This window comes from Cupressus sempervirens, chromosome 1 (assembly GCF_028749045.1).
Source record: "Cupressus sempervirens isolate cs-2001-9-10 chromosome 1, ASM2874904v1, whole genome shotgun sequence".
Lineage (NCBI taxonomy): Eukaryota > Viridiplantae > Streptophyta > Pinopsida > Cupressales > Cupressaceae > Cupressus > Cupressus sempervirens.
The window spans coordinates 703888505-703960593 of record NC_143118.1 but is presented as its reverse complement, the minus strand read 5'-3'; positions in this window follow the sequence as shown (position 1 = coordinate 703960593).

Here is a 72089-nt window from a genome sequence, read left to right as displayed (position 1 = left end):
CTATTATACTATCTCAATGATAAGAGAAAGGAGATAAATTATTAAGTCCAAATCCCAAACCCTTAAACCATTTGTCCTAGTGAGATAGGACATGTATATGGATATTTTATCCACCAAATGTGTCAGATGACATATTTTGTGACTTTGAACCCTTTAGACTGATTTGGTGTGAATTGCTCTATAATGGGTTTTCATATTTTATCTTGGAGGTCTATGGTGAATTTTCTATTAATTAAGTCTTAATAAATAGATTTAATTAATAAATTAATTATTTGAGAAATTTAATATAAAATATCATGATCTTTGATATTTTGATTATAATTAATTGAATGAGAATTAATTGAGGAAAAAGGAATTAAATAAAAGAAAATTAGAAATTAAAATTAATAATAATAATAAAATAATAATAAAGTAATAAATAAATAATAATAATAATAAAAGTTATAAAATTAAAATGAAAGTTATAAATATTTAAATATAAATTAAATAAAAAGTAAATTGGAGTTATAAGCTTGCATGGGAATTAACACACCTTTTCATTTCTTATATGTCAACAACACAGGGGTTAGTGCATCAATTAAGCACATGGTGTTTACAACCCTATGGCTCATCTAGAAGGTTGGAAAAGACCCATGCTTAGTTGGTGACACCTTCTAGCTATTTCTAGAAGCATTCTAGATGTCTCCTAAGAGCTCTTTATATTCAGGCATTCTTAGAAGCTTAGAGATAGCATTTGGAGAGCAATTGGAGCATTGGAGGACTCAAGAACTCTGAAGAAGGGAGGAGCTTGCTCTGCAGGTTTTTCTGAGGAAGAGAAAATTAGCATCAGAATCCAAGTAGATTCTTGTGGTTTTACTTATGCTATTTCCATATCTTGCATTCTCTGTCTTCTTCGTGTCTTCCATATGTCTTCTGAGAATTTTTCTATTTTAATTGTATGCATTCTCAATATGGGTAGTTAAATTTATTTGAGAATTTTATATGCATAGATCTGAAAAGAACATGGGGCTAGGGTTTAGATTCATAGTCAAACCCATTAGATTAATTAATGGAAAAAGTTTGAGATCAAGGATTATAGGAAAATTCTGAGAATTGGAATTTATATTTTGTGTATATAAATGTTTATATTTTTAAATCTGCATACATACATGCATGTGTGTGTGTGTGTGTGTGTGTGTGTGCATCTATATGTTGTGATATTTGATTAAACTCTGTATGTATACACACACACACACACACACACACACACACACACATACATATATATACTTTTATATATATACATACATATGTATATATACATATATATTTAATTAAAAGTCGAATGACATAGATTTTGCAGCGAACGAATGTTTTAAAAATTGCATCATGATTCATCTCTGGGAAAAGAATTTTAAAAACGCTATTGATAAACAATATTAAATATGTCTTTGGGAAGGTATATGACCTGTACCCTGTACGTCAGGCAGCGACATCATACCTGCGGTCATAGGTACTGCAACTACTGTCGTAGCCCTGCGACGGCAGGCATGGTGGCCGCATGGCTTTTATAGCCGGCGGTTACTGTTATTAAATAGCAGTATGTGCTTAAAGTTTTAATATGACATCAATTGAAATTTTTTAATTCGATTTTATATTTCATTTTTTTATATAAAATGCCACAATTATATATATATGTATATATATATATGTATACATATATATTTAAATATAAAAATATATATATATGTATATATGTAAGTATGTAAATATGTTAATAAATTTAAATTATTATTAATTGATAAAGATATATATAATAAAGGTTCATCTTTTATAACGATGTGTTATTTTATAATATTATAATTCAATTATAAGATTTAATTAATTGTTCTAAATTATTAAAGAAAGAATATGCAATTTAATTAATAATTTGGTGGGGGACGTTTTCAAACAAAGATTATAGTTGAAAGATGGATTTTAAGGAAACTTTTATTCATCTAAAATAATACATGTATAAAATGTTCCTCCATTTATTCTCTAAACTTGGAAACATAAACTGAGACCTCTACATTTAAATTCAAGTTTGTAAATTTAGCAAAACCAAAACATGTGTTTGCATTGGGTATTCTTTATGCTATTGTTTTGGTTTTTGGATTGACTAGTGTTGACTAGTATAGGACGTCTACCAGAGGCTTGGGGGTTATGTGATTGTGATGTCATGATGATGTTTTAATCTCGATCTTTATAAACCCAACCATGGTTATGTGATGGAATGCTCTATGTATTGGTTGTAATTACTAATTGCTATAGTTGAGATTCTTATGTATGAGACACTTGACTTAACCATTTTTGGTCATCGATCAGTTATCTTTGGTTATTTTCTAGTTGCCATGATGGGACTGAAATGTGGATTTATGCTTGATGATGTCATGTTGTGACATGCTTGACTCAACCATTTTGGAGTCTTCAATCAGTATGATTGAGATATATTATGGTTATTGAGAACCATTGGATACTTTTGATTATCAGTGAAACTTCAGTTGCCAATAGAGAGTTGTTGTGTTCATGATTTTCTATGGATGCTTGCTCATGGAGAATTGATGCTTTTATGCATATTTGATGATTTTATTATGGATTATCTTTTGTGATTCTGAGATTTATGATTCCATGAGCTTAGGGTAGGATATCTGCATGTAGTGTCGGGAAGTGGCTTGCAATGGGGGTCGGGGCCCTAAGAGGCTGCCAGGGTAACTCATTGTAAGTTGGATTAATAAGTGATAACATTCACACCTAATACTAACTAAATGAACCTAAAAAGATAAGTTTTTGGTTCTTGCCCATGCCTTGAGTGCTTGTGAGAATGCATGGTTGCGACCTTGCATTCCATAGTATGCCTCATCAGTATGAGAGGATACTAGTGGTCACATGAGATCAGTATGGACCCGTGGAGTTTAGCTAGCTGCCAAGGTAACTTGTATGTGATAAATGCGATGACACTTTTCCGCTTGCATAGTAGGTTCCTACATGTCATTGTGTACCTCTGGAATTAGATGTCAGTTTTTGTGCTTGGAACCTTTGAGTTAGTATACTTTTAGGATTCTTGGACTTATAGAGATTTATGCTATGTTTTTTGGATAGCCTTCTTGGGAGTGAAGATTATCTCCTCAACACTATGGGAGTGGACCACTTAGGTACCATGCGGTTGGGTGGTAGTGTTTTTTCCACTCTTATCATTTGAGATTCAATGAGACATCGTGGCTGATGCATCCTTCATGATTGTGGATATGTATCCTTTCATTGATGATTAGCATATGTTAGATGATGTTATCTTATGCTTATATTTGCATGTTAGATTACTTTCTGCATATGATATAGTATATGTTAGGAGTGATATTCCTACTATGTTAATACCGATGATCTCTTCGGTGATTTGGAATGTTACACATAGAGGGATGGCTAGGGCCCACGATGGTCTAATGATGCTATTAATGGTTGGGAGGAACCATGCAGTTAGTTTGTTATGTTTGATCTTTATGATGGATTTCTATATGATGATGTATCATGGATTAGAATAGGATGATGTACCTTATTCTACATATGTATATTCTTTTAAGCTTTTCATACCCTATGACATGTATAGTGGATGATTGAGCATTTGAAATGTAATGTATAAACATTGGACTTATCATTATTATTTCATGTGGATGTTGTACTAAATAGATTCATGTATGTTAGTTGTTTTGATGTAATTCAACATTAAGGGATCTTAAAGAATGTAATCAGTTGTGTATGTTATGTTTACTTGTAGATGGACATTACTATTGCTTCTGTTATTATGCATAAGTTATATGTGGTATTTACTTTCATGTTTAAAAATAAATACTACCAAACTTAGTGAAATTCTAAGTTAATTCTTTGGATCCCTTGGCGGGGCATTACATAGTTTGTGAAAAATGCCTTCTATTTAAAGAACTAGGAAAGAGAAAGAGAAGTTTGATGTTCAACTAGTTAGTAATGAAGTCAAGAAGGAAAATTTCAAAGCTAGTCCAAAAGTTGCGAATAAAAATGACCCAACAGTCCAACATTATCCATGATCTTACCTAAAGTAATAATGGTTCAAGATGTGAGGAAATATTACAACTACATGGTAGGATCCATAGATGACATGGAAATAAGATAGACATATGAAAAATTGTGTGAAATTAGAGTTATGAAGGAAGAATTAAAGATTGTGGAGATAAAGCATTTGACCCGTACCCTAGATCTTCCCACAGTTTTCAATACTAAATGGATTAAAATAGTTTTAAACATAATTCATGATGGATGTCTATGGTTAGAGGGTGGACTAATCCAGATCTCAAAAAGGATTATCCATAGGGTTACTGGTTATCCAACCCTAGATCAGCCCAAGTCATTAAGAAGCAACTCCAAAGAGGCAATAGAGAAAAATACAGGTGTGAAATGGAAAAAGTGTGGTATGAGTATTGACACCATTATAGATCCTCTTCTTTAATTTTTTGTTAGAGTTATTTCCCACAAGTTCTACCAATCTAGTAGGTTAAATAGTGTGCCCTACATATTAGATAATGTTGGATACAAAATTTTAAAGAGAGATCATACCTATAATCTTGCAGAACTTCAACTTCAATAGATAAATAAAATCTTGGAGCCATCAAGAAGACAAAGAGTGCACAATGTAAGTTTGGATCAATTCTTGTATGCATATTTTTCTATGTCTAGAATGAATTCCCACCTTTTTGCAAAATTATATGGAAGACCAATAGATCTGTGGCTGTCCAAATCAATGAGTATATTAAGAAAATGGAGACAATTTTGAGTCAATTATGACAAGCTATTTTGAGGACTTTAAGAAGTCCATGAATCAAAGATTGAGGATACTAGTTTCCTTAGTAGAAAAGAACTATAATGATATATGTTTCCTTTCTAATATTGATTACACTTATATTCAGGTAGTAGTATCTAGGGCTAGATGGTTGAGACCCTTAGGCTATGAAATCAATGTGGATGAAGCCTTAGTTTCCATCACTGCACTCCTTGCTAAGGAAATTAATGAATTAGCCAAAATATTTGGTAATTATGGTGTTGTAAAATCAAAAGTTGAAATGGAACTAAAAATAGCTTCTACATTGAAAAAGAAGGACAAACTGGTGAGAAAATTGAAGGCCAAATTTGGTGAAGAGGTAGTAGATGATGAAGAAAACGAAGAGGAAGAGGAAGTACAAGTGCAATAACATATAGATCTATGCCAAGGCATGGGTGAGGATCAAGAAGAATAAGATGCTCTAGAGGAAGAGGAAATCAAAGAGGCACCATCCCAATCAACACTAAAGAAAAGGAAGGTGAAGGCTCAACCAATGACAAAACCAAAGGCAAATAAAATGGTCAACCCTAGCCTAGGAAAGCCTATAGCTCCTAATACTAGAGCAAGCACAAGATCAACCACACAAAAGGTTAAGGAGAAACAAGAAAAGTAGAAAAAGGAGGAAAAGAGCAGAAGAAACAAAGAAGGAAATATATTGCTCAACCTAAAATAGATGATGAAAAGACAAAGTCTAAAGATACAAGTTAGTTTAGGATGGTAAGTCATGGACCTAAATCTGATCTTAAGAATATTTTTGATAATATTAAAGATAATAGAGATATGACAGGGCTAAAGAAAAGTTATTTTGATAAATTGAGTAGAGATGAAAAGAATCGAGTGGAAGAGTTAGTATATGCTATTATGTCAAAATTTAAGAATACTCCACTTGAGTTTACCAAAACAATACCCAAAAGTCTATATGATATTGTTGAGAAAAAGTGGCATTATTGTTTAAATCTCGAGAAACAAATTAGAGAGTCAACATTAACTCAAGTAATGCTAGAGCTAACAAAAGCACACATTGCTAAGGCAGTAAATAAATCTACAACTATGTTTACACCTAAATATGGAGCCTTTAGCATTTCGCAAAGAAATATAGATGATGTGGTTGAGAAATTAACCCAAATATGGAAATTAAAATATGGATTAACCACTGTAAAGCTAGGAGACATTGATCCCTCTAAAGAAAAACATGATGAGAAAATATGAGGATTAGCAAGATAGCAACGATAGTGAAAAAGATAAGGATGATATGTAGAAAGAAGAGAGGATAGACAATACTATTGGGGAAGAACCCAAAAGAAAAGATGAAGACAACGCAACTGTTGAGGACCAACAAAAGGAATAGAGTGTACAAGTCACACAAATGTTGAGTGTCATCCCCCCACATGACATAGACAAGTCAACAGAGACAATTATTGTTAAGGATGTTTATACTGCTTCACCTTAGAACATCAATCCTTTAACTACAGATGACTTGAAGAGGATATTAGATCACTCTACACTCTAGGAAAATTTGTTTGAGAATCTTGTATTGGTGAGTGTGGAAGAGCTTTAGAAGGTAGTGACTAATATAACAAAGGACAAGGTTAGTCCACAAGAACCACCTTCTGCCATCCCTTTAGCCACCCATATGCAATCTCTAGTGCAAATACTAGTAGATAAATCTGCAAAGGATGACACAACAGTCAAAGTTGACATGGTTTAGCAACCAAATCAGACTACTCAAGGAGAGAAGTCTACAAAAGCACAAGAAGGATAGACAAATGTATCTATACTTGATACACAAACACAAGGATTAGCTCAAATAATAGTAATTGATCGAGGAAGAACTAAAGAAAAGGACATACCGAAGGAGAATGAGCAAGAAGCAATACAAACATTGGTAAATTTACCAAAATTTTCCTCTCCTAGAAAAGTCCTTTAAAGGCTAAGCAATGATGCAATACCATTGCAAATTTCAGCACCAGACTCCAACTCATCCAAATTTGCTAAGATATTTCACTATGGAGATGCAATTCTAGAAGAGGAAATAGTGATACCTAAATATGATTATGTAATCATGACACTAGAAAAGATAGATATAATGCAAGCAACATTGGAAAGAAAAATAAAACCAAGAAATACTTAGAAAAGAGTACAAATAGAGGAAAGCATTACAAGATTTTAAAGACATCTTTTTAGATTCTTTTAGCTTGCAAACACCCAATGAATCAAAGTCAATATTAGAGAAATTATCAGATATTGTGGAATAAGTGAATAATGAAGACCAAGAAACCAATGTGAAACTTATGGAATGGTTTGAAAGAAAATTTCAAGGAAAATTTAATGAGAAGATATTTGGTGATACAATAGTCTCACAATTTGAATTGGCTAATAAAATTGAGAAAGTGAAGAAAGTACTTGAGAACATATTCTCATTGTACACAAAACTATGTGATTCCACACTCTTGACAACAAAAATAAGCCATAGGATTCTAAGTCTAGAGAGAAACTTAAAAGTATTAGGTATGTAATTACCTAAGAATCAAGCTCAAAGTGAGAAGCATTTCCATTCATTTCTTCATACACAAAGTCAACTAGCTATGTTAATACCAAAAGAGGCTAATATAAGAGCCAAGATGAGTAACATTCAAGCCTCTCTTACCCCTCATATGGAAATAATCCACAACGAACTAAGATATGTAGAGATCTTAATGAAGAAAGATCCAAAATTTTCAAGATCAAATGGACTTATTCACCTTGTAGCAGAGATAGCCATCGAAATAAAATCATTAGATATTGCATTAGACAACTAGGATTTTTCTTTGAAGATTATAATAGAAGTCCACGGGAACTTTTTTGACAAATACACAATTAATGTATAGATCCTTTGACATTAGTGTAAAAAAGGAGGAGATATAAACAAATATGCAAAGGGTGATATTAAGAGAAAGGGGAGAATCAAGATAGATAAAGAGGGGGAGATCGATGAAAGGGGGAGAAACTAGTAAAAGAGTACTAGTACTTTTGAAGAAAAGAAGTATCAACAAAAGACAAATTAATGAAGAATAGATTGAGGATAGAACATAATTTTGATATAGGACAAGCACATTAACTTAGGAGGAGCTACAAAATTTTTGAGGTATATAGTCTACTACAAACTTTTGAATTTTTTTGAAGCTTTGTATATATGTCAAATTGTGGATTTATTATACTCGAGGAGATCAGAGTTGTTATGTATAGTTAAGTGTTTTTGACACTCATGTCAAAAGGGGAGATTGTTGATCTCAAATTCATTTTGACAATTGAGTGTCAACATACTTAAGTTATTTATTAAATTCGTGCTGAACTTGTAACATATGCTGAGTATAATATGTATAGATGTCAAGTTGCAATGAGTGTCAAGTAGATAGACCATGCCAAGTGATTCAAGTGCTAAGTAGTTGATGCCAAGTAATTTAGGTGTTGAGCCAGAAACAAAAACTATAGTATGTGTGGAGCATTAGTATTATCAAGTGCCAAGTATAAACAATTAGTTCTAGTTGTTTGGGATGGCACAAACAACTATGTAAATTGTTTTTAGCCAACCTAAAGATAAAATATGATCTTTTGAAGATAAGGATGAATCTGTATGTAGATTTCCTATGTAATCACACGCAACCAATTAGAAAAAGGGAAGAATTAAGTGGAAAAATAGATGAATCTCAACCATAGATTCATACCTAACCCTAAACATCATAAGTGTGGGTGTGTGTGTGTGTATGTGCAAAAAAGAATTGAAGGGAGAGAACAATGAATTTTGCATGGAGACTTAGAAGTTGAAAGAGAGCGAATTGAAAAATTAGTTTAAGAAGAATAGAGGATAGAGGATACACCATTGATATATCAGATTAGATAGGATCAAGAAGGACATAGTGCAGATTTGATCTTTAATTAGGCTATCAGAGCTAATCACAAGATCTATGCTGAAACAACATAATAGGTGATTTTGGTTAAATCTCCTAGGTGAAGTAGTCCTAAGAGCCTGTTGCAAATCCTTTAATAGAGTGGCATTCCAAGCGAATTTTCTAAAGTCCTTTAGCCAGGCACACTTCTAATATGGTGCTAAAGTCCTTTAACAAGTTGGGATATAATAGTCTCTTGTAAGTCTTTAATAGGGTAGGTCTTTCACAGGGAAAATCATGTTTCATGGTCAATGTATTGTAACCTTAATTGGTGACACTTTATTGCTATAGTAGTAAATAATTGTGGGTGTCATCCCCATCCTAGTTTTACCTTCTCACTTGGAGGGTTCTTGGGTAATCATATCAGGTGTCAAATGTGAGCATGCTTATTTGATGCATTTGCTTTAAATTTCATTTTAGTTTATTACATGCATCTACTAAATTCTAAAAGGTATTTAAGTGTTGTAATTTGAACTTTTGATTCACCCCTCTCTCAAAAGTGTATGTTTCCCATTTGTAATTTCAACATTTGATATTTAAAGGAAATGGTTCTCACATTACCATAAGAGTTTAAATTGTAGTAAAAGTTATGTTGCAAAGGTGTGGAAAGTAATCAAGATAGTTTAGGTTAAAGAAATCACAACACAACAAGGAGTTATTGATAAACTCTACCTAAAGTGGTGAAGTAGAAAAATGCTCATGATTGTATCTTTATGGTGTTAAAGATGTGGTTGAGATTTTAGGATGGAAGACTATGGAAAAAGAAAATATTATGGTTAAATTGGTTACTGTGCCATCATAGGTGATAACACAGTTAAGGAATTTTAAGATTTGAACAAGTGATAAAGAACCTTGTGGTTAAAAATTTTACCATCGCATCTTCACAAGTGTTCAAGAGTAACCCAAGAATCAGGTGGCAAAGTAGGGAAAGCTTGTAGCCATCACATTGCAAGGTTTTACTATAAGTTAAAATCTTAATTTTTGAGCTTATGAAATGTATTCAGAATGTTTAAGTTGAAGGCGAGCACAAAATTGCAAGGTTTTAGTTGTAGTTAAGGTATTTGATTTGCAAAGCTACAAAGTAAAGTAATGGACAATCAAAATAGTGATGAAAACATTGCATGATTAAGAAGAACTTAGTATCTGGTGGTTGTGAAGAGGCAATACAATTAATATCTATGGTATCACAACATCACAAGTAAAAGGAATGTTAAGTACTAAAATTTAGTGAAGATGTGAAGTAGTAAGCTTGATGGTCATCACCAGATCAGAGCAATTAGTGAATTGAAATGGTAAACAATTATGCAACAAAAATAAAGAAAAAAATAAATTGATCATAATTCTATAGGCCCAAATGATAAATAAAGAAATGAGGTTGCAAAGTGGAAATTGAAGGCAAGCACAACATCACAAGCTTGATATAATAGTTAAAAATTTAAGTAATGAAGTTGTGAAACAACTTAAGACAATTAATTTTGTAGGATCCCATCTAAAATAAAGAAATAAAGAAGACCACAACAAAGAAGTGATAAAGAGGTCATCACATAATTTCAACTCTCCATTTTAAAGGCATAAAATAGATTGTAAAATGGAAATATCTAAACTAGAAGGAAAAGTATGAGCAAGAAGCATGGATAATTGGAAAAGTGAAGATGCAACTAGTTTATCAAAGATTTCAAGAATTTGGATTTTTGAAGACATTAATTCCATGCTCCCTTTTATAAAGATAGATAAATTCTAAGAAACATAGATATGTTCATTACCAGTTACATCATTTTTTGAAGTTTTCAAGGCATGGATAAAGTTACAGAGTGAATTCAAGCAAATTTCTACCATCCAATAATCACAATTATTAAGGTCATTTTCTAAAAATGGTACATAAAGAAGAACTAATAAAAGAAGTTATAATTTAGGAATCCACTTCAAAAGGGAAAATCCCTAGCCCTTTTATGGATGAATGGATGTAGATTCTAATTGGTTCTTCAAATGCACAAGTTGAAAATAGCCATGCCTTTTGGACTACCTATGCATTTTGCAGAGATGCAGAGGTGACTGATAGAGATGGCAGTGAACTATTCCAGTATTTTTACAACAATAGGATAGATAAGGTCCGAATATACAACCCTTAAACAAAGAACCTAGGAATATAAATCATGTCAAAGGTCTTTGCTAATATCAATGTAATAAAGGTAGTGATAAAATGTTACAACCCAAAAAAGAAATTCATTTGATAGGAAGGACAAAAGTATCTTCCTGGCATTGGATAAAGAGACATTCATTGGAGAATTTGACTTGGGAGGCCCTATGTCATTAAAAATTGACATAGAAAAAATTTATGAAAATTTCAAAAGCCATAAAAATTTCTACATGGGCAAGGTTATGACTAGACATATCCTTTTGTCAAGAAAAGAGCAAGGGGAAATACCAAAGAAAAAAGGAATTGGATGGATCCATGCCTCTTGATTTATTTCAAAGGTATATGAAGAAAAATATTTTTGGCTTGAACAAAACCTTATGTTGATATCAAACCATGTATTCTACTAATAAACATTACATTATGGCATTAAACATTCGGGATCCAAACACAAATTTAGGATATGATTTTGTTGAATACATCATCACCGAAATGCAAGATGAAATTGTTGCCACATAGGAGGGAAGGTTGGAGAATTTTAGGTCCTTTCACTACTCTATATTCATGCATCTAATCTTATTTAGAAATGTGGATCTCTTTGATCAAATTTTCTTTCAATGTATAGAGGAATAGGGAGATAGGTTACCTATGCAAAGATGCATAAGGGTATGGCATAGATTCTATGTATACTCTATTGGTATTTCTTTTTATAATGACTTTTTATACCCTATGTTAAAAATGATAGGAGCTATAAATAAAATAATACCACATAATGTGAAGAAGATAGTTAAGTCAAATTTATGTTTTGATAAGGGAAAATAGATAGAGAAAAATATAGGTAGTGTTTTTTGTTTAAAGACTATATTGTTATTAGGGTTTTTTGATGCTCTCATCACCCCCACCCATCTTCTTCCAAATTTATTGCTAGAGATGTTAGGAATTGTAGAGATATTCTAGCAATTAATTTCATTAAATAGAGAATACTTAGGTAAAAATGTCAAGAAGGGTACTTTCCTATGTATGTGTGCTAAAGTAGGACACTTTGAGCTAGGGAAGAATGTAATTGAGGAAACTGATGCTTTTCTTAGAAAATAAAAATTTCCAATGGCCCTTGCTAGATTTTTTGACCCCAATATAGGGATAACTTTAAGAAACCACTCCCGAAAAAAAATGCCTAAAATTCTACCGAATCCAACATTTTGTCGGTGGGAAAATTTTAATGTTGAGAAAGATATTTTTTTTCCATGTAGGGAAATAAAATATTATATGTTGGTGATTTTTTCTTTCCCTAGCAAAAATCATTATAAATGTGGCAATTTTTTTCCTTGGTGATAGATAAATAAATGATGGCTATTTTTTCCCTTGCCCAAAATAAATTAGTAATGTCAAAGGTGAATTATTTGTTTTGTAGGAAAATTAATAATAATAATCTTGGATAATATTTAGTGGTAAACTGAAAAATTATTTAATCAGAAAGCAAATTTTGATAGGTATTGGCTAGTGACTATACTAACTACTGAGTACTCACTTCAACTTGTGTATTGTCTTAGGTCTATTATTAATAATTTCATTATGTTAATGTCTCCATTACCAAGTTTTCTACCATCACTTTAGTATGATTAATATAATAGTTTTATTGATCATTGATTAATTAGAGGTCAATGATAGAAGATGGATTTTGGGGTCAGTTCCTTGAAAAGACCTAGAGTCGCATGAAATTCTTTGGAATGGAGACATGTGGAAATTTTTGCATGGAAATCATTAACTAGAATGTAGTAAAAATTGTATCAAGATTAAAATCATAAATGTGGTACTAATAGTTACAATTATTAAATTCCATTTATAGCCACCTTGGCAAGTACTTTGACTGTCCAACATTAATGTGAGCACATTTTGCACACTTGAAAATAAATAGGAATATGAAAAAATAAGATACAAAAGGTCATGAATGCCAAAAAATTTAATTCAACTATCATTAAATAGCCTCTTGAATTTGTCTTTCATTATCATTTCTCAAATTCTTGAATCTAAATTCAGTTTGTAGAGTTTCTTAGTCATGGATATGCCAATTTACCTAAAATGCAATAAAATGGGTCTACAAAAGCCCTTGTTTGGCATGATACATGATGATTTCCTAGCCATGGTTTGAAAGGAAGATTCCCAAGGTCTTTTTATCTATCATGCTCTAGTTATGGTCCTTGGCCATGAATTCTTGAGAAATGATAAGACTTACCTCTTGGTCATAGATATTATCTCTCACTTCCTCGTGTCTCTTCTCGACCTTAAAGGAAATCAAGTAGGAATTTTGATGCTTCTACATAACATTTTTAAGAAAAAAAATTTAAAAAGACAATGTCAAAATTCTTGTATTGGTCAAGCAGGTACTGAGGCAAAGATCCCTTTTGCAGATGTAGTAGACAAGTACTAGGAGCAAGGCATAGGGAGCATTGTACAAAAGAATCCCTTCTTGGTCAACATAAATTAGTGGCAATTGAATTGCCACTGAAAGTGGTCACGACTCAGGAGGAATTTTCTATAAAAGTGGTTGTTATTGGATGACATCAATGAGACTAACTTCACATTGTTGGATGAGTTTAACAACACCATATTCTCTAAGAGATTCCTTGTGAAGGGGCTTGAAGACATTTATGATTCAAGGCTTCAAGCCCTCTACCCTTAAGGCTCCTAATGGTCCTAGCCTCCCTATTCCCTACTTTCCTATTCCCTATTTTCCAAATTCTATTTCCTTGACGCTTGTCATTTGGGCAAAACAATGTTTTTAAGATTAGCTATTTTTCTTCAGATCGGGCTTTCCCCTTTAATGTAAATTAAAAAATAGTAAAACTAGGCTGATTTAATCAACTATTTTGTATATGTATGCTATGAATCAGTATTGTGTACATTGTACACCCTAAAATATTATCAATAAAAACTTTTTTTTTTGGCATCTCAATGCACCGATGAAATGTTAGTTTATAACTCTATTATAAAAATGAACTTTTAGTAGTTATAAATTTAGAAACAAAGAAAAGGGTTTCAACAATCCCTATATGGTTTCATATTTGATTAACTATTTATAGTAAAAATTATTCAATTGAAAATTGTCCAATGAAAATTTGTAAATTTTTAATATATATATGTATGTCCTTTAAATTTCAAAACATGTGAATTTTGATAATATATGAGTCTAGAGGTCAAGCCAAGTAAGTTAATAGTTATTAGTTATAAGAGTTGTAACTATTATTGATTCATTTAAAAATATTAAATTTTAAAAAAATAGTTTGTTAAAGTTAAAACTTATGATACATGCACACATCATGATTCATGAATCATGAATCGTTAATCCTGGATCTTGATCAATGATCATGTAATTTAAATTGTTTAGATAATGTTGAAATTTGATTTGAAAATAAAAAGTTCAAACTATAATGTATATACAAATGTTTATATAAAATATTGAATATTAATTTATTTATTTAGTTCTTCCAATTTGAAATGTAAATTTATCTAAATATCATTACCATCATAATAGTTTTAACTTTATAACATATTTTGAATTAAATGAAAAATGTAACGGTTATTTAAATTTAAATTAAATATTGAGTATAACCTAAATCAATTTTAATTAAGTAAAAATGTTACGATTATTAAATCAAGTTTTTGTTATCAAGAAATTAATGATTGATGAATGATAATTGATTACAATTTACAAATCATAATTTTATATTTTTGAAAATTTGATGTTTCATTAATTTTACATGTTTAATTTTATTCATCCAAATCATGGATTTTGGAAATTGTCAAGAACTTAAAATAGTTGGTATGTTTACTACTAGTTACTGCACTTTGTGATTTCAGTGTTAATTTGCATTGTGCAACAATAAGATAGGGGAGAGGAACTAGTAGTCACAAGGGCTAAATTCTTCAACATGTAGCCGCTACATGGGATATCGTAAGTCCTTTTTTTTAGAAATGTAAAATGGACATTGAACTACCTATAGGCTACAAGTAAGGTTTGAAGCCGTGTCTCATCACACAACTCATTAAAATAGTGCACCTACTGAGATATGTCCAAATTGACCAAAGCTTAATCTAAAAAAATCTAGTAATCAAATTTAAAATTATTATTTGTTGTTAATAGAATATTCTATAACTATATGAAATGTAACATATATGTAACTTGAATGGACCAAATAGTTATTATTAGTCACAAATATTTGTTATATATAACTCTTTTCTATAACATAAAATGATAAATACTTCAACAAAAAAAAAAAATTTGTTGTTATAAAAATAACATGTTATTATGTAAAATACATCCTATATATAACGAACACAAAGGGACCATTAGTTGAACACTAAAAGATTTTGACAATCTCATAGATTTCATAAGAAAATACAAAGTATTTATTAGTATTCACCTTTTATATTTGTGATGAGACATATTACTAATATGATTTAATCTATGCATATGCATTGCTACCCCAATAGTTGTACACATAAGAGAAGTATTTGTACACTAAAATATTTATATTTATTTAATTGAGCATATTATGTTTTTAGTGACATAGATATATGAAATAGCTATGATATTTTAATTTTTATTTGAGAAACAAAGTTATATATTTCACTCATTAATGAATTCTTGTATTTATTTTTTCTATAACATTCATAAGTGTTCATGTGTTCAAGTATTGGTATATTTTTTATCAACGTTTGAATTTTTTATATGTACAAATAGATCAATTAATTACAATATATTGGGCTCTATGTTCATGAAGGGTGATTAACTATTGAACCCCGATCAACTATTGGGTCCTCCCACCTAAATTATAATTTAAATAATTAATATTAGTTATGTAAGAGGCTTAACATATCATGATTTCGTTTGGATTATTCAATGAATGATAGATCAATGACCGCAACTCTATTCTGAGCCAAATTTAAAAAGATTGAAGTTAAATTCTATTTCTACCAAAAGTTGGGACACATGTAGTTGAAGATTCCTTCTTATAAGTTATAGTTATGTCCAACTCCTAACTCCCAATTGCTGATTAAAACAAAGATTGACAACCCAATTTGAATTTTGAACCGATTTGGGTAATGTTTTCCCATGTTCCTAGATTCATCTAGAATTGTGACACATATTCGATTATTGTAAAGCTCGATTAAGTGTTAGGACTCAATTAATATTAATAAATATTATATTTAGTCTTTTAAAAAATAATTACTTAATCCTAAGTTAGCAATTGTTAATTAAAAGAAAAATCAATAGCTCGAGATGAATTTTAGGTAAATTTTGGGATTGCTATGACTGTTGTCAAGAAACATCCTAAATCATGACATGTGTCCTTGAAAAGTGTCCCAATTCTAGATGATTCTTGATAACAATGATAAAATTCTAAAAATTTACCCAAAAATCATATCGATTATTAAGTTTGATAATTACTAATTAATTAATTTAAAATGAATAAATTTGAAAATTCAAATCGATATTAATGTAATAAACTTTTACTCTTTTTATTATAGTTATGTAGATTATTGAGTCTTTATGTAATTTACATGTACATTGTACATAGTATTAGTAAAGTATCTAAAACCATTAATTAATTAATACTTACATTTTAGCTTTTAATTATTAACCTTTTATGTTTTTAATGTATGAAGTTCGGATTACAATAGGGTTTTCAAATTTCAACTTTTCAAAGACTGACTAAATTCCATTTTCTATACTTAAGACTGAAAGTGTGAAACTTGACTATCATAGGACAACACCAATTAGCTGAGTATCTACTAGCACTAGTATTATAGAATCTCAATTACCAATTTCGGGTATTTAATATTTTAAAAAAAAAATTAATGCAATTGACAACAATAGAAATCTTGATTCTTATTATTTATATTTACAATTTACAATTTTCTTTAAATAGGGCTTGAAGAATAATTTTGTGTAATAACTAGTAGCAGGCATGGGAAAAGAAAAGTCAAAAACCTTCAGTACAAGTGCAAGCATAAAGGGAAAGAAATACATTATAGAACATAGGAAAGTGTTAGAAACCCTTATTGATGAATGTCATGATATTTTTTATTCTATTATTCATGGATAATTAGGAATCATGGGAATTAGATATTCATTGTTTAGTAAGTGGAGAGATCTACAAAAGGGGAGAAATTATTACAAATATAACAAAAGTATTCTTACACATACAAATAAACTAGCTGCTTTGGTTATTGGATTAGAAAACCTCATTTTACTTGAAGTATTCCCTTGCTCTGAAATTGTAATGCTATGCACTCAGAATTATGATGAAAATAGAAAGGCAATTGTAAACCAAAACATAGGACAACATTTTATCGATAACTAAGAATGAATTTTTCAATTTGTTAGACCTAGGGCTAGGGTTTAACCAAAAAGATTTAACAAGTGCAATGACTTGGATAAACTAGCATAGACTTATGACAAACTGTATAGATTTTTTCAAGATTCATATATTAAGGGTTTAATAAACTTAGAGTTGTCTACTAGTTTTACTATTATATTGGACATAGACCATAAGTCTCCTGATCAGTGTGTTATTTTTGTGCCATGGGTTCAATTCAAAATACTATTTCTTTATTATCATTTTGTATGGGATTGGATAGTAACAAGGAAGTCAGGGCCAGTATTCTTGAAATGATTTATAATATCCATTATAGAGGATAATAAGTTGAGATGGTAGATGTAAGATATAATTTTGTTCAACACTGATGGGGACACAACCCAACAACCAGAATAGACACAATAGAAAGGGGGAATTATATTAACTAAGAAAATAGGCTGGTACAAATAGTGCAGAGAAAATAAACTCAAAACATGCCCTGTGGGCTTACAATAGCATAAATCTGGAGAATATTTCTCCTTTTAGCACCTCCTCTCAAGCTCCAATCTGAACTGCCTTTTACAATGCCAAAAAATCTCCTTAAATAGACCCCAGAGGGTTAAGGACTAGGAGTACATTCTAGAAAGTGCTAGTAGGCATCCACTGACAAAGTAGAAGGTTCCAGAAGTTGCGTTAGAAGTCGGTGCAAATCTAGAAGAATCCAGAAACGGTAGCCGAACTTCCGGGAGGCATAACTTTTGAACCGTAGCTCCGATTGACGAACCGTTTACATTTTCGGAAAGCTCTCAAAGCACTCTATAGCCCTATGGACCAGCTTCGCTCGTCCCCCATTTTTTGACCTTTTTTGAGGTAATTTAATGCCCCAAACTTGACTTTGAAGCATTCTTAGGAGGTCTCCAAAACTCGAAAAACTGCAATAATTTTCAAACCGTGGGGCCTTTTGAACTGATTCTTTTTTTGGAATGCTCTAAATCTCAATTACATTCATCTGGCCAAGTCACACCTTCTAGGTCACCAAAAAGGTGGCCAAATTGTATGCTCCTATTTTTTTGGGATTTTTAAATGCACTGATAGTTGAACTATGAGAGTTGGAACCTATATTTGAGCCAAATGGGTATCCAAAAATGTAAAGACATACAAAAGAAACTAAGTCTAAGTACATTTTTTGGGTGACACAGGATTGCCCTTATACCTCTGGATGCTCCTGCATCAAACACATTGTTGAATCTATGTAGGAACAATTACTAATGATTAAACTAAGTACAACTACAGGCAAGATGAAGATTAATTGTGCTACCTTCTTTTAGCAAGTATCACCCAATATTTAAGACAAAGAACAAAAAGCTTGATATTAAGGTCTATATGTTTTATGTGAAAAACCTAGAGGAAATTAGAGACTCCAAGTCTAGTACATATGAGTGGACACATAAGATGAGCATGACTACTAACAATAATAACTACAACCATTTTGTAGACTTCTTTTTGACACCTATTTACCAAAAAATCATGGTCACTTTGATGCCTAGATTGCCTGTGTCTTGTAAAGATTTCATTCAACTAGGAAGTCAATTTCAATTGGTTGTTTGGTTCTTCATGGTAGAGTACATTGTCTTGAGGTTTTATGATTCAGTAGTTGAACTGTGCAAAATTCCAATACAGGTTACAGAAAGGGTTTTTGAATTGGAATATGTATGGCATATGGAGAGCACAAATGAACTTTTCACTAGCTAATAAAATAAAATGATATTTTCTTCCTTACCTTTTGTAATTGGAGGCCTCACATTTGAGAGAAAGGCTTTCAAACTGGCAAATGAATTGGTAACTTTTTTTGGGTTTGATTTTGTTAGACATTGGAATTATGATGCATTGAACATAATAGAAATAAGACTTATGGCCAATGAGAAATTTGCAAGAAAATATTAACATCATGAGATTCCATTAATATAAATGTTTAAAAACATGGATTTGTGGTATGAGGTTAAGAAAGAGATGGAGAAACATGCAACATAGAATAATATTTTTAATGCAAGAATTGTAATCACAAATTAGGACATTGTACATATTAGAGTCACACAACTCAAAGCCTCTGATATACTTAAATATTTAGAAGAAAGCATCTCAACCTTCTAAGAGTTTTATGCCAAAAGAAATTAAAGAGCCACACATATTTGAATTTTGGTGTCAAACCAAGATGACTAATTTTTGGAAAATGACACAAAATTTGGGTGACCCAAAGACCTCAAAGTTTTTTTAGGAAATTGAGGAGGATGAAATTTTTAGTAATTATTGGAATAAAGAGAATCCAACTATACTATACGACTTTGGAAGTTGCAGTGATAGTGATATTAAAAGACTGAAAGACCTTGAGTCTAATAGAGGCATTCAAGGTATTTAGGAGTTTGGGTCAACCAAGGGCAGACATATTGTTAATCATTAAATGAGTGATTCTATTAAACAAATGTATAATAAAGGGTTAGTTATGATACAAAAATTGGGTTATGCTGGTATAGGGCCCATTGGTGCAAGTAGTGAAGGGATTTGGAATTTAGTTTCAGTACCAAAACCACCGAAAATAGAAACTAAACCAATCATTGGACTCTCCAATAAGATTGAAAATGATTCATCTACAAAGGGCAAAAAATATTATACTTCTACTTCTAAAGGTCATCCAAACACAATATTCATTAAATCTTCAAATCTAGTTGTATTTCATCCCACTGGCACTAGCAATGGCACTAGAATGGATGAACATTGTGCAAGAAAGAAAAAATGTTATGAGAATTATAATGCAAGAAATATCATCAGTTAATTCAACAATGTATGCACTAGTAGCTTCTATTCAAAATCTTAAAAATAGTCCTAAAATGGCAGTATTTAGAATGGGTCATCTTTAGTATGTTCGTAATCCTCAAAATACAATTATAGGTAGTGTAGGTTTAACTGGAGTTGGAGGATCATACAACAATAAAACTAATAATTCTCCTTTCAAACACTCAATTATGTCAACAAACCAATATTTTAGTTTAATTTAGTTTGCATCAAAGTTTGATCAAACTAGCAAAAGAAATACACAAATTATGAAGATTCTAAAAAGTGATGTAGAACTATTAAATGCCAAAGATCTACTAATAATAACACATTTCCAACATATGATCCAAAAATCAAAATGATGAACTTGATGGCTATTATTCCCTTGGCTAGAGATAAAAATCCATCAAAAAATGTAATAAATCATAATAATGTACAAGTTACTAGTCTTCAAATGGATTTCTCAAAAGTGAATATATCAAAAGAGAGCAACAAAGTGGCCTACTCTACACTTCTGAAAGTGGAGAGGGAAAACAAAAGGCTTACAAATAAAATAGAAAAGTTATAGGAAAACCTTGATAATGTAAAGGCCAAGGAGAAAGCAACAGGCAATAGATTCAAAGAGTTACAAAATAGGATAAAGAATTCTTCTTCTACAAAGGTAATTGTCTAGCAAGAAAAGATGAATGAACAACTAAAAATTTTGATTAAAGAATTGGGTGAGTGCAAAAAGGAATCGAACATGAAAATTCCTCTACTACACAGTTGTTCAATCTTGTAGAGTGTAGCGCATAGGTCAACAAAAATTGAAAATTGACCTAGACTCTGTTGTCAAGGAAAATAATAGTTTGAAGATTGAATTGGAGAATGAAAAGAAAAAAGAGGAGTCTAATACAAGGATAATTTATAATTTTTTGAAAGAATTGGGGAATGAGAAGAAAAAGTAGGAGTCTAGTGGAAACACAATCCATAATTTGAAGAAGAAATTAGAGAATATGAAGAAAAAAGAGGAGTTAACTACAGAAACAATCTTTGATATGAAGGAATTGGAGAATGTGAAGAAAATTATGTCTTGTGCTACTACAAATAGTAACACAATCAACCATATGAAGAAGGAATTAGAGAATTCAAAGAAAAAAGAGGAGTCAATTGCAAAGAAAATCCTCGATCTGAAGAAGGAATTGGAGAAAATGAAGAAACAAGAGCCTACTCAAACACTACATGATTTGAAGAATGAATTGAACAATGCAAAGAAAAAGGTGGAGTCTACTATGAAGATAATCCATGATTTGAAAAGGGAAATTGAGGATGTGAAGAAAAAGGAGATAACTACTGCAAAGACAATCCAAGATTTGAAGAAGAAATTGGAGGACGAGAGAAAGAGAGAAACTAATTGGAAAGGGCAACCAGAAGAAGCACAGAAAAAGAGTGAAATAGAGATGTGTGAAATAAAGAAAAAGCTGGAGAATGTAATTGCACAAAATATAACAACATATTTTAAAGACCATCATGTCAAGGATACTATAATAAGCATCGTTAAGCTTATCAAATAAGAAAATTGGGACAAAATAATGAAGAACAATAATAGTCTGTTTGAATGGGTTGATTTAAATAAAAATCTCAAATTTTTCTTTGAAAATGTAGAAAGGGATGTTGAGGGTAAAAGAAGTATATTCACCAATTCCTTAAAGAATCATGCTAATTTTTTTTCGAATAAAGTATAGAGATCTAGTGATAGGGATTTGGAAAACCAAGGAATAAACAACTACATGGATGCCTCTATAATGACCATTCATATTTATTACAATCATAAAAAATTAATGGAAATAGATGAAGCTCTCAAATCTACTTCCAGAGACATGATGATGATGAATCACAACATATAGAACTTTCTAAATATTGGATTATAAAATCTAGCTTACTCAGATGAAAAATTCCTTTGCAAATAAGATTACATAAAAAAGTTGCAAAACACCATGAATTCTGATTTAGGCAACTTGCCTAAGGAAACCAATTTAGAAATAATTGCAAGTTGCATCAAACCACTATCAACAATGAATGCAGTTATAGATAAATTCCTTGATTGATGTAAAAATATCTCTTTAAAGTATTCATTCTTGATGAGGTTACAATTATTTAGCTACAACCTCAAAAAAGTAGAGCTTGCAAATGATGTAAAATGGAATGTCCTAAAGAAAATCATTGGAGCTAGGTCTTCTTCTCAAATGGTTACTATTAGTGTTAGTGATAGTCATAGCTAATAGCACTAAGAAGTAACAACTTAGTAAGTGATAGTACTATAATCATTTTGTTACTTGTTACTCTTTAATTTCAAATATTGGATTTAATTTCAAATTTATGTAATGTTAACTATTACAAGAATCAAGAACCAACATATCAAGATAGTTGGATAGCTAGGCATTTGTGTACTATTACTACATAGAGAAAATAGAGAAAAATTCACTACTCCTACTTGAAAAAATTCCATAATTGAAAATGTGGTAAATTGTCAATGTGATTGCACACACATAATGTATTATGTAGTAATAATCTGATAATATATACAATTACAAACTGACCTACAACTATTGTTGCTCCCTTATATTTTTCAAATGGAATTTACAGTCATTTGACATTGAGTCATTTACAAAAGGTTGTAATTTGTATAATGTTATAGGCTAATTTATAATGATAAATTATAATACAATATTTTTTAAATAAAGCTTATTCTGTTAAATTCATTATGTTACAATTTCTTAAAGAAACTAGAATCAATGAAAATCTAAAAGCATCTAAAAACTAGAATGAACGAAAATCTCAAGTTCAACTTGTATTATTGTATTAAAACTAGAATCAATGAAAATATCAACATGTAAGTGTGTAACATCAACATGTTTAAAAAAAAATTAAGCATTTATAAAGGGACAGTGAATGAAGGAAATAAATTAACTTTTACAAAAATAATTAATTAGTAGATAGAGTCTTAGACCAGAGCTACTAGCCTACTACTTGATTTAGACAAAAGTTAGAAGTTGATGTTGAGAAGCTATTATAGTTGCCACTTAGTGTGGACCGACTCAACATCACTATCAATAGAATCCTCCTTATTTATTACATATAACATTTCATTTTTCATTGTATTTTCTTTAGATTCACTGTCAATGTCAGTATGCATGCCAAATTCAACATCATCTTCATTGCTTCCGACATCAGGACATCATTCGCAACTAGTACCATAGCCACTACCACCACCATTTCCACTACCACATGGGTTTAAAATGTGGGTCATCCATCTTCTTTCACATTTGTTTCTCCAAATTTTGAGAGTGATGTCATAAGGGAAACTACCTACCCCATACCTACAATTATAGAGCCTCAAAGAATTTTTCAAATTTTTATCTAATTGATTTCTAACCTTTGACTTTAAGAAGCCCAAAGTACTAAAAACTCTCTTATCCTCCACTAAATCCAATATCATTGTCAAACATAAATCGGTAAGCTTGAAATATTTTGGTATTTACTTTCTTAACTAATTTCTCTAATCAAGGTTTTTCCAAAGTTTTGTTGCCTCTTCCTCATTATTTATATTTTGCATAAGATCATGTTGTTCTCTCATTATGTTTTCAAAATAGTATGATTGATCTCTTAGTTAAGATTCATATAAATTATCATTTATAGTTACTCCATTGATTACTTTAGGTTTGCTAAAAATGTTGAATCAAATTCATCATCCTTCTTCAAAAATTAGTCAGATAGTTTAGTGACCAATATTTAGAAAAAATAATAGACATTTCTTTGAGTAATTCCTTTGGAGGGAATCTAAATCTAATTTGTGAAGAAAGATTGTACCAAATTTGATTGACAGAGTCAAGCAAAATGTCTTTGATCTTCTTGAAGTTTTCACTTGTAACATGTGAAAGTACATTATCTAGTTCTAATTCTACTTTTCTTCATACTTCCTTGGGGTTCATGTGGGCATAGTACTAGATTGATATGTCAACTCCATGTACCTTGGCACATACCTCATTGTTTATACCAATATGTAAAAAGTTTCCAAGATTGTTCAAATCTATGATTTCTATCTACTTTGCAAACATTGATTCATCTAATGGTAGTGATCAATATAGAGTATCCAAGCTATTACATGTCATTTTACGCAACTTATTATATTCTAAAATGTATATAGCTCTTTTTTTAGCCTTTTTTATAATATGTCTCATGTCCTATAGCATGGGGAGAATAGATACGAAAATTAAGAGTATCTTAAAATTAGTTAGACATGAATATAGTTAAGGAAATATGTCTCACATATAGTGGATTATTCAAAGCAATGATGGAAATTAAAAAAATACTCAATGCGATGGTCCATCTAAAGAGATTCACCTAGTATCATTTTCTTTAAGAAGCTTCCTCCCATTGGTAAGTCCTTGAGAAAAGTGTTGAAATTCTTGGACTCATTTTGGACTTTGACAAAATTATTGGTAAATCTCTTTGATTAAAGTTTCCACTTTACTTACACAACCTAAATTACTAACAATTCCAAAAGATAGATTCATTTGATGGGCCATGCAATGAATGAGAATGGTGTAGGGTACCAAAACATTCTTGATCTTTCTTCAAAGACTACCTTTATGACATTGCATAACTGAAGCTCCATCCAGTCCAACACATAGAAATTTTTTGGAATTTTCCATGTTATCCTAACTTCCACATTCAATTAGAGTACTCTATAATAAATTATATAAATTTTTAGTATAAATATGCATGCACACCTAGGATATATTATCAATTGTTGTAACTTCATCTAGAGACAATGCAATAAAATTTGAGTATTATTTTTTCCTTCATATCTTCTTTTTGAACCCCATTTCTAACTATTTTTTACTAACCAGTGGTTGCTCAGATAGTTTCAAACTTTAAAAAAGTGCAATATAGTAGTAACTGAAAGGTAGTCCATCATAGGAAGTCCTCTACTCAAAATATAGAAGACCACACTTAATTGAACTACTTTTTCCATATTTTCCATTTCCATTACTTTCGCAATGAAATCTTCAATGGAAACTTCTACTACAGAATGCTTCTCCCATAATTAGTTGTGTAATTTTTATATTTTGACATTCCTGATATGCAGATAATTGTCCTTTGTTTTCCAAGTTAGCATGGATTATTCAACTCCATCTATAGTTTCTTTTTAGTAAACTTTACCAATTTGCTTTTCTATGGTATCAAGTTGAAGCTACAACCTCTTCCCCTTATTTGTTATCACTATGCAAATATTACATCTGCATTCTATAGGAGGTTGACTATCAAATCGATTAACCACTAGTTTAATGAAAAAGTACCTTTCCACCCATTATATTGGAAAATTCCTTTTGGAAAGATCTCAACAAGATCAATATTTTTTCATTCCAATTTTGTTTTTCTCTTTTGTGCATGAAAATGATTTATGCAATCACTTTTTATTTTCTCACCTAACTGGTTATTAATTGACTCCAAGTCTATAATATCATTTTGTGACTCCCTACTCAAAGGAAGTGCCTCCAAATCATGTTCAAATATATTCTCAACTGATATATCACATTCACCAACTTGAACTTCTTCAATATGGTCTCCAACTTGTGATGAATCTCCTTTTTCAATAATCACTAGAGATCTAACTTGTGAATCTTATAGGTTGCCAACATTTCCACCACTAAAATATGTGGATATGGTTATGTGTTTTGGTAATGGTGGCCTCTCTTGGCTTTCAAGGATCCTACCAGAATCCTTGCTAACCCTCTTGTTTGACATTGCAAACCAATAAAGGATGCAAAAAATAAATCAACTTAGTTATTGAACAAAAGACTCAAATTGTGACGAGTTGACTTTAGGTCTTTCATAGTGACTTCCCAATAAAATTTGTAAACCTATCTTAGCATGTGAGATGTCCAGTCACCAATGGACATTGGAAAATAAAAATAAAAAGTTAACTAGTACTAGTACCACTGTCCACTTAAAAAATAAATTAAAAATCACTTACCTTTACTAAAAACCATGGTCCATGAGTCAATGGGTGATGCACTTAGCACTCTAAAACTTTGGCTGCGATAACAAATGCCAGTCTCGAGACCAAAAAAGCATGAATTGTGTAGAATAATATCATCTTATATTCAAATATAGGTTGGAAAACTACTGTAGATTAACAAGTGGGAATGTCAAATGTATTAAAAATGCACCTTACTATTCAAGCTCACAATAGGAAATACATGGCTAAATTGGGATGATGATTAACACACATATCGAAAATGCTAGCCAATGCCCAACCCAAGGGAAAATTATTTGGTTGTAGTAATGTAAAAAAATCAATTTTCAATAAGAAACAACATGCAAATGATGGAGAAATTTTTAGAATAAATGTATCCAAAACATATATTACATTGGTGATTTGACCAAACATATGATGACTAATGGGAAACTACCACAGGGACCCAAATTTGATAAATATCTGACAATGTGGTTAACCTATGTTACATGCGCCATTCGTCAAATGATGATTGACCCAAGAGATGGGATTGCTAAAAGGTGATGATTAACCACTAAAGCAATCTCTATCCCAACGATGTAGTCAGGAATTCCTTAAAGAACATGAGTAATTATACCTTACCACTAGCAAAATGCCTATGGGAGGAGGATATCTTGTTAGATTGGATGAAAATCTATGTAGAGAGAAAATTATTAAGTTCTAGTATGTTTTTAGTTTTGAACAAAAGATGTGGAAAGCACATCCATATTTTAAAGGATTTTATCTTGAAATGGACTACTAGGCTAGGTTGGAAAAGTATATTAAAGTTTTGATGAAATTTCAGCTCAAGTGCCTAAGGAGATTTGGAAAAGAGTAGATTCTAAATCTTCTAATTAGTATATTGTGGTAGAAGTCAACCATGATGGAGAAGACTAGGCATAAAGTTTAGATTGGGCTGAAAAGAGGAATAAGAAGATGAAAATGGTAAAGATTCCACCAAAGGCTACACTAAAAGCCTTACAAATCCTCATAAGGGGTAGCTAGTATTTTGATACTAGAGAAGAAAATTTCTTATAACCCTAGCCACTAATGATGAAAAAAGGGCCAAGAAATTGGACCTCCAAGCTCAAATGCTTGATGATAGGGTACTAGAGGCCAATGAATTCATGAATGATAATACCTTTATAAAAACAAAGAAATTCAAGGGTTTTATGTTCAAATTGAAATAAAATTTGGTATCAATACAAATGAGCCAAGTAATTCAAATGAAGTAGCTATTGAGATGGTTCAAAAAATATAGGAGTATGACCCTACTAGTGAAATACTGAATGTGGAAGAGGCTAGATAGCTAGTAAAGAGAAGTGGTATGATTATTTTCCTAGAATGGGATATCATCTCGTCATTTTTATTTGATCAAATGAGAAGAAAAGAAAGAACTATATCTTTTGAAGAAGAGAATTAAATGGAAGACTTGAGAAGATCTAGGTATAGCATTGATTCCCAAACTATGGGAATATGGAGCTTAGCTACAAAAAAATAGAAGCTTGCTCTTATGGAAAATAAAGAGTCCCCTAAGGGAAATGTTAAATTTTGGAATGTGCACTCTACTTCTAGTAACCAAATTTATGGACTGCAAAATTTAGTAGTAGTGATGGGTAAATATAAGATAGATATACTAAAAGATCAACTAGAAGGAGCCTATGAGTGTTACATTAAAACTAGAAGGCATTATGAAGATGAAATTAAGAAGTTGAAATGAAGAAGACATGTGTCTTAGAATAGAGAAAGCTTTAGTTGGAGAATGAAATTGTGACTTTGAAAAGTCCTACTATGTCTACTATAGAGGTTAAAGATTAGGCCATACAAAAAGAGGGCTAAGTACCTAAGATGGAGGTTTTGATAGGCTATACTATGGAACTTGATGAAGAAGATATTGAGTCTAGCAAGGAGATTGAGATTAGAACTATCAAAAATTGGTTGGTTTAGAAGATAAATGCATTGAATCTTATTTAACAAAATATGCATAGTAATTATCTTGTTTTGTAGGGGGATAAATACAAATGCTCTAAGGCTATTTCTCTATTGTCTCCTCTTTTTAAAACATGAGGTCTATAAACCAAATTTTTTCACAATCTTGAACCTTTGTTGACATAAAAGAAATATTTACCAAAGGTAATGATTATCAATATATGGAAAATGATAAACAAGGTAAAATATTTGAGTAGTTTCTTTGCTAGCAAGCTGTAATTAATTTAGAATAAAATGAAGGCAATTACCATAGAAACACCCAATTTTGTGCCCACCATTTTGGACAATGATGGAGGAGTCAAGGATTGAATGGAATGGTCATCTTCTTCTGACAATATTTTCAATCATCCTAGTTATTTGGCATACTCCAATGACGAGGGAAGTGTGGTTATATTATATCTAATAGATATTCTATACAAGTTAGAAGCTAAAATATCAAAGAAAAATCTAAAGGTCAAGGCCATAAAAGATGTAGAGTTGAGAAAACACCTTGAAGAATTTAATGGAGCTTGGGATGCCACCTAGCCTAATGTGGACACTGATATTGCTATCTCAAAAGTTATATAAGATATAAAGGATATATCATATGGTGAAATTGATTAGATAATATAAAGATGTAGATAGATGTAGAAAAGATGAAAAGGAAAGAAAAGTGACAGATACTTAAAGAAAAACATGAAGATGATCAAGACACTTGCAGAAAATGCCACCGACCAATTTTGAAACTACACCCTAATTTTGATTAAAGTATATAGAATTTTTGTATAGGTACCATGTGAAATATAATTAGGTCCCTAAGCACTGTAACATGAATGCCTTTTTCTACTCCTTTTCAAATTTTGAATCTAGCTTCATGGTGGGTCCTAAGCCTCCTGACTCTCCACAACACCTAAACTTGCAGATGGTGTTAAGTCTGTACACGGAATTGGACATCCCAAAAGAATGATGTTGGGCCATAGATGTGGAGATGAAGAAAATATCTTGCGCTGCCCCCTTGGGAAATGGAAAACATATTGGTGATCCTGTGGAAGGTGAAAAAAAGATGATTGGGACCCCTAATAGCTAGAGGAATGCACTAGTGGGTAACAATGTGGCTAGAGATTTAATGGAGAATCCCAAAATTGTGCATAGTGCTAATGGGCCAATGATCTATCTCCCTTCTAGATACTTTAGTGGAAAATGTCATTTCTAGCCTCAAACTATGTGTAGTTCATAGATTTTTTGCCTTCAAACCCATGATAGAGATGGTTCAAAAGTGGGTAGGAAAAAAATGGAAAATTAAGGGAAGTGTTGGTATTTCTAAAATACCAAGCAAACTTTTTTTTTACAAATTCATTGCGGAGGAGTATATCAATTTAATACTCTTGTGAACTTGGTATTATTGTAACCATTTTCTTGTCTTAACAAGGTGGCATCCAGGCTTTGATTCTAGTGGAGAACTCAACAAGCTAGCACTTTTCTCGGTATGACTACCTTGATTTCCCCTTGAATTCTAGCATGATAAGTTTCGAAGGTGTATAGGGAATTCCTTCAGTCATTTTGTTACTATGAACATGGTGTCAATGCAAAAATATAAACTAGTGTATGATAGATTCTATGTACATGTGGCATTAAATCGAGCCCTCCTGAATATCGTCACTCTAAAAATTAAATGGGGAGAGAAATACCAAGCTATATAATATGATAATGAGAGACTTTTCTATCAAAAGTTTGGACAATTTGAGTAGGTCATAGTGGACTATAAAGCTCAACTATAGAAGGAGAAAAAAAATGAGGGATACCCAATAATCATAAAAGAAACCATTGGGGGATCCTCAATAGATCCATGGATGGAGGAGGCTATTGCTAGCACTCAAATCCTAGTCGCTAACAAAGTGCAGGATACACTTTTCATAGGGTCTGGGGGGCTAAATGAACTTGAAGTGGGGGATGCTTTAGATGTAAATAAGAAAATGGAAGAGTATCCATTTAGATGAGAGATAGACAAATTAATAAGGTCACCTTTGGGGGGACCTAAGGAAGGTGAGATGATGGAGGAAGGTGAAATAGTACTACACCACTGCCTTCTTGGTTCTCCAGCAAGTTCAAGAAGCAAGGGATTATAGGGACACAATTTTTTAGACTATGTTACCCATGAGAGGCTATGAACCCCTATAAGGATTATGAAGGCCTCTCCAATGGACATAGTAGCAAAAGTGATGGCAAGTTTAGATAAAGTGGAACCTAAAAAAGAACTAAGCCCCACTTCCCCACAAGTAGGTGATAATGATGAATGGAGGTTTAGAAAAGGAAGAAAAGGGAGGGAAAAACCAAATGTAGGAACATGTGGTACAAGTGGAAGACTAAGTATCAAAGCAACCAGGACAAAACAAGCAACAAGGGACATGGCCCATTGTAAGAAACATACACTAGAGACTGTAGCAAGAGGTAAGAAATGAAATTTCTCTCTTGAAATTTAAGGGGGCTAAATAACCCCTAGAGACAATATGCCTTAAAGCAGTGTATATTACAAGAAAAGGTTGATTGTGTGTTAATCCAAGAAACCAAAATGTCTAGTGCTAATTTTTGTAGACTTCTGAGTCATGTTTGGCATGGGGTTACGTTCATGCATGTGGATTCTGAAAGAGCCTTACAAGATATTGCTACCATGTGGAACCCATGTTCTATGATTGGATTCAACTTATGGAAAGACAATTTTTCTAATAATTGAGTTCCAAACTAGTAATCAAATATTTGGGCATATCAATATTTATGCTTCTAATAATGAGATAAGGATAAAATAAAACTATGAAAAGATGGAAAGGATAATAGAAATTATGAAGGAAAAACTAGATAATGTGTATGGGAGATTTTAATACCCCCCTCTACCGCTCCAAAAAGTTAGGTAGAAATAGAGACTACCCTAAAAGATTAAAAGATCTTCATGATTTTATGGGGAAAATGAATTTAATTGATGTAGACTTAAGAGGGAACCCCTTCAGTTGGACTAATAATAGAAAAGGAAATGATCTCATTCAAGTAAGATTAGGTAGACTAATGGTGACAGGGAACTAGAATCAACTGAGTGATTCATTTTTGGAGAACCTCACAAGAACTACTTCTGAGCATTCCTCTTTAATCTTCCATTGTGAGGATGATATAAAAGGAGTTCCAAAACCTTTCAAGCATGATATAATGTGGGAATCCCACCTAGAATTCAAGGAACAAATCCAATAATGGTGGAACATAAGGATAGATAGTACAAAAATGTACAAACAAACTCAAAAATTAGATAATGTAAGGAGAAATGTTAAGGGTTGTGCTAAGATTTCCTTTGGAGATTTCTTCAAAGTAAAAAGAGAAGTGGAGGAGAAAATTAAAAAATTATGGGGTGGGGGTGTTGCTGAGGGTAATAATTTAGAAGAAGCTACACAAGAAGAAGAAGAGTATAGAAAAAAATGGAAGGACGTAATTTTGAGAGAGAAAATATTTTGGAAGTAAAGATTGAGAGTTCAATGGTTAACTAAGGCTGACAGGAACACTACCTTTTTCCACAGGTCGTCCTTGAACCACAAAAGAGGAAACATGATCAATAGGTTGGAAGGAGAAGGGGGAGGATATGGGAAGACATGTTGTGGAATACTTTAGCAAGGTTTATGAAAAGGAAAATAGAATAGGAAACTAGGTAATAAAAAGAAGTTTGATAAACATGATCCTACAAGTGCTAGGAGAAGTGGAAAATAATAGCATTCTAGGAAACATCATGGAGGAGGAAGTGCAATGGCCAGTGTCCTCTATGAAATCTTACAAGGCCCCATGACCTTATGGTTTTCCCCTAGTATTTTCATAGCAATTCAAGGAGGTTATTAAAAATGAGGTGATTTGGGCAACCAGGGATTTCTTTAAAATAGGAAAGATGCTAAAAAGAATAAATAAGACTTTTATTACTTTGGTCCCTAGGACTCTTACACCCATGAGTCTCCTTGACTTCAGACCTATAAGCCTCTATAGCATAGTATATAAGGTTTTTCCATAGTAATAGTCAATAGGATTCAACTCTTCCTAGAAACCATTATAGAAACACCATAGAAGGGGTTTGTACCTGGAAGAAAAAACTTGGATGCTGCAATAACCACTTATGAGATCATACATTCAATGGACACAAATAAAATAACTGGTATGGCCTTAAAACTAGATATCTCTAAGGTGTATGATAAGGTAAGATGAGACTTCCTCTATGATGTTCTTGAAAGACTGTGGTTTAATTGAAAGGTCATAAAACTTATTAGAATGATGGTTAGTACTATCTAGTACATGGTCCTACTAAACAACTCTCCTTGTGTTAATTTTGAAGAAAGAAGAGGATTAATGCAAGGAGACCCACTATCTCCCTACCTCTTCATTATGGTGGTAGAGGTGCTAGGGAGATCATTTTCCAAACTGGTAAGTACGAGCTATGTTAAAGGTATTAAATGTTGCACTGTTGCTAAAATTGAAGTGTTATAACAATTTGTTGATGACACTTTTCCTTTTGGAGAATCCTCTATAATAGAAGTCAGAGCAGGGAAGAGTATCCATAGAAACTAGGAAAACAACTCATATTAGCAAATAAACTACTCTAAAAGTAAACTATTTTTTAAAAAGCCTTAATGCTACTATGTCAAGGAAGATGAGGAACATTTTAGGCTATCAGTTAGGTAGCCTCATGAATACTTATCTTGGTTTACCTTTAACCACCAAGAAGGTAAAAAATGACTTATGGAATACCATTTTTGAAATAATCCAAAAGAATTTTGTAGGATGGAAATGGAAAACTCTCAGTAATGCCAAAAAACTACAACTACTCTCTGCAGCTATCTAGGGCATTCCAATTTACTTTCTATCCCTTTTTAAAATTAACCAAAACATGGTGGATAGAATTGAGAGAATGCAGAGGAATTTTTTTTGGTTAGTAATGGAGGTAAAAAAACAAATTGTATCTTGTCAACTAGGAGGATGTTTAGAAAACAAAATGAGAGATGGTGCTTAGGAGTGAGAAGACTTAGAGATCTAAATAAAGTCCTTACTAAGATTAGATGAAGGATAAGAGAAAACAACATGGATTGGAGAAATATAATGAAAGCTAAATACCTGTCTAACTCACTATTTACTCATAATATTTTTAATAATGACCTCCCAGGAGGATCCAAAATATGGATGAATATTGTCAAAAGTAGAGGTATATTGAGGGAAGGCGTGATGTGGATTATAGGTAGTGGGAAAAAAATCAGGTTTTGGGAGGATAATTAGATGGGGGAGAAACTACTAGTTTATAGAAAATTTAGAAGACTAATGGAAACATTGAAGGCAAAGGTGGGGTTGAGAGTGTAAGATTATATTGACCCTAGAAGGAAGTGGAAGAAATTACAAAAAGATACATGTCCCTAGGAGGATATTCAACTATTTAAAGAACTTGTGGAGTTGACAGAAGCTCAAAGACTCCCAATTCTAATGTAGGAGGATAAAGTGGTGTGGGATATAACTTCTAGTGGCCATTATACTATAAAATCTACTTACAAACTCCTCTTTTGTAAGGACTTTTATCCCACAACATGGTGTAAAGTCTGGATTAGTAATCTTCTACTCAAAATTAACTTCTTCTAGTGGACTATTCAACATGGTAAGATACTATCATCGAACAACCTAAAAAAGGGGCTTTTTTTATCACAAATATATGTTATCTTTGTAAAGAAAAAGAGTAGAGTATCTCTCACTTTTTCCTTGAATGCTCGTATACTCTAAAGATTTGGTCATTGGTGTTGGAGTAATTTGGACTATGTTGGGTACGAAAGAAAAATTTGAGTCAATTTATGGAAAACTGGGATTGTCCCTTTTATCACCCCAAGATGGTATTCATATGGAGAATTGACTCACCATACATTTTTTGGCACATATGGAAGGGAAGAAACAATAGAATCCTTCGAGAAGAGGAAAGGCTTGTGGAGGTTGTTATGGGGATTATGGAGAAACTACTAAAATAAAATATAATGATTACCAAATGTAAGGCACCGAAGGAAGAACTAGGAAGAAAAGAATTCGAAATACCGAAAAGATGGGGTATCCACTAGAACTTTAATAATTTTGATAACTCTAAGAAAATAAATAGGAAATAGACAAGATGGAAACCACCAAAAATAACACAGCTTAAATTAAATTTTGATGGTACTGTAAGAGAGGGTGTTGGGGCTATGGGCGGAGTGTTGAGGAATGGAAATGGTGAAGTGTTGCTAGTCTATTCTAGGAAAGTTGGTGGAGGAAGTAACAATATAGCTGAAGTGATGGATCTACTTTGGGGCCTACAATTGATTAGTGGTATGAAAATAGAGGAAATAACTATAGAAGGTGATTCTAAATTAATAATTGATATGGTGAAGGGAGTCTCTCAACTACCCTAGGATAACCAAAATATTAGCATGGGTATTAGACATATCCTAAATGGGATAGAAAAAGTCTAGTTACAATACATATATAGGGAATGTAATATGGTGGTGGATGTTGTTTTTTCCATGGGGTTTGAGTTAAATAAAATGATGTGCTAAAGAAACATGGATATCCTAAAGGAGGAAATTAAGGCCCTGATTTGCAAGGAAACTGGGAGAGCAAAAATTAAGCATGGCTAGACAAATAAAGTTACTTTGTTAGATGCAATTTGAGGCAAGAGTTACTTTGCAATTATGGTAACATAATGTAAAATTTTAAATATTTTGTTTTTGAAAGTATGAAAAATATCAATACAAATACTATTAGAGATTTCAAGGATGTTAAAGTTATGATGCAAAGTAAGCACAAATCCTATAACCAAAAGGTATGGGATTTTGAAGCACCTCAAATACCTACTTGTAAGATGTTTAAAGGCCCTAAAGATGTTATTTTTAACATCGTAGTGTTGTTATTGATTAAAAATATCCCCACTATAAGCAAGCTTGAGGGTAAGAAGTTTTAGATGCAAATTACTAAGATTGGGGGATTGGGAATCAGCACGGAAGAAATGGGTGGAGATTTGAATTTATTAGAGCCAAAAAAGATAGAAAATTTTAAGGATAGAATGGTGACCTGGTTCTTGTTAAAAGAAGGTGGATTTCTTCCTTATATGTAGGTAATGGTGGATTATGACAAACATTGTGCTCTTTAGTTTGTGAATCAGTGGAATGACTACAGAGTTACAATAAATGGTATCATGTTCTGAGTTAATGAGGAGTTTATTGCGATGGCCACTAGGTTGTCTCTAAAAGGGAAAAAGTGGAAGAAGGTTATGAAGATAGTGGATGAGGCCAGCATGAATATCTTTGTTGTTGAGGATGAAGAACCTATTCGTTATAGGGGAGGCTTCCAAAGGGATAAGATACTCGCTCCTTGGGATGATGTTTATCTATTGATCATGATGTACCTCATGCTCAAAGGAAAGTTTGGAGTATATTATTATTATCACTTCCCTCACCTAAAACATTTTACAAATAGAGACATTATTTCTATTTTGTTCTTTCTATTACATTCCCTTGAAGGCATGACAAGTGATGTTAGGCATACGAAAAGTAAGGATAATCATTTTACTATCATTCACCTGGGTCTAATTTTTATACTTTACCAATTTTATCTTGTCCTCTATCCCCTAGGGTTCTTGTTGTTGATAATAATAATCACCACTTTAATTCCTCTCTTAGTACTAGCACTGGAATCAAAATCCACACACTACACCATTCCCCTAATAGGGATAATAAGAAAAAGAAAAACCTAGACCTAGTAATCAAACAAAAGGGTAGTAAAAAATCAAAATTGAAAAGCTAGTATAGGTGGACATTGGGGATTCAAAGGAGGAGGAGGGAGGATATGGTAGGAGAAGGTTGGGAAGGCTAGTTAAAACACAAGCAAGATATAAAAAAAAGGCAAATAGATTTAGGCTCGAGGAGGCAGAAGAGAAGAATTTTGAGAATAATGAAAGAAAGCTAGAGTAGGAGAAACATTTTGACTCCAAGTGAATAAAGGGGAATGAGGAGAAAGAAAAAGGTGAAAACTCTATTTATAACACCTAGGTGTCTACTGCTAATTTCAATACCATTGTGATGATGCATGTGTTAGCTAGTTTTACCTTTTAGCCTATTACCTTTTGTGAGGACATCAATAAAGTGGATACCTCCCCTATCACCATCTCCTTCCCACAAAAGGGAAAAACCAATGTTTTACTGACCCCCAAGCTTTTCAAGATGAGAACTAGCCATTGACAAAGACTAAGGAGGTGCATAAGAACGTAAAAAAAGGAAATAAGAAGAAAGAGGAGGAACAAAACAAGAAGAATGCATAGATGGAGAAAAGGGTCAAATTTTTAGAGGATGGGTTTTAATCCTTATCTAAACTTTCCTTGAAGGTAAACCATGTTGTTACTACTACCATCCAATTATTGTCATAGGAGAAGGATGAGATAGGACTAGACATGAAGGACAACAAGCTTCTGTAGAAGTTTCTTCCTGAGGATTGGGCTAGGGTTCTTATGGATGGGAAAGGAAGAGATAAGGATGGGAAATAATTTTGTGGTCTCTATGGGTATTTTAGCCCTAGTTGTTTTGTTTTTTTTTTGCTGCTACCTAGTTTTCTGGTCTACAACTTATTCTCAGACTCGGGTTGGCTTGTTTATGCCAACTATTTTATATTCTAAACTTTAATAGTATGTTTAGTACTATAGTCTTTAGAGTTAGTATAGATGATACTTTGGAAGTTGTGAATGATCATGTGATGCTTTTGAGCTAGGTTGGTTTGTTTATGCCAATAGTTTATGTTTTGAACAATCATAGTATGTTTAGTAATATAGTTTCAAAATTAGTATAGATGACTCGTGGTTAGCTATGTTTTTTTGTATGGTTTTTTTTGGTTGATAGTTGTAGTTATTTGTAATAGTGATTGCCATCAGCTTGTTATATTTGGTAGTGTGCTAGTTATCAATTTTTTTATTTCTTTTTACTTCAAAAACATGTGAATAATCTTTGTATTTTATTTTAAATAGAAGTTTAATCTTTGTCCTCCCATCTAAAGCTTGTTGCAATCCTTGTTATAAAAGGATTTCCTAGCAGTGAGCGTCTAAAGACTGTATAATTTTTAATATTTATGTTATTTACAATTGGTCTAGTTTTCGTGTGAATCATATATTATTTCAAATTTTCCTACTAAATAGATAATGAAAAGTGAGTGACATAATTTATCATATTTGAAGTTATATTCCTAGTATTACTCTAGTCATGTATTATTTTCAAAGAATATTAATACAAAGAAGGAGTTTTAAATATCTATTTCTTTAAGTTCCATCTCCATTTTCATATGCTTTTTATTTGGGATTGAATGAGAATAATTCATGCAATTTAATGCAGCTAGAAGTTGTATGCCAATTTATTGTTTCTTTTAATTCAAAAAATTAAGTAAATTATTCCACAAATTGATAGGGTTTCTAGCCATATGAGAGGGATATCATAAAAATAGAATATAGGGTTAATAGTTGATGAATTTTATTGCATTTCAATTAAATAGGTCACTTATTTATTGGTGTGACTCTGTATAGTAATGGGTAAGACATTGGTCATAAGTTTTGGTATAAAATGATGCAATTATTTGATCACACAAAGCACATTTAAAATAAAATCAATATTTGTTTTTTGAAATGAAGAATTAAATTTTTGGTCATTACTTATTTGTAATAGCTTTCCTATTATTTATAGTTGGCTACTATAATCAAGGAGTTAATTACAAATTCAAGATTATTGTTGACCATTTTCTACTATAGGGGTTAGATCTAAAAAAAAGAGTGTGAATGAATGAGTTTTGAAGAAGAATATCAAATAACTAGTCATTTCAATCCCTAAGTTGCGGGTTCCTTTTCCCTATAGAGTTAGCTAACCTTTAGATTGAGTTTTGTCTATTGTATCCTATTATTGGGTTATTTGCAACCTAGTAGTTTTAAAACACCAACACAATGGTGACTCTAATAGGGAACTTGTGAGAATATCTCATATAAAAAATGATGGAGTCTCTATTGAAAATAATAAATTAATTATGTACTATCTTTTATGTTACACAAAATTTCATATCATTTCTAGTCAGTGTATGCTAAGGTCACTTGGGCATTGAAGACAGTTTCCTATTTGTCAAGCATTCTAGAGTTTTTGAAGTTGAGAAGATAGTGTCGACTGATTTCACTCAAGTATGAAAGAAAAGTTTACAGAAGTTGAGTGTTAACTAAGCTCACTCAGTTAATGAAGGAAATGTTGGATGGAACTTGTGTTAATCAATCTCTCTCTATTACCAAAGGAACTTTATGGAGATACAATATTAATCGAGCTTGCTTGGTTAACATAGGAAAATTTTTTCTAAGTTAATGTCTACCAAGCAAGGTTGGCTAACAAAGGATTTTCCTATTTTGGTGTATTGAGTTCAATTGATTTGTCTTTTGGTTGTGTCCAACTAAGGAGATGAATATTAAATATTCTAAGTTGTATTCAAGCCAACTTGACAATGTATAAGATATGAATATAAGTTCAAGTTGATGATTGGAACATAATAGAATATTTGAGGATGCTTAGAGGAAGTGAATCATAAGGATAAGAAGAATATCCTTATTGACCTATAAAGATACACTTAATCAAGAAGGATCAAGTACACAAGCTAGAATTGAGATATGTAATGAGCAACTTAGTTACATCAGAAATTAGTTCATCTCATTGTTACTCTATAACCATTGTAGTAATGATCTAAATTTCTTAATAAAGTTGGCTTGATGACTATTTGTAAATCCTCTAACATGGTGCCATTTCTAGATTGAAGTGTATAAAGACCTATAACAAGGTTATTAAAACCTTTAATAGGGTCACACGTAATAGTATATTTGCAATATTTAATACAGTTAAATTCTAACATGACTGACCTTAGAAGAGTGAAAATCAATAACTAGTTTCTATTGGTGGCTTTTCCCAAAATGGGTTTCCACATTATATCTTAGTGTAACTTGTGTTCATGCTATTTATTTTGTGTATGAAACCATTTTAAATAAGCCTAATAAAAATATATATATAATAAAATTTGTGTTTCTCGAGTTATATCATTTGATAGTGTCAATCGAGTGCCTATATATTTCTCAAGTAACAACATAATACAATTTAGTCAAAGTTTATATTTTTCTTTTTATTGACATATAAGGGATTTGGGATTTATGTTATTGGTTGTTAGAAATAGTAATTTCTACTTGTAAAACTAATTTAATAAATATCTATCATTAAATGCTTCTAGAATTTTAGGTTTAGGTTTAGGTTTAGGTTATGTCAGCTATAGTAGTTTCTAGAACTCTATAGATAATTTTTTTTTTTGGAAAATGTTAGATATTTCTGGAATATTGTAAAATTTCATTTAAAAAGGGAGTGTTATGTATCCATTTTGACAATCAAAAAGTAATCAAATACAATTAATTTTTGCTGTGCCGCAACACATTCGGTTTTGTATTTTATTTTTATGTGCCTTTGCCCACCCATCAAAGTGGTATCAAAGTTTGGTTGGAAAGATAAATTTGAAGGATTGTGCATAAGGAAGATTACAACAGAGAAAGGGGATAGAAAGTTATTGTGAGATTTGTAAGTTTTTTATTGCCCTATTTAGGGTTTGTTATATTAGTGAATTTTGTTTATAAGTTTCTATTAGGCATGGCTTCAGGGAGTTTTAAGGATTCAATTACAATGTTTTCTAGAAAGAATTATGATGATTGAGCTTTTATAATGAAGCATATACTTGATTTCTATGAGTTATTAGATATAATCTTAAATTGTTATCTTGAACCTATAGATGAGTCCACTTCAAATGCCAATCAAAAGAAAAAGCTTTGCAAACTATTAGGTAAGCTCTAGATGACTTAGTTCTTGGAAAAATTAAGCCATTTGTTATAGTGAAGTAAACTTGGGACACTCTTGAGATTACATATTAAGGTATAAGTAAGGTAAAGTTTCTTAAATTCCAAGCACTTAGAAGAGAATTTGGAAATTTATAAATAAAGGATTCTAACTCTATAGATCATTTTTCAATCATGTTACATGAATGTGGTTATTCAAGTAAGGATGAATGGTGATGATCTTTCTAACAAAAATTTTGTAGAAAAGATTTTAAGAAGTTTTGATAATATTGTGGTAGCAATTGAAGAATCTAAGGATTTAACAACATTTTCTATAGATGAGGTGTTTGGATCCTTGTATAATCATGAATATAGGTTTAACTAGCATAATGCTAATTCACCGGAGAATGAATTTAAAACACAAATGACATTTGGTAGAGCCAAAGGAAGAGGAAATGCTAGATTTAGAGGAAGAGGAAGAGATAGAAATAATTTTTTAAAAAAGCTAAGAAGTCTTGATCCAAGAGGAAGAAGAAATCAATACTCCTACTCAAGGGGAATCTATAATAATCGGACATCATAGAGATATGATAAATAAAATTATTCAATGTTATTATTGGAAGAAGTTTGGAAAATTTTCAAATGAGTGTTGAAAAATATAATTTGATATGAGTAAGTAAAATGTAAATTTTTCTGAGATTAATATTGAGACATTGTTCATTACTTGCAATGTAGCTCAAGAGACACAAATAATTTTTGGCTTTTAGATAGTGGTTACATCAATCATAGGACAAGAAATAAAGATTTTTTTGAAAGTTTAGATAGAACAATTAATTTAGAAGTGAATTTGGGAAATAATGAGATAGTGGAAGTGAGTGGAAAAGGCACAATCAATGTCATAACAAAGCATGGTAAGAAATCTATTTTTGATGTATACTTTGTAGCTGGTTTGAAACATAATCTTATAAATGTGAGGCAACTTAGTTAAAAAGGTTATAGAGTTATTTTTGGGAAAAATGTATGCACTATAAATGATATGCCTCCTAGTAACATGGTGATTGCAAGGGTAGAAATGACAAATAACAAAATGTTTCCACTTTGAATGAAGAGCAATATGACTGATGAAGTTGTAGCAAGTTTCAAGGCAGCAAGTTAAGATCAAACATGGATATGGCACTTGAGGTATGGTCATCTAAATCTCAAAGGATTATCATTATTGAAAAGAAAGGAAATGGTAAGAGGCTTACCCCAAATTAAAGCATCATTAAATCCATCTAAAAGTTGTATTATGGCCAAACATCATAAAGAGAGTTTTCCAAAATAGATGTCATATAGAGCAAGGGTACCTTTAGAAATTGTACATTTAGATATATGTGGTCCAATGAAAATGTCGTCGTTATTGATGACTTCAGCAAAAAGACATGGGTTTACTTTCTTAAATACAAATTTGAAACTTTTGGCAAATTTAAAGAATTCAAGGCTTTTTTTTGAGAAACAAAGTGGTTTACTTGTGAAGGTATTGAGATCTGATAAAGGAGGAGAGTATAAATCAAATGAGTCTTTAGATTATTGCAAGGATCATGGAATCAAAAAGCAATTTACTTCCAGTTACACACCAGAACAAAATGGTGTTGTAGAGACAAAGAATAGGACAATAATAGAGATGGCAAGGAGCATGTTGAAAGGTAAGAATATTCCTAATGCGTATTGGGCTAAGTCAGTTTCTTGTGTTGTTTATATTTTGAATAGGAGTACAATAGATATTGTGAGGGATATGGTTCCACAATAAGCATGGAATGGTAAGATTAATAGTGTTTCTCATCTCAAGTTGTATTTCATATGTAGATGTTTCTAAAGGAAATAGAAGTAAGTTAGATGATAAGAGTGAGAAATGCAATTTTGATGGCTATGATGAGAAATCTAAGGCATATAGGTTGTTTAATCTTATCACTAGAAAAGTCATTATGAATAGGGATGTTTTATTTAAAGAGGATGAATCTAGGGGTGGAAATAAAGATACAAATGTTATAGGTGCTGCAACAATACCATATGATGAGACGGATAAAAAGGATCATGAAGATCAAGGGAATCAACTAATTGACCAAGAAGGAATTCCACCACAAAGTCCACAAGGAGATCACTTAGAAAATGAAGCTGAACATGAAGAAACTTTGAATTTGCAAGTAAGTAATGTTTCAAACCCTATACTTGCACAATTGAAATCAAGGATTACAAGCAAGAAAACTAGAAGCTTGAATGAGATTTATGGTCAAGGAAGTAAAATAGATCTGCAATCAAATTTTTCTTTATTTTCTCAAGATCCTATATATTTGGAAGATGCAATTAAGAAAGAACATGAGATTAATAAAATGAATGATGAAATAGAATCAATTCAGAGAAATGATACATGTCAATTAGCTAATTTTCCTAAGAATGAAGATTCCATTGGTGTAAAATGGGTTTATAAGACTAAGTTTAAATCAAGTGGAGATGTAGACAAATATAAGGCAAGGTTAGTTGCTAATGGATTTTCATAATAATATGGAGTTGATTATAATGAGACATTTCCACCTATAGCAAGACTTGAAACTATTAGAATGGTCTTAGCTATTGTCGCTCAAAAGAGATGGAAGGTTTATCGAATGGATGTCAAATCAAAATTCTTGAATGGATATTTGGAAGAGGAAGTCTATGTACAACAACCACTAGGATATGAAATAAAATGTTTTGTAGATAAAGCTTATAAGTTGAAAAAAGCACTCTATGGATTGTAGCAAGCTCCAAGAGTTTGGTACTATAGGATAGATTTATACATAATAGAGAATGGATTCAGAAGAAGTACTAGTGAGCCTACATTATATAACTAGATCAAAGAACAAGGTTAGATTTTGATAGTTTGTTTATATGTTGATGATTTGACATTTACAGGAAATCTATCTATTGACATGCTTAAATCAAAAATGAAAATGAAATTTGAAATGACAAATCTATGATTGATGAAATATTTTTTTGGCATTGAAGTTACTAAAAATGATAAAGAAATTTTCATTTGCCAAAGTAAATATGCAAAAGATATTTAGAAAAGATTTAGATTGATAAATTGTAGTCTAGTTTCTATAGTTGTGGTAGTAGGCACCAAAATAAATAGAGAAAGGTTTTGACTTAGCTATATTCAAAATATTTGTTGGTAGTTTGATGTATCTCACTACTACTATACCAAATATTATGTATCGAGTGAGTTTAATCTCTAGATTCATGGAATCACCTAAGAACTTACATTGACAAGTAGGAAAAATGATTTTGAGATATATTATAGGAACTATGAATCATGGCATTTTGTATTTTACTTCAGATATTTTCAATTCATTGGATATACAGATAGTGATTTTTCAAGGAATATTGAGCATAGAAGGATCACATCTGGATATGCATTTCAACTGGGGGCAGGTCTTGTGGGTTGGGTATCATAGAAGTAACCTATAGTGACAATCTCATTAGCTAAAGCAAAGTATGTAGCAAGAACCACAACAACATCTCAAGCAATATATATGAGAAGGATTTTGAAGGACTTAATGAAAGCTCTTGATGGACCTACTACAATCTATTGTGATAATAAGTTTGCATCAAAGAAACAACCTATAGTGACAATCTCATTGGCTAGAGCAAAGTATGTAGCAGGAACCACAATAGCATGTCAAGCAATATGGATGTGAAGGATTTTAAAGGACTTAAGCAGGCTCATGATGGACCTACTACAATCTATTGTGATAACAAGTCTACTATTGCACTTTCAAAGGACCATGTGTTTCAAAAGAGGAAAAAACATATTGATAGAAAGTATCACTTTATTAGAGAGTTGGTCAATAACAAAGAAATTTATCTACAACATTGCAGATCAAAGGATCAATTTGAAAATATCTTCACCAAGACCTTACCACAAGTATAGTTTGAAATTTTGAAGGAGGCTCTGAGAGTTGTAAATATGAAAGAAGTTTGTAATAGTTGATTGTATATACTAGGGGAAAGTGTTAGAAATATTAATTTCTACTCCTAAAACTTATTTAATAATATCCTTCATTAGATATTTCTAGAATTTTAGGTTTAGGTTGTGTTGGCTATAAGAGTTTCTAGAACTCTGTAGGTAATTATTTTGTTGGAAAATGTCAAGTATTTTTAGAATATTGTAAACATGCCTATAAAAGAAAGTGCTTTGTATCCATTTTGAAAATAAAAAAGTAAACAAATACAATTAATTTTTATTGTGTCACATCACATTGCATTTTATATTTCATTTTTGTGTGCCTCTACCCACCCATCAATGGTAACTAATTAACCCCTTCCTTCTCAGTTACTCCTCTTGTATTTCCAACAATTGGTATCAAAGCTTCTTATTACTTGCAGAAAAGGTTTCAAGGACCTAAGCTAAAGATCAGGATGTCTTACAAAAGGGAGATCTCAAAGCTCAATAGAGATAACTTAATGGAATGATAGGAACTCATGAGGCTAAACTTGGCAACCATTAGAGATTAAGGGATAAAGTATCTAGACACCAAATACATGTCACCTATTGGAACTATGATTGTTGAAGAAATTGTAAAGAAGAATTGTAACATCACGATGATTGATATTTCTTCATCTCTAAACTACATTAAATTTGATGAGGTCATAGACTGTGGAACTAATTATGAAATGTGGATCAAGCTGAAAGTCATCTACGGAGGAGATGATAATGCAAGAAGAGCTAAGATTGAAAGTCTCAGAGGACAATTTGATCAAATAAAGATGAGAGAAGATGAGAATATTTCAAAATATGGCGAAATAATCAAAGCCAATGATTTTTCCATCAAAGCTTTTGGAGGAAAGATTAAAGCTGAAGCAGTTGTAACACAAGAATAAAGTTGAAAGTTCAAAACCCAAACAACCTAAAAGTGAAGAGGAAGATAGTTCTAAATTGATCTTGAAAAAATTGACGAATTATGTGCAAAAAAATATCCCAAAGTTAAAGGAAAGATTTGTTTAATTTATTTCTCTTGTGAAGAATTTGGACACATTGCTACAACATGTGCAAAAAAAGAAGGCAAAGATGAAAATAACCAAAACAAGTACAAAGGCAAGAAGGATTTCAAGAACTACAAAGACTTCAAGGACAAAGTTAAGAAATCTTCTTTTATGCATAAAGATTTAGATAATAGTGAAGATGATGAAATGGTATATATTGTTGTAAGAGATGAATATAATGATGAATGAGATAAATTGGCACTTATATCTTGTATTAGCAAAAATGGTACATGGATTATTGATAGTGGTTTCTCACATCATATGATTGGTGATAATACAAATTTTGAGCATATGGAACATTATGATGGTAGTAGTGTGAGGTTTGGGAACAACAAACCATGATGAATAAAGGGAAAATTTTGTATCTCACTAACCAATGAACCTATATGTGATAATTCTTATTGGGTTGAAGGACTAAAGCATAATCTAGTTAGAATTCATGAATGGGAATGCCAAACTATTGGATAGAAAAGGAAATCTAGTTGGCTCTAGTAAACAAACAAAAGGTAACCTATTCTACCTAATCTCAATGAAAGTTCATGTTTTATTGCTCAAGTAGAAGAAACTTGGTTGTGGAAAAAAGAAGGTTATGTCCTATGAACTTTTATAACCTAATCATGATAAGAAAGAAGAAAAGAGTAAAAGGTATTCCTAACCTAAGGAAACCTAACATGGGCCTATGCAAAAATTGTCAAATTTGTGAGATGACAAAGACACATTTCAAAAGAAAGGACTATCATTCTAAAGAAATCTTGGAGCTACTTCATATAAACTTATGTGGACCTATTGGAATTGAGAGTTATAATGGAGAGAAGAACATTTTCTTTTTATTGATGATTATTATAGAATGATGACTATAATGTATATGAGAAAAAGGTTTAAAGCATTTCAAAAATTTAAGTGGTATTTGGCAAGAGTAGACAAAGAAACTAGAAAGTAACTAAAGTGTTTGAGATTAGATAGAGGTAGTGAATTCATTTCAAATGAGTTCAGTGTATTTGCAATGAAAGAGGAATTAAGAGATAAGTATCGACCCCTGGTATACCATAGCAAAATAGTATAGCTAAAAGAAGATACATATCCATCATGGATTGTGCAAGAACTTTAATGATAGAAAAGAGTGTTGCAATCAAGTACTAGGAGGAAAAAATCAATACTACAGAGCATACCTTGAATAGAGTATAGTTAAAGGACTCAAATAAAACTCCTTATGAACTATGGTATGGCTAGAAATCTAATGTAATTTACTTGAAATTATTTGATGTCAAAGGTGATGAGGTCATATTCCTAGGATACTCATATAGAAGTAAAGAATAAAAATCTTTGAATTTTTCAACTCTTAAAGTTATAGAAAATACACATGTGAGAATTGATGAGTTTTCTGAAAAGAGTGAAGAAGAAAGCAACAAAGGACCTAAGGATTACAAAATTTTTTTCTACTATTAACTTGATATAGTGCGAAATCAAATTTGAAGTTAGCAAAATTTACCTCCCGAGTCCCCAATATCTCTAAAAGATACCAACTTTCAACCAATGCAACCTAAGTCATATTATGAAGAACTTGAGTTAAATTTAAATGCTACTAAGTTGTTGCTAGATAAAACTGAGTCTGGTTGACTTGAGTCATAGATAGTAGGACCTGAGCTTGATATCGAAGATCATCAAGAGGTTAGTGGAACAAATTCTAAATCCAAAGTAATTGTGCTAACCAAAAATTTCAAAAGGTACCATGCACCTAATCAGATCATTAGAGACAAGTCATATGGAATAATGGAAAGAAACAAATTAAATGGTACATATATTCTTGCAAAATTCGAACCTAGATCAGTAAAAGATGCTTTGGATAATGAAAGTTGGATTGAAGGTATGAATGAAGAAATACAACAAATAGAGACAAACAAGACTTGGACTCTTGTTCCTAGATTCAAGGATAAAATTGTAATTGGCACAAAATGGGTATTTAGAAATAAGTTGAATGAAGATGGAGAAGTTTCTAGAAAAAAAGCAAGGTTAGTATGCAAAGGTCATTCTCAAGAAGAAGGTATTGACTGTGGTGAAACTTTTATTCCCTATTGCAAGATTAGAAGGTGTTAGAACTTTACTTACTTATGTTGCACACAAAGGATTTAATGTTTATCAAATAGATGTAAAATCTACATTCTTGAATGGAATTTTTGAAGAGGAAGTTTACATATAAAAAATTGAAGGTTTTGTTGATCCTAGAAAAAAGGATATGGTCTATAAATTACAAAATGAATTGAATGGTATCAAGAAAGCTCCCATAGCTTGGTATGAAATATTTCATAACTACATGATAAAGATTGGTTTCCAAAGAATAAATGATAATAACATCCTATACATCAAAGAAGGACTAGACAAGAAAATTTTGTTGGCTAGAATCTTTGTGGATGACACTTTATTTACAAGAAAATATGATTTATGCAAGGCATTTTTAAAATAGATTAGTAAATAATTTTGAGATGTCCATGTTTGGAGAGATAAAATTCTTTATTGGATTGTAGATCCAATAGAAGAAATATGGTATGTACATTACTCAATCAAAATATATCAAGGTAATACTAAAGAAGTTTGGAATGGAAGATCCAAGACTAGTTAGAACACCTATGTCTACTAGAAATAAAATTTCCAAGAATGATGATTCCAGAGAGGTAGATTAGACCACATATAGATCAATGATCAGAAAATTGCAATATTTAGTGCACATAAGGCCTAATATTACATTAGTAGTTGGTATGGTGGCAAGAGTCTTAGCAAATACCAATGAAAATCACATGATCAAAATCAAGAGAATCATGAGGTATTTAAATGGTATAGTAGACTATGAATTATGGTATAAAAAAAGGAGGCAATTTAGATTTGAAAGAATTCATAGATGTTCATTAGATAGGAAATGTAGATGATGGAAACAACACTAGTGGTGGATCATTCTTTCTTAGTAAAAGACTAGTGTCTTGGACAAGTAAGAAGAAAAATTGTATTTCACAGTCCATAGTAGAGGAAGAATGTGTGGTAGTACTAGTTAATTGTTCTAATGTTGTTTGGTTCAAGCAATTGTTGGCAGGTATGAAGATAGAAATCAAGGATCTAGTGCTTATATTGTATGATAACACCAGTACAATTAATATATCAAGGAATCCTATGATGCATACCAAAATCAAGTACATTGCTATAAAATATCATTTTTTGAGAGAATTGGTACAAGATAAAGAGGTCAGATTGGAATATGTGAATACTAAAGAAAAAATTATAGGCACTTTCACTTAGCCATTACTAAGGATGCATTCTTGTATTTTTTGAGCTGTCATTTTACACGATGCTAAACGGCAAGAATTCTTGTGAATTCCTCTCTTGAAAAGATGATCTTGTGAATCAACTCCAAGGTTCTAAGTTGTCTTATGACGCACTTAAATCTGCTCAATTGAAGATAAATGTGATTGTTCATGAGGAGGCCTTTGCTAGTTCATTCTGACTTTTAAAAAAATGAAGAGTCTACACACTATTTCAAAATAACACAAAAAAAAGAACTATATTTTTGTATTTTATGTTTTTTATGAATGCAATATAACCATGCAACTAGTACATAATCCTATTCTAATAGGGGGGTTAATAAAGAAAAAAATGATAACTGGAAGCAAATAGCTCAAATTTGAAAGAAAATAAATTGAAATTGAAATCCTAATGGACATAAAAAACTAAAAAAGAAGACACTGCGACGAATTAAAATAGGAGCAGTGCTTCCTAGATTCCACTAATGCAATCGTCGATGGAAAATTTCAATAACCGAATGATAAATCACTCTGCATCAAATTGCAAGGCCATGAAAAGTGGAGTCATGGGAGACAGAGAGTTATGCAAGCACAATTTGGTGATTCCTTCTCAAGCTCGGTACCTCAGTAGAATTTGTAAATCTATAGCAAACACTAGAACTAAAAGATTGCACAACCAGAAGCAATACAATAAACTTTTGGCTCAATCACAATCTCATGAACAAAATTCACAAAATAATGACACATTCAGGCAAGAATAATTACACTCCAAATGCAAGCACCAAAAGCAGAATCTTATTGCAAAATAACGATGGCCTTCATTACATATTACAATAGGGTATTTATAAGAAATTGTCTCCTCAATTTGTGTGGAGAGTGAGAGATATCTTCATGCAATAAGATGCTTTCAAACTAATAAAACAAACTAATTATATACAAACTACCTATCAAATGGTGCTTAGTAGGACTCCATCCATTTTATATTCATTAATTGGATGCATGAACCTTTACATGTTAAAAAAAAAAAAAAAATTATGAGAGAAAAGCATACAAAAGCTCCGAGTTGAAGTGGAAGTGTCTGGAGATGCCAAAATTAGAAGCTAATCCTTCATAGGGTATTAGTCGAAGTTAAACTATTGTCAGAATGCATTTTAGATGCATGAAAAGCTCTACTTTTGGACCTAGTAGTTAACTATTGGAAAACCTCTAGAATTGCAGAGATGGGAAGCTATAGACCTACATACCTATGAAACTACAGATCTATGGAGCTATGAAGCTCAACTGGGTCAAAATCTCAAAATTTCACTAAGTTTGAAACTAATGTTCTGGTATTTAGGTTTTGTTCTTCTTCATCCCAAAGGTATGTTTGGATTTTTTCCCTTGAATTTTTCAATAATCTTAGTGATTTTGGCTGCATCCAAAAAATCCAAAGCCTCCTTGACCTTTCATCTATAATTGTCTACCTCAACTTAGGTATCAACAAAATCCTCAAGTTTAGTATCCAACTCTAACAATGCTTCCTCGATTTTGAAGGCATGTATGATGTCCTCCTCATCATCAACTTCCACAAAAATCTTCTTAAGATTCTCCACTACTATATCTATAAGTAGCAATCTCTCACATTCCTCATCTTCAAAAATATCCAAACAAGCATCACTATAGTGTCTCTTTGCTTCCAAAATTTTCTCTCAGGCCTGATCGTTGAGCCGATGAATTTCATCATTTAATGTTTCCATTACCTTGTTGCTATATACTATCTTTTCTATCCAATCATCAATAATATCTAATTCATCTCCCATGTATACATCAATAAAAACTTGATACCTTTGTCCCTTTATGGTTTGTAGAGTCTGTAAATCTTTGCTCTAGGCCCATACTTCATCAATAATGCTGAAGTCCCGCTTCAAAATCACCACCATTTTGTTCACATTTTCTTGTGTAGTGTGCAACATCTTTAGGTTTTTTGTGATAATCATGACTACTTTTTGCTCAAAACTCTCTTGCCATTACTGACAAGCTGTCAAAAATGGATCCATATGGACTGCTCCCCCTTCTCTAAGAACAGTATTCAAGGTCTCCTCAAGGCACTAAGGATCAAGAGGACCAACAACTTCAGCCAAATATCCCTTTATTATCTCAACTTTCCTTCGAAGTGCTTGGATTTCCATCTCATCCTCCCCCATGTTCTTCATGATTTCCTTAATTCCCATGGTCACCATTAATCAGGATGCATCCCATGTGGATTTTCCCAACATGATATTTTCCAATTGATAATCCTTGGGACCAAGGCTTTCTACATCTGTATCTCTAAGAGGAATAGCTACCTATGCAAACAACTGTAAGCTATTTCGTGTATTTGTAACAAATGCTAATGGTATTTCCTCACATGTTGAGGACTCAGTTTTATTCAAAATTTCAGCAATCTCATAAATGTCTTCCTCTGAGGCTTGGAATCTCGGTCTGGAGCTTTTTATGACTTTTTTTTGCAGCCACCTTGGAGTGTGTTCAGCTAGAGGTCTTCTTATTAAAGACAAGGGATTACGTTCTGCAACTTTCTTCCCCTTATCACTCCTCCTCAGAGTTGTTTCTGTCTATGAGGGCTCTCCTTTTATTTGCTTGGTCTCAATGGATCTGGCAGCTTGAACCTCTGTATCTTGGGGAGGTGATTGAGAATATTCAACTATTTGTCCCTCCTTTGACACTTCATCGGTTGCCCTTTTTTTTGGTTGCTCCTCTTCCAATGCTTCCTTCTGAACTTGTTCCTCTAATCTTGGAAGTGACAGAGTAACCAAACCTTTATCTACTACCATAGCTTGTGGTGAAGATGGATGAGCAGGATCAAAACCTTGTGTGCCTGGTGGTATTTGCATCCATCCTTCCTATTGAGATTGACTTGTAGGAGTACATCTAATATTGCCATCAATCAATGTTGTTCCCACAGGCATGAAGTCAAAATTAGACATTTTAAATACATCATCCCCTTCTTCACTTTGATCATCTACCCACTGCTACACTTCATCTTCTAAAGAAGAGACTTGTAAGGGTCTTGCCTGGGTGGATGGTGATATGCTTGAGGTACTTCTTCTCCTTTCTTTTTCCATGGGTCTAGCTTGCCAGGTTCTTCTCTATATGGGTACTTCTTCCTCTTCATCTATCTCCTCTTCTTCTTCTGGGATGGTTTCAAGAAATGAAAGAAAAGTCACCATTCTCTTAGTCACCTTTTTCCTTTTCTTCATTCGGATCTTGATCCTCTTTTGTTTTGTAGGGGCGAAAGGTGATACTGACTGTTCTAGTGCAAGAGGCATAGAAACTTGTTGACTTTCTTCCTCTTCATCTTGGGAAGGCACAAAAGGAGGCAGTGAAGGATTATCAAGAACTTGAGTAGCTCTAATATCCTCAGATCCTTGCACATCTTCTTCTTGTGGCTAGGAAGGTGTTTGTACTTCACCCTATTCTAGAGTTCTTTGCAGGGAAGTCCTCTTCCGTTTATTCTTTCATGTCCTCTCTAGAGGATGATAGTATCCAACTGGGTGGTCAAGTTGGTATACTATCTCTGGCCTGATGGGAGATTGGAGTGCAAAGGTAGGAACTATAACTTTCCTTCCTCTACCTTTCTCAGGGCAGGCTTGAGCATGGAAGACTATAGTGTTAGGTATGGGATCAAGTCAAAAAGGTTGCTTGATCCATTCCTTGGTCATTCTAACCATGTGTCTAGCCTGATGATCAATATCATCGCCCTCCTCCTTGTCAAATTTTTCATTCATGATAGGTCTTTCTCTAATTTTGTCTAAGTTGAACAAGGGGTCCAATAGCTCCTTAGAATCTTGTTGCCTTATTTCCTATGGAATACTGAGATTGAGGGTCTTTTCTACTAGATACAAAGTCATCCTACAATAATCCCTTATGTGAATATTGTAGTCATTTATCACATTCATCCAATGGTCTTCAATAGCATCTTCATGATGAAATTCCTTGCCAACCATACTCTCCACTTTCCCAACATTATCAAAATGATTCCTCAGGGAATTATATTCTTCAAGGGGATAATTCTCCCATTCCCACTCAAAAGTTAGAATATCTTATTTTCACTTTACCTAGTATGGTCCAATGAAAAGAGGCCATGTCCAACAAGGTCTTCTTTGTCTTTTCACCCTTTCATATGCTAATTCAATTTGTTGAGAGATCTCCAATAGTACCAATTTGCCACTCAAAAATCTAGGGAGCTTCTTGGGATTGATAGTGGCACCACCTACCCACAAGTATGTAAATGTCTTAAACTGAATGAAATTGGCCTCGAGAGTTCTTATCTATGCTTTGGATTCATTAGATAGCCTCTTTCCATAATCTCCTTCAATGAATCAAATGATCACAAAACTAAATGCATCATTCATGATTCTATATTCCTTGCTTTGAGCAAATAATTTCTTCTTCACCAGCTAAGGGTAGACTATGTAAGGCTAGGCATTGGGATCCTACATACTGCCTCTTCTATACAACCCGGGGTAATCTGTCACCCTTGCTGCAAGCAAGTATACTATGTAAGACATCATATAAAACTTCTTGTCTTTTACTATCCTCAACTACTCACACAAGTTTTCACTAAGTGTGGTGGCCCAGTCCAATTACATCTTTGATGGTTTCATGGTCTCAATGAAGTTAATCATGAAGGTATTGAGACAACTTGTTGTAGATAAACCCATGACTCTGCTCAAAAGGATGATGGAGTAACCAATATCTTCCTTCATATATCCCTGAGTCATATCCACTTACCCTATTATCCTTCCTTGAGGAGGTCTCTCAATGAGATAAGATGATTGTATAATATCTATCACTTGCTTCGTATGTTCCCTATACCATCTCTCTGTTGATTCATAGGAGAGCCTAATGAACTGATCCACTTTCAAGAGATGGAAGACCCTCTCAATATTTTCGGGTGGAAGATCAAGGACTACTTCTCCTATCGTGCTTTTCACCACTCTCTCTTCAAGAGCAAAATGTTGCACCAGAGTCATTACTAGTTCTGTTGATTGTACTGATATGGGATGTGACGTTGTGTTCACCAACCTAAAACATATCAAGGATGATACTAGCTTTGATCTCTTGGTTGACTTATTATAGGTTTTTAGGAATTCCCCTAAGTTAGTGTGCCCTAAACTAGTATCTCGGATCTTGACATAATCATCATGAAATCTTGACTTGGATGGTACCCCTTGAAACTTGAAGACTATAGGCTTAGTTGCTACTCCAAATGTGGACGCCATTTGGTTACCTACACATAATGAGAAAAAGTTTTACTACTCGAAAGATAAAGCATAAAAATATTACATTAAAAAAAAAGCATAGGAAAACAAATGCCCCCCTTTAGATATTATATATATAAATTATTTATTATTCATTTTTTTATTTTTTGAAAAATTAAAATAAATTTAAAAAATAAAATAAAATGGTTGTGGGGTGCACACACGCATTTGCAGAGCGCTGCGCCATTGAATGTGGTTGTGCTATTGAATACAGACATGTAGAGGTTTTGAGAGGCACACAACGAAGCGTGAGGGTTAGATGAGGGTGGACATTGGTGGCATGAAACACAAGGTTGGAGGCAAGGAAAAATAGGTGCATGCAATGCAAAAACCACACGGTGTTGGGTGGATGATGGGGCCATGCGGCCCAAAAAGTGTGTGGCACAAATAGTACACACTGTGCAAAACACGAGTGGCATGAAAGCGTGTGTGGTGCACAATTTGTCAAAGGGGCACTAGATGAAGGACAAGGGCATGTGGCGCAAAAAAAAATCGCGTGGCACAAATTGCACATGGGATGCACAAGCATTTACCTTAATGCAACAAAAAAAAAGGAGACTCCTTTTAAAAAAAAATTTAAGTATAAAATGAGGAGGGAGTTGGGGCTTTTATAAGCCCTTTTGTGGATGGGAGGCACAATGCACCTCGGTGCATGTGCATCAATGCTTTTATTTTTATTTTTTTGACTCTAAGACTCCTAACTATAATTAGATTTCTTCTCTTGACTCTTGAACCGTGAGTGCAGGAGTCAAAAAAAGTAGTGGGTCCCCATTCCTATTGAGGAATGGGGTGTGTGTTGTTGAGAAAACAATAGTATCTAAGAGGTAATTTAGGGATCATTCCCCTAATTTTAGCTCACTAAATACAATTTAGTGATGCATCAACCAAAGAATATTGAAGACTAGAAAGATGATGCAGTACTAAAAAAGGCACATTGCATATAAATTGATACATAAGGTACACTAATATTATCTCAATATTGTCTTTAGCATGAGATTTCAAAGAGGGAGAGTTTTCTATTGTCATATCTCACAAAAAAATTATATAGAAGGAGAGTATATATTACACAGAAATTTTATTACTTCCAAAAATGTCAAAGAGGGAGAACTTGTTATGATATCAAAGAATGAAAGTTTTCTATTAGAAGAAGATATTAAAAATAGAGTTTTATAGATAGATGGTGAAACTAAAGGTAGAGAATTCACAATGATAGAGGGAGATCTCATGGATGAGAATTAGAATGAAACTCAAGATATGTTCCTCACTTTATTCATGCTCTAAAATTTCATTGTATTATGACATGTTGTGTTGCCATCAATGCCAAAGAGGGAGATTGTTGAAAATAATTGATTAATTGTTTATTGTCTTTGATGTTACACAAAATGTCATATCATTATCAGTCAATGTATGTCAAGCTCAATCAGACATTTAAGATAGTTTCCTATGTCTATCAGGCATTCTAGAGTTTTTTGAACTGAGAAGACAATGTCTACTAAGTTCACTTAGGTGTCAAATTAAATTTTATAGAAGTTGAGTGTTAATCGAGCTCACTTGGTTGATGAAGGAAGTGTTGGATGGAACTAGTCTTCACTGAGCTCACTCTATTACCAAAGGAACTTTGTGAAGATGTAGTGTTAACTAAGCTCACTTGGTTAACATAGAAAAATTATTTCTAAGTTAATTCTATCGAGCAAGGTTGGCTAATGAAGGATTTTCTTTTTTTGGAATATTGAGTTCAATTGATTTGTCTGTTGGTTCTAGCTGACTAAGGAGATGCATATTAAGTATTCTAAGTTGTATTCAAGCCGACTTGATAATGTGTAAGATATAAATATAATGTCAAGTTGAGAATTAAATGTGTGTAACATAATAGAAGATTTGAGGATGCTTAGAGGAAGCAAATTAGAAGGATAAGAAGAATATTCTTGTTGAGCTACAAAGATACATTCAATTAGGAAGGATCAAGTATACAAGCTAGAATTGAGATCTATAATCAATAGTTCAATTCCATATAAAATGATTTCATCTCATTGTTTCTCTCTAACCATTGTAGTAGGGATCTAAATCTCTTAAATAGAGTTTTTTTAGTAACCATGTGTAAGTCTTCTAACAAGGTGACATTTTTAGATTAAATTATTTAAAGACCTCTAACAAGGACACTCCTAGTTTAGGGTGATTAAATCATCTAATAGGGTCACACCTAATTGTGTTTTTTGTAACCTTTAACAAGGTTGGCTCCTAATAGGGCTCACTTTTGAAGAGTGAAAATTAGTAACTAGATGCTATTGATGGTTTTTCTCCAATTGGGTTTCTATGTTAAATCTTGGTGTCACTTGTGCTCATGCTAATTCTTTTATGTGTATGAAACTAAGTTAAATAAGGCTAATCACAGAAAATATCTTAAGATTTTCATTTTTTGAGTTACAACATTTGATAGTGTAAATCGAGTGTCTATATATTTGTCAAGTAATAGGAAAATATTGTTTAATCAGAGTTTATATTTTTCATTGTATTGACATCTAAGGGATATGGTATTCATTTTACGGTAATTGATTCACCCTTCCCCTCTTAGATACTCCTCTTATAATTTGATTAATTTTTTCTATGAGTTACATATCTATAGTCATATACTTTTGTAATTCTATAAACATATATTTTGGTATTGGTCATTTTTTAGCGACAAACCTTGAGAATCTAAAAACTCCCAATATCAAGGAAGCAATATGACTTATGATGTGCTTGAATAGTTCCTTATTTTCCAAATTGAGTTTACATTTCCCAAAATATAATATAAAAGTTTTTTTGGATCAAGATTTTATTCTCAGATCTATTTCAAAAAGATATTTTTAATGATGGGTTTTCATCTTAAAAGATATTTTTAAAAAGATTTCCCTTTATAGGGTGGTGACTTAGTAAAGGTTTTGTAACTAGTGTTATATTCTTTCTAGTGATTCCAAAAATGGCATATAAAAGAAAAAGTACATGAACATTTACAAAGGCCAATCCAAAAATACCTTTGTACATAGATTTACATCATGGAGGGAGGAATACTAGTACATTTTAACAAATGTGTGACTATGTGACTAAAATTTTTAGTCACACCACTAAATATTTTAGTCAAATGACTAAAAGTGATCACTTTCCATTGTTTATTTGCATTTTATAGCTATATGTGACTAAATAAGTGACTAATATGGTCAATGGGTAAAATCACAAGATCATCCAAATAAAAATGACTAAATAAGTGATGGCATAATTAGTCACCTAAACACATGTAACTAAATGAACTACTCAATAAATGACTAAATAATGAACTTCTTTATAATAGTATTTCATAATGCTTGTTATCCAATAATCATATTGCATGAAAAATTCATCTGCATGTGTCTAATTTAAGAAATATGACATTTTTCTTATTTTAAAAATGATTGACAAACAACATTTAGAGATGAAATCACAAGTAATAGTTACAATCAAACACGTTTTTTATCATGTTCTACTATCTTGAAGCGGTTTCTCATGCTCTAGAAAAAATCTACATTAATATTTGTTAAAGAAAATAAACATGTCAGACAAAAATTTAAAATCCAAGACAATTTAGGCTCTACATACATATTTTTAAGAAAGCAACTGATAATTGTAAAATATTAAGTAAATCTACTTAACAATATTCAAACAATATAAAAGTTTATTTTAATTATTTTGTAAGATAATTTTATTATTATTATCTTAAGTATCTAATTTATTCTAATCATTACAAATAAAAAACAAAAAAATATTAGTATTATCTTAAATGAGAACATATCACATGTACACATTCATTTTCGTTCAACTGATAATCAATACTTGTTTGTTTTAATTTAGGTGGCAACAAGTGGAAGAGAAGGCTAGAGGTAGATGACACCAATTTTTCTTCCCTTCTTTGCTTTATTTTCTTGGCGTATAATGAGAGAAAAAGAAGAGAGAACTATAAAGCAATAGCTATGGTAACAATCTTAATGCAACATTCAATTAAGATGTTAAGGTAGGGATTTCAAATTTCTCTTTATACTAATTATTTAATCTTCAATTTTATATTTCTTCCAATATGCCCAATATGCATCTAAATGGTATTAGGTTTGCAAGAGTTAGCATTACCCATAATATTATCTGTAGAAGTTTCTTCAAAAGGGAAAGTTATTGGGCCTTCAAATAAAATCATAGGTTTGAAAGAAGCACAGGGATTTGAAATCAACTAAGAAGCCAATATCCCTAGTGTGTTCAATCTTCCAATTGACACATAATGTGACTATAGGTTTGGGCCAAGAGTGGCATTGTTAATTTTTTCTAGATTTTACGTAAAATTGTGATAATTTTTTTAAATCTCATCGCTCATCGCTAAGTTCACAAGTCTAGACTAAGTATGACACTTATCTTTAAATCATAGTGTAATTGAGAGATATGCCAAATTCTATGCTAATGAGAGGAAACCAACGAAGAAGACTTGTGGTAGAAATCTACTCTGATACACCTAAAATGGAATATAACTTAGTAGTTATATGTAAAAACTTACCAATATCCAAACAAACACAAATTAGTGGAAAATTTATTTTATTTCACATCTATTGTGATTCTATTAGTAGAAAGAAAAGAATCAAGAGCATTGGAAACACCTCATAATATATGTTCATCCCAATAATCCAAAGGAAATAGTAGGAGCCTCACCCAAACTGAGACCTAGTTTGATTTTTACTTAGAAACACTAAATATGAACAACCATCTTATCAAAAAAAGGATACATTTCCAAAGAACCAAGGCCCTCCATATAACTTACACTCTCAAAAGGGGCTACCTGGGATGAGAATAGGAATAAACCATTTGACACTACAACCACCTAAAAATGCTTATCAAAACACTATCTTTTCAAATCCCATCTACAAATCACATTAAGGTTCAAAAAAGAGGCTCAACTCCCTATGATAGTATATTCCAAGCAAGAAAAAGCTTTATCAACCAAGGAATCAAGAACCCTAAGCCATGCGCCCCCCCCCATCCCTATCACCTAGGAACTTGGTAACATAGATTGAAATAAGAGAATGATCACTACACTTGAAGATAACCTCCTTTATACATAGTTGTTTTAGATCAAAATCATTATTAATGAGATGTGAGATATTTCTTCTCTCCTTACTTTGAGATAGGCCTCTACAACTTACACAAGTAAATAATGCAACCAACTTGTCATGTGTAGAGTCCCTTATCTAGTCATCAATAAGCCGCTTTGTAGAATGAGTCTTGATTAGGAGTTCCATAATTATGTTCTAGAACACAATATTCTATCATAGTTAAAGAATGACAAGAGGATCAAGCCTATGATAACTACCATGGGCACAACATGACACAAAATATTCTCTATGCTAGAGTTTGGTGAACAACATGGTCGAAGAACCCTAATGAGTATGTGCATTGTTGAAAACATATGCAAGCACACTCCTAAATAAACTAATGAGATGAATTTGAATTGAATCCCATATTTTCCTAATAAGCTTTTGAAAATCTATCATTCATGATGTGAGACATATTTAAATTGCAACTTGTAGTTATAGAGCATGTCATATTTTGACAACTAATTGACCCATTAGAAAAAGGCCACAATGATAAGGTTGTAGTTCTTGGGTCAATGTAAGAAGTTAGGTCTCACTTTTGGCCAAAAAGTGGAAGTGCTTTTCCTATTTTTGAAATGTTTTGTCAATTGATGCGAAAATTTGAGTCATTTAGAGATTAAATATAAAAAATCTTCAGAAATAAAAATTGTAGTGCCTAGAATCTTCTTTTGAATATGTAATTTATTTGTATACCTATATGATGGATTTTTTTTGATATGGATCTTCAAAAACCACTTTTTCTACATGCCTATTTCAAGACCATACCATGTTTATGTAAGAACACCATAATTTGACACAAATGAATGAATTTTTGTAAATCCTTTTAAATGCAATTACCTAACACACCAAAGATTGATGAGAATATTTTTTTTGAATTTTTTAATGAATATTTCTATTATTTTTAATTATTAATTGCCTATAAAGGAAAATTTTAAAACCTCTAATGTACAGACACCATAATTTGATCAAAATTTCACTTTTTTCAATTTTTTTTTTTTAAAACTTCAAAAGAATTGAATGCAGATTGATGACATATAAATTAATTTAAGAACAATTATAAAATAAAAAAGTTATTAAAGTTTTAGTGAACATTGCTATTTTACATATAGGTACCACCTTTGATTTAAAAATAATACAAAAGCAGTAAATAAAATCATAACACTATAAAATTTATATTTCTGAAATCAAGACAGTGAGAGCTCTAATGGGTTTTTTTTTCATAAAAAAATTTGATTGGGAAGACCCTCTAAAAATTATGGCAAGGCATGAATTTGTCAGTTCAATGCCTTAGCCAAATCTTGAGAGGCCAAGGCATAGGCTTGGTCTCACCAAGCCTATTCCAAACCAAAATCTAAGGCAAGAAAAAAAATCCTACCTCATGTTTTAAGAAACAAGCACCCATTATTTGAATTTCAAAAAATGGGTACCCGTTTTGAAAAGCTAAAAGCAACATGTAAAATCTACCAAAAACTATTTATCGAGAAACGGGTACCCATTTTTTGAAAATAAAAAATGGGTACTCGATTTTTAAAAATAACAGGTGCCCCATTTTAAAATTTAGGGTGGGGCACCTATTTTTTTAAATCGAGTACCCGTTTCTAAGAGGTCTCATTCCACAGATTTGACTTCCATGGAATTGCAACCCAACTTTGTGCATTCACCTTCTTACATTACACTACTTCATTCTTTAAAACATCATTCCTTGCTTTAGGTATTGTTGAGCCTCACCAACCACTAAGAGACCCATTCTACCATTTCCACATTACAAGTTCTATTGCAAGTTTTAATGATTAAAAAACAAAAAATCAATCCACCATTCAAAATATAATGGAATATGTAGAATCATTTCTAGTTGATGTTTTTGATGTAGGCTCCAAGAATTAAAATGATTGTATTCTCATTGTAATTTCAACTTATAGAACCATGTCTATGCACCTTTTCAAGTATACAACATTATAATTGACATATGGAAATGTAGTTACTTTGGTTGAGCTCCTTTTGACCACCTTGAGCAATGTCTAGATAGTGTGGATGGATGAAGAAGACTATGCATGTTCCTTTCAAAGTTAGGAAACTTATGTGAGAAGCCTTTTTTATGGAAATTCAAAGCTAGTGCATCATGGATCCAAGACACATATAATGGCATGATCACCACATCACAAAATCACAAGTTTCAATCTAATAGCTTGATAATATTTTTTCATAGCCAATTTAAGCCATGAGAGGAAATTGAATGTTTGTAGCAAGATCTATATTGATTGATGGAATTGTAAAAAATAGCACAACAAATCTAAAAAAATTTAATGTGATACCTTTTCATGAAACTTGGAAGGTTAAATAGAATTTATAGCCAAAATTTAGGGGACGAGATCTAAGTGGAAAACTATTAAAATGTACGGGAGTTTTATACATACAGAGATAATTAAGTCATTCATCATAGACATTTTAGAATCTTAATATAGAGAAAATTAACAAAATTCAAATACTATGCACTTTCAAGTAAAAATATAGGGTACATATAACAAAAATGCCCAATGACTCCTAGAGTATCATACATGAAATTAAATTCACATAAAGAGAATCCGACTAAAATACTAAAAGAAAATAGTTAACAATAACATAGAAGTTTAACTCCATAGTCAAATGCTCATAATTACCAACACTAATAATGTATCTACAAATTGTATATGCCAAATTTATGACTTTCTTCTAAGAATCAAAATCAAAATCAAAATCAAATTCAACCGATAAGTTATAGGTAGGGGTAGGTAGAGGGTCCTCATCCAATAGAACTCTATACAATCCTAGAGTGTGTAGTTCTCCTCAACCTATAGAGAATACTTGGGATTGATATCCCAACGTAATGCTAGATTCTACTGATTCTAAACACTTTGTTGATCTCATAGTTGTAATGCATTGTGAACAAAAACTAACTTCTTGGATCATCTAGAGATAAGTTTGATATATGTGGACTAATTCTTCTCTACATGAGATGAACACACAACTTGCAAAAGAAGATGGATGACAAGAAGTTTATATTTATGTGTATCTCTACCAGCCATGTTGAACAACTAATAGGATCCCTTTGAGATGATGTAGCATGATCTATTTTTTGATGGCTAGGCAACGGCACACAAAAATAGAATATGAAATGGAATGTGCTATGGCTCAATAAAAATTAATTATTTTTTATTAGTTTTTTATAGTAAAAATGGATACATGGCACTCCCTTTTATAGGCAAGTTTGCAATATTCTAGAAATATTTGAATTTTGCTAACAAGATAATTATCTATAGAGTTCTGGAAACTACTATAGCTAACACAACCTAAACCTAAACCTGAAACTAAAATTCTAGAAACATCTAATGATGGCTATGATTAAATAAGTTTTAGGAGAAGAAATTAATATTTCTAACACTCTCCACTAATTATTACTATCTACATCATGAATAATTACAATTCCCAATGCTTCCCTCAAAGTCTCAAATTGTACCTATGCTAAAGCCTTGGTGAAGATATCTGCAAGTTGCTCTTTTGATCTAGAATGTTGTAGATTAATTTATCTATTATTAACCAGCTCTCTAATGAAGTGATACCTTGTGTCAATGTGCTTTTTCCTTTGAAAGTGCAATAGAAAACTTATTATCACAATAGATTGTAGTAGCATCCATACTGCTTGACATGCTGTTGTTGTTGTTCCTACTACATACTCTACTTTAGTTGATGAGAGAGTTACTACAGGTTGCTTCTTTGATGCCCAGGCCACAACACCTATCCCAAGATGAAATGCATATCCAAATGTGCTCCTTCTATCCTCAATATTCCCTAGAAAATGACTAACTGTATATCCAACTAATTGAAAATCATTTGAAGTAGAATAAAAAATGCCATGATTCATAGTTCCTACAATATATCTCAAAATCCTTTTTCCTACCTACCAATGTGAGTTCTTAGGTGATTCCTTGAATCTAGAGATTAAACTCACTCCATACATAATATCTAGTCTAGTAGTAGTTAGATAAATCAAACTACCAATCAATCTTTTGCATATAGTCTAGTCCAAACCATTCGCAGTATCTTCTTTGTTTAGTTTGGTGCCTACTACTAGAGGTGTAGAAACTAGAGTGCAATTTATCAGTCTAAATTAGCCAACATAGGACAAACAAACTTTTCTAGAATTATGTAAACATAAATGCCTTCTAGAACCTAGAACCTAACCCTATCCAACAATTTCTAGAATCCTATATTGTGCCTTTACATTTCATTTGAGGGGAAATTACACATTCCAACACTATTATTATCATAACAAACAAAATTTGTAAACTTCTTGTCATTTACTTTCTTACACTTTTCATCAAAAACACTTTCAGCTTTAGCAAAACCACATTTCCCAATCCCATGATAACTCGAATCATTTATTATCACAAGATACATCACATACAAATGGTTTCACATTCAAACATTCTTTCTCTTATTTCAAAGTAGACAATTCCTTCTTTAACATACTATTTTCCTCTTGCAATTTCTTCAAATTTTCTTCTAAAACATTTTTCTTTATCTTAGCATCATCATACAACTTTAACTTTTTCTTCCAATTCTTTATTTTGCTCTCTAAGTTTGCATGTTTCTTTCACCTACCAATTATATACTTCCACAAATTTTAGCCTATCCTCTAGCTCTTTAATTGCCTCTACATGGAGACTAATTTCATTTAATAATTTAGACTTTTCTTCTACCGTTTCATTTCTTAATTTTTCCAATTTCTTTTGCAAACTATCTTTTTCACACACTAATTTTGCATTTTCTTTCTTCACCATCTCTAATTCTTCTTCTAACTTATTTGTCTACTCTTTCTGAACTCTACTAGCTTTTCCCATTGAAATCAACAATTTAGCACACTTTACTTTGTCTTTTAGAAAGTTCTAAATACTTGAATTCAAATAGCTTGAAACAAACCTTTAGATAGCTAGACTCCTCACAATATTTGTTTGCTATTATAATTTCTCAAATGTAATTAAATAATTATAAGAATTCACACCATATCTTTTTTGTCGACTTGTCCTCTTTCCTCCTCAACTCTCCTTGTGCAGTCTTCTTCAAAACAATTATCCTTCTTATAACATAAACAATCCTCCACCATTTAGTAGCACCAACCCACCACTTGCTCTTTTATCACAATCTAAAATTATTTCCAACCTTCTATCCAACTAGGTCCTGATACCACTTTGATGGGTGGGCAGAGGCACACAAAAATAAAATATGAAATGCAATGTGCTGCGGCACAATAAAGTTAATTGTATTTGATTACTTTTTGATAGTCAAAATTGGATACATAGCACTCCCTTTTATAGGCAATTTTATAATATTTTAGAAATATTTCGAACAAGACAATAATCTATAGAGTTATGAAAACTACTACAACCAACACAACCTAAACCTAAAACTCTAGATGGTGCAAGAATTTGATGATCTTGTTGCTTAGGATCGAGCTCCTTGTTGACCTCTCCTTGTTGTATTCCTTTCTGTCTTAATAAATTTTTACCCCTCTTTTTGCAAAAAAACCTAAAACTCTAAAAATATCTAATGATGGATATGATTACATAAATTTTAGGAGTAGAAATTAATATTTCTAACATTTTCACCTCTATTCTATTAAAGGTTGCATGTTTTTTTTAAATTTGTACTAATTTCTTGATTTTAAATTCCATTTTTTGATGTCAGAGGACATTTTTCTCAAGATTATTGTTTCTCTACTTAGATTCTTAGTTGATATTGTTCTAATTCTTATTAGTGAACTCTTTTAAGCATTGAAAATGGACAAATACTTCATCCATAACATTGAAATTCCTTCACAATTTTTTAATCAATGTTTGGTTTTAATTATTATCTGTTGTTTTTGTTTTTATGGTGTTGCTATATCTAATTTTATATTCTCCAACAATCAACTAGAACAGCAGCACAAGATATTTAAGCTATGTGGTTAGCCATCGGAAGATTAATGGAGAAAGTGAAAGTTTCCACATGCAACCATCTTTAAGCCACAACAACCTGACAAGAATTGTATTATAGAAGACCATTAAAGATTTCCCAACATCAGGATTGGCTCCGATGGATGTTCTTCTTTCTATAAAACCTGTTGATCATGGAACAACAGTTGTATAGCTCTCAACAGTAATGTAAGTTTTACATTTTACATATTCTATTTTCTCTATTACTGTACCTTTATTGATCATGTATAGGAGAATTGAACGCTCAACTCTATGCATATTGAAAAAGTTTGCAGATTAGTTTGAAATTGCTGGAGACTATCAACATGCATAACTTGTGATTGATTCTTGTTCATCTATACTTTTCTATAATCTTTAGGACATTTATGTGTTATTATGTTGTTATGATATTTCATAGCTACTGTGTATAACCAATGAAAAGCTATTTTCTAAATAATAAACACTCTATGTGACACAAACTTTGTGTAAATAGTTTTTTGGGATATCTTGAAATTACTTCATAACACATCTACTCTATTGGCTCTCCAAAATATATATTATTGGTGATGGATTATGAAATATCCCGAAGTATAAAGTTTACATTTTCAAACTGTTAAGTGATTTACAGTGATTTACATACAAAAAGAACCTATACTCGCATCAAATATTTATGCATAGAAAGTATTCTTTAATCTTGAAACAATAATTCACTAAAATTATATGAGTTCGTTTCAAATAGGACCTTTGTATGAATGTTTGACATAAGAGACATCTTGGTCCGTTTGATTCAATGTAAATCATGTATCCCTCAAATAATAGCATCTATACAAACACTTATTGAGCTACCATTATCCATCCATCTGTCCAAGATGAATCTGTATACAGACTACATGTGTGATTTCCCTCAAACAGTAAAATGGTTAGAGTTGCCACTTAAGTGATGTAGTACATTTTTTATAACCTACACCAAACCGGTCTCCCTGAAGTTTCTATTCCAGAGGATACAACACATGCTACATCCGATCTCCAAGACAAATTATGTGATCTTCTTAAAATATTGTTGTTCTCACAGACACATAGAAGTATCTCACTCGGTGTTCCAGGATATCACCCTTGCTCTGCACTATTTTTATGATGGTTAGACGCTCCATCAATGCTAGCAAGGGAACCATATATCAAATACGATTAGTGTCTTTCCTGACAATAGGTTTCTGAGGTTTGTGTTTGAGATAACAGTTGCATTTTTTAATGCAAAGTATAATTGAACCTTCAATGATGCCCTTCACTCCAGCTAGGACCCTTATAAACACATAAGCCTTTAAATGTTGGCCTCAAGTGAATAATTTCTTCAGGAAAATAACTGACCCTAGCAAAAGAGAATTGGACCAAACCTTTAATTTAAAATATTTGATGTCATTTGTTAATATATTGTTTACTGATTATTGGGGTTGTCCAAGAACATCACAGTCCTTCCTTCCTGAAGATTCCTTTTACTTAAGCAACCTGCACTTGCTTACCAAAATAGAATGTTGTAATCTCATATCAACCTCAATCTTTGTGCTTAGCCAGTCCAATGTGCTACTTTGAGATAACCATATCTTTTCCAAACTCCATCATTGGTCTTATCAGTCCCGGAACAAAGGACTGTGAAAGTTTCTTGTCCTACCTCTACATAATCAGAGACATACTCATAGGACTTATTAGATAACCCCACAATTCTTTTTCATGGCACTTCAACTCAAATGAACCCATTATCATAACATAACATTAATAAAGTTTTATAATATCATATGGTCCCATCATTCTTGTACATTGTAAATTATAATAATTACATGATGCAATTATCTCTATACCTAAAGTTTTGTTTGATGATTCCTGAATAGTGCTATCTTGTGTTATTGAGCAGTTCTCGTTAACAGCTTGAAACTCTGGTCTTTCTTTTGTATTCTTCATCATTACAGGTTCCACTTTTTTCTATTGTTGGATGTACCTCATTTTTGTATTTCTATAATATTGTTATAAGTTCGTCTCACTTTTATTTATTCTTTCCAGATATTCCAGAGAATCATCAAAAGGAAATACAAATTTATTTTGATCAAACAACCAGAATTGTTCAAAGATTTTGATGAATTCAAAAAAGCTCGTTTTCTATTCCTGTTATTCCAAACCAGAATTATTCTTCAAAGATTTTGATGAATTCAAATGTGTTCCTTTTCTATTCCTGTTATTCCAACCTGACTCATTCACCCCATTCATTTGAAGCTCAAAAGTTCATTATAGGTCATATATTTTTGGATAGCTGGTCCTAATTTCTTGTATTTGGCATGACATCCGGCTACTTCTTTACCAGGTTGTTCTAGTTATTGTAATGGCATTAGATCCATAGCTTCATCTTTGAATGAGGATTCAAAAATTCTCTCAGGCTGGCTAGAATGTTTCACTACACACAGTAATATATAAGTATATAAAATTTGCAATTTACAATGGTTCAGTGATTTACAGTAGTGTACTCTAGGTAAAGAGATTGAACTTATGACTTAAAATCCAATTTCTTAGAATAAATGTAAAGGTAACTACAGTCACAGGACCTGCACTCAACAAACATTAATGTACAGAAAATAATCTTTGTTCTCAAATACTAGTCAATAAGACCATCTGAACTAATTATTTACATAATAAAGTTATTGAAGTATTTTAGCTTGTGCTATGTACTAGAAACTTCTATCTCCAACTTAAGTAATTCAGATTTATTTTGTCAACGTTGTCAAAAAGTTGCTAATGCAACTTTTAAATATCTCAGCAAATTTCCAAAAAAGTTGTTATTAACAACTAGTTAGCCTTCCCAACTGATTGAAGGTGGTTAAACAAGTTTCTAGAGGTCATTTTAAGGTTGTGCGAGAGTGCATGGTGTTGCAACAACATTTTTGAAATCAATAAAAGATATAGTGTTACTCTGAAATTTAGATTGTTCATCATTGTTGTACGGATTTGTATAGAGGGTTGATGGACCAAATATATTGGGAGGACCTTTTGTCTATTGAGATTTTCCTTCAGTAGTGGTTTGGAGTCCTGATATATTGTGGAGTAGTAGAATACAATTTGTGAGTACTTGTGTACAAGATTTCTCATGGCTAATCAATCTCATAGAACATAAGTCTTGAAATTATTCTCTTTGATCCTCAAAGAAAGGATCCGATAATCTTCCTATGTGATTTGGAAACCCTTGATGCTCCTTTTCTAAAAACAATGGAACTTTTTCAATGCACCTTAAACATAAGGGTAATGTGATCCACAATAGAAGTGATCATATCAATACCAGAAATAATCATGTCAATACAAGAGGCAATCATATCTATAATAGGCCAATGTGATCATAATCTCTTAAGTTGTTGTCCTATGAAGTAGTAGTTATGGTACAAAGAAGTATTTATGTTTATTTATTTTTGTCAATTTTATAGATTGTATGCTGTTAATAGACATGGGTTTACATGATGGAAACTGTGTAAAACCCTTACTAGGTATGTCACCTTGTGATGATGGTTAAGGACCCCATACGCCAGCGAGCATACAATCCTATCATTGGGCCTAGGGTTGCATTGTGGCTACCCAAGTAGCCCTCATAGTTATCAATTGTTGAAGTATGTCAATCATGACAAGTTGGCACATTAAAGGAGAACAAAGGAGGAAAAAGGTTGACATGATGGAGGAATATATAGCACTCAGTAGGTATGCCATCTCATGATGAAGGTTAAGGACCACAAAGGGAAACAAATGATAAGGTCTCATTGTTATGCCTAGAATAAATGATACTTGTGGCACGTCATTATGTCTCCCACAATAACTTTTCAAGAGGTTGCAAGGAGGGATAATAGTGAAAGTTGACCACTAGATATGACACCTTGCAAAGATGGTTAAGGATCATTAGGGCACAACATGATGATTGTTGAACACCATCTTTAAAGCAGCACATGAGGCCAAAAATGATAAGGTCTTGACACTATTAGAAGATTGATACTATTCTGAACATGAACATCATCAATGCCATCACCACATTCCTCTTCTTCTAGTACCATTACTTTTGTTTGTTCAAGTCCACCTTTTATTCTCCACTTTTTGCCAAGGGTTGCATACACCTTCCAAAATCAGATTCATCTTGGTTATTTTATACTTCTTTATTCTCTTCATTGCCTTTATTAGCCTTCTCATCACATTCCTTCATCAAGGGCTGTTGTGCCTCTACTAGCATCCCCAAATATGTTTTTTTTCCAACATCATTGACACTCCTACGATTGTATCTCCAATGGGGCTTTCAACACCTCATGCATCAGTTATGCCTCTCATGCCAACAAATCCAACTACTTTAATGACTTTTTTTCATTCCCACTATTCCAACCTTCATTACAGTTGTCTCACCTACTTTAGTTGCTTCATTTCCCACAGGTTACTCAACCAACTTATGGCATGCCAACAACTACAGTGGTGTTAGCATCCATTGCAGTTGTCTCACCTACTTTGGCTATTTCTTTTCCCACTAGTTACTCAAGCAGCTTATGTCATGCCAACAACCATAGTGGTGTTAGCATCCATTACCATTCCACCTATTTCAATCCCATCAAATATCATTGTTCCTCTATCTATGCTATTGATTGCCTCTACTGTAGTGCCTATCATGACTACAAAAGCTACAACTACCACAACTGACACACCATTGTATGAATATTCTATTTAGGAGGTCACAAAATATTTTTTTACTACAAATTTATAGTTGGGTTTGTAAAACGCTGTGTGGTATGAACGATTGCACCAGACAATATTGGCCATATGATCTCCAGACAAATACTACAATATTGGGCTTGCCACCTACTTTGAGACTTGAACTTGTGTGGAGGCTCTGATAGCACATGGTACAAACCATTCTACTAAAACCCCGAGGTGCTAGTGAAGGCTGCCAACTAGGATCATAACACTGTGATGCATGAAAGAGGAAACAATATCTGCTGAAATTTTCCAATCTACTATATATTTATGTTTCTTTAGGTCAAAAATTGGTGATTCAAAGGAAGGAGGAATGGATGAGACATCCACCCAAGATCAAGAGGTAGGACATGTTTTTTAAATGTCTACATATTTAGATTGTTTTCAAAGAAAAATAGATGCAAACAATTATTTTATTGTTTTTATTTGTTTAGATTAGTATAGTACCTTATAGCACAATGCTTCTTTTTAATCTTGTCTAATTTAAATTTTGTTATCTTCATTTAAAACAAAGGTTGTCATCACCTTCCATCTTTAAGATTGCTTCTTTGATTAACATCTATGGTTGAACTACAAAATTAATGTAGAAAGATTGTTTTGTCATACATCAAGTATTGTTTTTTACTTTTTCTTTCTTTTATTTTTCAATGTGTCCTTTAACGAATATAATTTTTAATATAAATCTTAGGAACCTTAAATATTGTGTGCATCTCGGTAGAAAAACTTAGCTGAATTTTAGAGCAATGCATCTTTGTTATAAATATTTTATGTAATTACATAAATCTTACAATTGATCACTAGTATTAAGTCCTCAAGTTAATTACTACATATTGCTGACAATATTTTGCAGTAACTGCCTTGTATTGCCAGTTAAGAGTATGTAATGCATGTTTCCAAGAAACTTTATTATGGATTCACACTATTTCATTTCTAGTATAATATAGTGGTTGATTATATACATAGGACTATTTATCTGCTCCCTTTAAATATTAGATACTTTATTTGGTGTCAGATGTAGGAGGCTTAAAAAGCAATGCCAGTAACTGGAAAGGTTAATGCAATTCCTCCATCAGAAGAAAAAGCTGGCTATAAGGAGCCTTTGACTTATTCAAAGAAAATAGTATGGGATATTATCTTTGATAATCGTTATTGTACATGAGCAATTCACCATATATATTAATTAGTTTATTGCTCGGTGATTTCAGCTTGTAATATAAATTCATTGTATCATAAATGAATGGCTGGATCTAACATTTAGTTCAGTCATTGTATTTCTATTTTCATCATGATGGGCTTATTACATGGTTTATTGCTTTTTCACCAGGGAAAAAATGCTTTTAAAGAACTCGTTGAGTCTGCTCATGTTTACTCGTTGAGTCTGCGCATGTTGAATCTATTTCGACATGAGAGCAGGTTATACAGAACGTCCTAAGTTTCATATGTTTTTTTTATTCAATTCATGTTTTTCTTCTTCTTTTTTCTTATAGAAAGGGAAAAATAAAAATATTATTTTATAAGCTATGTGGATAATCATCAATGATAAGCAATATGGACCTCTCAAAACCCCCGCGAAGAGGAAACAAGCTTTCAATGAAATATTACAATAGTTTGTTGCTTAAGAAATTCAATTTAATGCTACACAAACAAAAATAATATTTCGATGTACTAGTTAATGCAAATATGGTTAATAATGGAATGCTAATGCTAATCTTATTCATTTACTCTACAGTTGTTGTGTATTAGTAGTTAGCCAAGTGTAAGAACGATGAGGCTGAAGAATGACGCATACGGTAGGAAAGGGCCATGGAAGAGTTTATAATTACCTTGGAGTAACGTTTGTGGTATATTTTTCATAAAATAAGAATAATTTATTTAAATATGGATTTGGAGGACTGAATTAGTAGAATTAAACAAAAAAATGAAAATTCCATTGAATATTTGCTTGACATATTATTCTCAAGAAAGTAAGGAGCTTACATTGGAAACTAGTATATTTTGGGATTTTTTTTTCATGTTTGGGGTTCAAAGTATTTGTTACATAGGTTGTGATTAGATAAACTAATACTTTTAACTTGCACTGTGCAACAAGCTTATCATTCTATTTGAGAGTGATGCAAGGTTTCATGTAGTTGACCAAGGAAGAGATGAAGAGAAACTCTTTGAGGGCTATCTAGTTGAGTTGTAGAGAAAAGTTTGTGATGGTTTTAATTTGTGTTATGACATGTCTTTATATTTTTAAGTATTTCTCATTTTTGAATGGCATGTTATAGAATTAGTAGATTGTCTGTATGTTTCTATTTAACCTAATTGGCCTTATAATTATCATAAAATGTCCATCTTCAATTGTTCACATTGTTCTTGGCTATATTATTTTCCAAGTGGTATTATCAATGGTTTGGTTAGAAGCAGTAGGGTGTCGTCAAACACAATTCACAACATTCTATTTTCAAAATGTTGTGAAAAATTTAGATGATACTTTTGATTTTGGGTTGATAACATTTTGAAATAGCATGGATATGAGTTTATGGGATGTGGTTGTCTGTTCCTC